We start from the raw sequence: 67,141 nt of genomic DNA, 5'->3' as shown, positions 1-67,141 counted from the left end.
CGAAGTGGGTGGTACTAGCAATGTCAAGACTGACTACGGTGGTGACAAGCACCCGTGGATGGGGGGAAGCAGTTATAATCCATGGATGGGTGGTAACCAGAATGTGGACAGGGGGCCCAACGTTCAACAAGAAAGCTGGATGAGGTGGATGATGAAGAGTTTGATATTCCACCACTTTTCGATGATACAAGCTATGCTACGGCCGAGATACCAGACATGGACTTGGAGGAAGGTGATGGAAGGATCTATGTTGGGAAGGTGTTTGGTAACAAGGAAGATTGTCAAATCTCTCTGGCAATATACGCTATAAGGAATCAGTTTCGCTTCAAGCAAACTAGGACCAAGGTTGATTCTTTTGTTGTGGAGTGCCCTGATGAAAGATGCGATTGGCGTGTGACATCCCATGAAATAAAGGGGTGTGGCTATTACGAGATCAGGAAAGCATAACTAGATGATAGCTGTCCAATAGAGTTTAGGCAGGGTTATCAGAGTAGAGCAACATCACGGGTGATTGCAGCGGTTTACAAATCAAAGTTTGGTGATCCTGTGAAAGGGCCAGTGCCGACAGAATTACAGAAGCTTGTGCTAGAGGATCTGTGTGTGGGTGCATATTACATGAAATGCTATAGGGCGAAAGGGAAGGCAGTAATAGGCATTCAGGGTTCTGATGAAGATTCATATTTGAATCTGCCTGAGTATTTGCACATGTTAAAACTTACAAATCCAGGGACAATAGCTGATATTGAAACAGAAGTAGATGATGATGGTGATGAGTGGTTCCTTTATCTATTTCTGGCATTTGGGGCGTCTATCAGGGGTTTTAAGAAGCTGTGTCTTGTGTTCGTTGTAGATGGGACACACTTAGGAGGTAAGTACAAAGGTGTGTTACTCACCGCAAGTGGGCAAGATGCGAACTTTCAGATTTTTCCTCTAGCTTATGCTATTGTGGACAGTGAAGATGAAGAAGCGTGGACTTGGTTCTTGATGAAAGTGGAGAGGATATTAGGTGATTCCCCTAGGCTTGCAATCATATGTGACCGTGCAACTTGCATTGCAACAGCTGTGAAACGTGTGTATCCATCTGCTAATCACGGTTATTGCATTGTTCATTTGGCAAGGAACGTCAACTCTCGTTACTCAAGCAAAAACTTGGCCAAAATTGTAACGGCTACTGCAACAGCTTACCGTCAGCGATATTATAGGGATCTGTACAGCAAAGTAAGGGCTCAGAGAAGTGACTGTGGTGTGTATCTGGGTGGTATTGGTGTTGCTCATTGGTCAAGGGCTAATTTCCCGGGGGACCGCTATAACATCATGACTAGTAACATAGCGGAGCAGCTGAACCATGCTCTCGTGGAGGGGAGAACGTCACCTATCATGGAGTTAGTTATTTTCATTCAAAGGATGATGACAAGGTGGTTCAGTGCAAGGAGAAAGAAGGCAAAGAAACATAGGGGTATGGTTAGTGTGGAGGTGGACAAGGAGATGACAAACAACATGGCAATGATGAAGGGGAGTAAAGTGAATTCTTCAACAGAGTGGAGTTGTGAAATAATTGGGAAGTTTGGTGGAAAAGAACGTGTTCACCCCCAGGATAAGCAGTGTAGTTGCAAGTATTTTGATAAAATCAAAATACCATGTGGCCACGCTATGATGGCTGCTGACAGTCTGGGAGTGCCTAATGACACATTGGTGGATCACTGGTACAAGACATCGACGTGGAGGGAGACATATGCTGGGGTAATCAGTCCAGAAGGAGATCCTCGTGATGTGGATGTCCCGGAGGAAGTGAAGAAGATGGTGTTGTTCCCCCTGTGACAAAGATACAACCGGGACGCCGTAGGAAAACAAGGATTCCCTCCGTTGGAGAATTTTCGGTAAGAGTAATATTTCAATCATTGATAAGATTTGGATGATCATGCAGAGTTGCTTACCCATATGTGTTTGGTTCAGGTTACGAAAAAGACAACGCTGGTTCCAAACAAGTGTGGGAGGTTTCGTATGGAAGGGCACAACCGTTCGAGCTGCACAAACCCAATATAGCTAAAGCGTGGATGTTGGCGTGTTTTTGATTGAAGATTCGGGAAGAGACGGAGAAGATGCGGAGAAGATGTTTTTTGAGACAAACGGAGTGTTTGATATTTTGATATTTTCGGATTTGTGTTTAGCTTTGAGACAATAAAAACTTCTAGTTTATCTGAATGTTTTGATGGAGATTGTTATGGTATGAAGTTGTTGTTGGAATTTTTTTTGGTTTAAAATTGTGTAGAATGTTTTGATGGAGATTGTTATGGTATGAAGTTGCTGTTGGAATTTGTTTAGGTTAAAAATTGTTTAGAGGTAGACGATCCTGATTATTTTGCCTTGCCTATGCATCTATGCCATCCACATACACTTTCCCCCAATCTAGTACATACAAATGTTCAAAACAAAGACGATGCAAACAGGCTGGTTTCGATCAATAACTGTAAGGGTTGACTTGTGGATGAGTGTTTTCGTCTTGAGAATTGTGGGCGCAGAAAGATGTAAGATCTCAATATCAAGTCATCAACAATAAGCTAGATTGAGTAGTAATTAGGTTGAGAAGAAGGTCTACAGACAATAAGCATTACAGATAGTTGAGTTACAGAAGCACAAAGCAGACAGAAAGAGGTTACAGATTACATTGCATCAAAAGGAAGAGGAGGTATCAGAGGAGCTTCCAAGAGGTCTAAGATGGTTTGATTTGAATTTAATTTGAACTGAAACTCCGGTTAGCTATTAACCGGAATTGAATTGTGTTTAGGTGGCGACCACAAATTCCCGTCCACATCGGAGCTTATATATTAACTATCCACAAAACGAACAAACTATTATGTGCTTAATTTGATTAGAAATCCCGGTTTGCTGGCAACCGGAATTGAATTGTGTTCAGGTCATGACCATAACTCCGTCCACACTTGATCTGACCTATAATACATCCACAAAAAAACGAAGACACCTATGATGTGCTGGATTTGCCTAATTAGAGCTTTAATTGTTTGCTGGTAACCGGGATTGAATTGTGTTCAGTATCTCACCATAATTCCTAAACAAAACTCATTTATTCGACAGATAATCTTAAATAAATTCCGGCCACAAAACAAAGAAACAAAGGTTAACACGGAAAAAACTGTCTTTCACCTAAGATATCCTAATAGAAGTGCGAAAGAAGCCTGATACAATCAGGCTGGTGCCAATTGTTTACATATTAGAAATCCTTAAAGTAGTCACCTAGCGTTAGGTTGAGCATAATACATGGGTTGTACTATCAACACCATAAAAACGCATAAGCATAGCTAAAGTTTGTTACGTAGAAACCAAATAGATCAGGCCCTTGGTGGAGCGTAGTAAGCCGGCATTACGATGGTCTTGTAGATATCAAGTGCGTACTGTTTGCGGATATCATCAACTTTGCGGTCTGTGATGCTTGACATACCGGGATCAGGATCACCGTGTGTGTGCATTTCCAAAAACTTGACGGTTACAGGTCCGCAGTCGCCTCCTATTTCGTTGATGTAGAGGTTTGAGACACGGTGACAAGTAAATGGTTGAAGACCACGGAACTGAGTTAGCTGGTAGTTTGCAACCTTCTTTACAAGGTAGGGTAAAGACTTGAGAACCGTAGCCATGAAACGAGCAACACTCCTGTCGGAATACAAAGTGGGGAAGGGGTCTAAGATTTCAACACAGCCCAAGTCGAGGTTTATCGCGAGACCAACCCAGTGTTTATCGGCCCATATCATGGGTGTGTAGACAGTAAACACATCTTCCATCCATCTCCTCCCAGGCTGGAGAACAAGATCCGTCAGCTGATCGTCCCATAGGAATGTCTCTCTCTTTCTTGACTTGTTGAAACTCTTGGATATTGCCTGGATTCCAGATGCAAGGTGAGGTGTAATGAAAGCAAGTTTTTGCTCCTCGAGGAGGCGACTATGCCTTGCACCTAGCATGTGCATGAAGATTTTCATGTGCTGCCAAAAAAAGGAACACACTATTAGTACGCAAATGAGAAAGATAAGGATACGCTAAAATTCGAGTTCGTCTATGGTGTAATAGAAGTATACATAAGTTGTTGTCCAGTGCGTAGGCTCTGCTAGTTGGAGTAAGAACTTGTTGGAGAAGTCGAACTTGGAGGGAGTTATATGGAACCTGTGGCAGATTGAAGTAAAGGTAAGCTTTAACAATAGAAGCAGTAATCACAAGATGAAGTGAACTTACACAGCTTTATGCTTTGAAATAATCTTCTCGAAAAGATCCCATTGAATTTGAGGTAGTGGGCGGATCAGATCAAGCACAGGGACAGATTTGCACCGGTAGAGTTCTTTTGCAAGGTGGTTTTCCTCCATTGAGGGCATGTGCCTAGGCCTTTCTCTAGCAGGGGAGCCGTCGCTCAGTTCAACAATGTCGCTGTCTTCCGTTGATTGAGCCTAGAAAAAAATAACAGGAAGTTAGAAGTTAAGACAGTTAAAATCAATGCAAAGGAGCAGTGACTATCACACCTGTATGTAGGGTGGAATGGTGTTGGCAACAGACAAAGGGTTTGATGTAGCAGTGGCTGAGAAAGCGTTGATTGCTGTAGCATGGCCAACGAAACCTGTGAGACTGTCTGAACTCTTATTGGGAGAAGTCTCGGGAGTAAAAGGGAAGGGTGACAAAGGGGAGATCTGTCTCCTGGAAACTTGATTGGTTGATGAGTCGTATTTGGGTTGAGTGAAAGAAGGGGGGTCGGGACTAACAGGTTCGGAGATTTCTTTACCATGGAATAGGAGGTGGTGGATTTCTGGGCAGTTAGGGTGGGCACTAGCATCGTAGATTACCCAAGGAGGACGATTAGATGGGGGAGTAGTGTAACAAGGTGAGTTGCAAAGGGGGGAGCTGTGTGCTGGTGATTTTTGGATGGGTGATGCTTGGAGGGGGGTAGTGTGGACGGGTGAAGCTTGGAGGGGGGTAGTGTGCACGGGTGAGGGGTTGAGGGGGGAAGTATGGACGGGTGAGGCGTGGAGTGGGGAAGTGGTGGGGTCAAAATCGGTCACGACGGAATTGATGTCCGAAAGTCCTCAGAAAAACCGAATCTCGGTCAAAACTTCAAAAGCCGAGAAAACGAACAGCCAAAACGGATCGCCCGGCGAACTCGGCCGCGACACGAGCAAGCTCGGCCGGCGAGCACGGCCGTGTTGCTGGTCGAGTCGCCGGCGAGCTCGGCCGTGACACAGGCCAGTTCAGCCGGCGAGCACGGCCGTGTTGCCGGTCGACTCGCCAGCGAGCTCGGCCGTGACACGAGCCAGCTCGCCCGGCGAGCACGGCCGTGTTTCTGGTCGACTCGCCGGCGAGCTCGGCTGTGACACAGGCCAGCTCGCCCGGCGAGCATGACCGTGTTGCCGGTCGGCTTGCCGGCGAGCTCAATCGTGCCACGGATCGGCTCGCCCGGCGAGCGCGGCCAATTCTCCGTGGACCATTCTGAACCCGGTCCCATCCCATAAACATGCATCTTCGTCCGAAGTTTCCGTAACTCAGTCTTCGGGTCCGTGGATACGACACCAATGTTCCGTCTAAAAAACATCGTCGAAAGTATTCGGGAAGTTGGGAAGGTTAGGTCTCTCGAACAATTTACTATTCTTCGTAGTAGAGCAAATTACGGTTAACTTAACACCAACTACCTCGGCTATGCGAAGAAACAGGATTCCGTTGGAAGAACCATGCCTATACCAACGGATACTTCGCGAGTAAAATCGTAAAAACGCTTAAGTCTCGATACGGTTCAAAGACGGTCTGAATTGCGGACAACGGCCCATCTTTGGTCCCAAAAGACTTGAACCCAAAAACTGGTATGACGGTTTATCGCATCCGCGGGAAGAGATAAATGTCAAATTTCCGAAGATAATCACAAAGAAGAAGGAAATAAGGAAAAGCCTGCTTCGCGACAAATCCGGCCAGAGAAAAGGTAAACAAACTTAAGGAGGAGTATATAAGGAGGACCTAGGACGAAGAGAGAAAGGAGGGCATTCTAAGAGCAATTTAGGCATTTTTCCGTTTTTACTACCGAGCTGCGACTCGACTAGGTTAGAACTTAGGTGGCTAGACTAGCGAACATACCGACAGCTATCGTGGCCTAGGATCTTACATGTTGTTCACGCTCAAACGCGAATTCGGAAATAAGACCTCTTTGTTCTCGTTTCGCTCTTTTACGATTTATTGCTTTCGAATCTATCATATTGATTGGGTTGTGCGTGGTCCAGCAGATAATCGGGACCTTCAGGGAAGGCTAGGTTAACTTGGCTTTCCTCCGATTAACATAATTCGACGGTGTGAATTTCGGTTCTCACACTTTGGCGCTAGAAGGAGGGGGGTACGGATCTATCTCGCTCGTAACCACACACGCTCAGTCCGATATGACGACCAACACTGGCAAAGACCCGTAAACGCACGATGGGACTCCCGTCGATGCCAACGCTGATAAAACTCCAGCTGGAAACGTATCAACGGTCACTGCCGACACCGCGATACTAGACCAGATGAAGGAAATGTTCGCCTCCACTCAGAAAAAGACGGACGAACAAGGAAAACTCGTGGTCTCTCTCGCAAAACAGTTGGAAACCTTAACGGAGAAGGCCAGGAGAAAAGCCCCGCGTGGAACCACAAGAGCCCGCAGCGGTAGAAGACTTGATTTCGAAACTCCGGGCAATCGAGCTGCACACGCGGACAAGGCTTCCTCAGGCCAAAACCCTGATGAAACGCTCCAGCCAGGTGCACAGCCAACTGCGGAGAACCTTCCACCTCCTACCGGGAATAACGAAGGAGAATAAATCGAGCGCATCGACCTGGATATAAGCGACCAGTCCGATCACTCGGACGACGGTGCTGACATCCACCCAAGAAGAACGCGAACCCAGTCCGCTCGGCAGGACGCGTCCTTCGAAAAACCCATGACCGAGGAAGAAGAAAACCTCTATTGGGTAGAACAGGAGGAGCTGGCCGAGAAGCTGGCCAGGATCCACCGCGGCCAACACAGACAAGCTCGCAAGGCTGCCAGAAATCCTGATGAGATCCACGATCTCCGCGAGTACATCGCAAAAACCGCAGCAGAGGTGAAAGCGGTGAAATCACAAATCCACCACGCGACAAGCGCTGCGCCCGAGATCGATAGACTTCTCGAGGATGCACGCAAAACCCCGTTCACTGCCCGGATTACTGAGACCAACGTCTCGGACCCGGGGAAGATCAAAATTCCCATCTACGATGGCACCACCAACTCGAAAGCGCACCTACAGTCTTTCCAGATCGCGATGAAGCAAACTCAAGAAACGCGAACGAGACGCTGGCTACTGCCTCCTCTTCGTCGAAAACCTCAAAGGAGCCGCGCTCGAATGGTTTTCTCGCCTAAAACGAAATTCCATCGGAAGTTTCCACCAACTTGCTTCAGAGTTTCTCAAGCAGTATTCCATGTTCATGGACAAAGAAACCTCGGACGTCGATCTCTGGAGCCTTTCTCAAAGAGAAGACGAGCCACTTCGCGAGTTCATGAACAGATTCAAGCTAGTAATGGCAAGAGTCACCGGGATCAGCGAGAAAGTGGCGATCGATGCTCTGAAGAAAACTCTCTGGTACCAGTCGAAATTCAGGCAATGGGTATTCCTCAAAAAACCGAGAACGGTTCAGGATGCTCTTCATAAGGTAACGGACTTCATCGTAATGGAAAAGGAGATGAAAATCCTCTCCCAGAAGTACAACCCGCAGAAGACGCCCACGAAAAAGAAAAGCTCTCGAAACGACAAGTATGTCCACCACGAGGGAGAAGACATCCAGGGCGAGCACAACTACACTATCAATTCCGAACAAGGGAAGACCTCCGGAAACACCTGGTCCAGGAACCAGTATAAGGATAACTCCTACTGCGAGTTCCACCAGACCAAAGGTCATTCCACTATGAACTGCAAAGTTCTCGGCGCAAGGCTAGCCGCAAAACTCCTCGCTGGCGACCTCTCGAAGGTCACTAGCATAAAAGACCTCATCCTGGATTCCGACCGCCCTCCCGGGACTGATAAAGAGTCTCCCGAGAGGGACGCATGCGCAAATCAGTCTGGCGAAAAATGCGGAAGAAGGCAGGATGACCTTGGAGACAATAGTACCCGCCGGAGGATAAACATGATCATTCGAAAATCGCAATTCTACCGCGACTCTGTTTCATCCATCAAGGCCTACGGAAGAAAGGCGGAAACAAGTTCTAACTGGACGACTCGGTCCCTGACCGACAACGCTCCAAACTATACAATTGTTTTTGAGGAGGAGGAAACCGTCGGACTCGATAAACCTCACTGCGACCCGCTGGTCATCGACTTGGTGATTTGAGACCTCGAAGTGGGAAGAATCCTCATTGACACAGGCAGCACGGTCAACGTCATTTTCCGCGACACTCCGGAGAATGAACATCGAACTCGGGGAAATCATCCCGGAACCAAAACCACTGACCGGTTTTTCGGGCACAACATCAATGACCCTCGGATCGATCAAACTTCCGGTCATGGCAAGGGAAGTCACGAAAATCGTTTACTTCGCCGTAGTCGATAACCCGACCATCTATAATGTTATCATGGGAACCCCATGGATCAACGGAATGAAGGCGGTATCGTCGACTTACCACCTTAGCATCAAGTTCCCAACACGAAACGGAACAGCAGTAATCAAGGGATGCCAGAAACAATCTAGGCTTTGCTTTTTGGCCGAGCATAAGCTACGACAAACTCAGAACACCCCTGTGGTTAGCCCAAAGTGAGTCAAGAAAACTCAGAGAACTCCCGAAGGTTCCACAAAGAGCGATTCGGAATCACTCGCCCAGGCAACGGCTCCGGACAGCGACGCGATCCCGGAGTCCATCGCCCTACCAGCGGAAAACCAGACTCACGAAACGGTCGCCGATTTAACTAAAACCTCAATGGCCAAAGTAACAGAAACGACCCTATCCAAAGAGTAGGAACGCTCGCAACAACAAAGCAGAACTACGAGATGGCTTGATTCTCGAAAGAGGTACGTAGGCAACTTGTCCTATTGACAAGTTCAGCTATCCCCCTCTCCAAAAAGGGGGGGGGGGAGTGGGTACGTATACTCGTATACTCCAACAAAGTTCTGAATATCCACACATGTACTCGATATTTTTGAAACTTTTCCAATAAAACTCATTTTATTACGGTCTCCCTATTCACTTGCAATAAGCCACAACAATCGGAGATTAACCTGAGAAACACCCAAGACAAGGGTCTCAAAACACGCATACCTTTCAAGCAGTCCTTGGATGGGAACTAACTTAAACAACAATCACTGCATATCAATGGTCAAGCAAGACCAAATACATCTTCTCTAAATACGAAGATCGTAACTTTCTCACTACAAAGGATATACCTTTTGGAAAAAGCTAGACGTTTTAAATATTTTCGAGAGATATTATCCAAACACACGGTCCGTCCGCGACTCTAAAAATTGCCCGTCGATTGGCCCCGACAGACAAACCCAAAACGTTCTCAAAAAAGAACTCGTAGTCTAACCTTTCGTAAAAGTAAAGGTTCTCTTACATTCGACAAGGATACCATAGCGCGCTATACAAGAAATCCGAAATTTTGGTCAGCACTCCAGACGGTCTCTGGAGAGTGCTCGGTTCGTTCCATACAAGCCATATAAGCCGGCGCGAAGTCGCGGATTTTAAATCGGAAAGAACCAGGTGGAAATCGCCCACAGGCAAAACGAGAGCCGATCAGTCGTCGTACAGCCTCAGAGCCGAGTGTAAACCTAGGTCTTGACCTAAACCCAGTCCTACTGGTCCAGTAACATCTCAAGACATGATACGAGATCTTAAAAACATGTCCCATCGTCTATATCTAATACGCTCACGAAACTTCGCGAAACTCCTAAACTTTTCTGAACGCCCTCGTTCAGTAAGAGCAAACGAACAAGACGATAAACTAAGAGTTAAGATACGAAGTGACTACTCGTATCTTTCCCTCACACTTGGCAGAAGTATAAACAAAAACGCACAAAATATCAATCATTCATCATATATATAGAAGCCGTAAAAAATGGCTAGGACCCAAAGCCACCAAACGGCCGGTCTCAAAAACATAGTTCACATAGCCTCGCAAGGCCATAACACACATAAATCAAATACGGCCACACTCGGCCTAGATACATCAAACCTCGAAATAAAACTAAGGGAAATAATCCCAACAATCCTCAAAGCTCGAAGTCGAGGAACCCGGACATGGAGATCCCGAATGAGCTCACGGGCTGATCCACTTCTCTGTCCGCGACTCCGGCACCTTCATCACTGACACCGGTTCCCGCTTCCGCTGTGTTCTCCGAGACCTCGATGGAGTCCCAAAGCTGTCGGACCCTTCCTTCGATCGGAGGAACCAAGGATTCGGCATGGGCACACCCGTTCATAAGACCCGACATCTCGGTGACCTCGGCAGGAAATGAGAAGTCCTCGTTCTGCGACTCGTAGAGGGTAGCAACCGAGCCACGGCACTAGTGAAAATCACCCACAAATTCTTGAGCATCTTTAAAGCTCTCGAATTCGGTGGCAAACAAAGCAGCCCTCCGCTTCATTTTAGGCGACAATCGCTTTCTTTCCTCTCCTCTCCGCACGGACAAGGGCCCGAGAATGGAGCTCAGCCTGTCTCCGGCTCTGTTCTTCGACCTCCTTCCGAAACCGAAAGAGTTCTCTTTCAGCATCCTCGGCTTTGAAGTGAGAGATACGCGACTTCCGGAAACTTCCTTCGAGCGCCGCATTGAACACCCTCATCCCCTGCACGAACTTAAGATCAGAAAAGGAATCTTTTCTTAAGGGAAGAAGTGAGTAAATAATTTGAAAAACTTACATCCCTTACTTATACAATTTTTTATTTACTATTCACCTTCAATCTTTCGACAAACGATTACGTCTAATTCCACCTAGAACAGACCATACCGCAAGCTAGGACCTAACATCCAGGTCCACGGATCCTAGCTAGCTGGGGGGCTAATTGTTGGGGTCAAAATCGGTCACGAAAGAATCGATATCCGAAAGTCCTCAGAAAAACCGAATCTCGGTCAAAACTTCAAAAGCCGAGAAAACGAACAGCCAAAACGGATCGCCCGGCGAACTCGGCCGCGACACGAGCCAGCTCGCCCGGCGAGCACAGCCGTGTTGCCGGTCAAGTCGCCGGCGAGCTCGGCCGTGACACGGGCCAGCTCGCCCGGCGAGCACGACCGTGTTGCCGGTCGGCTCGCCGGCGAGCTCGATCGTGCCACAGATCGGCTTGCCCAGCGAGCGCGGCCAATTCTCCGTGGACCATTCCGAACCCGGTCCCATCCCATAAACATGCATCTTCGTCCGAAGTTTCCGTAACTCAGTCTTCGGGTCCGTGGATACGACACCAATGTTCCGTCTAAAAAACATCGTCGAAAGTATTCGGGAAGTTGGGAATGTTATGTCTCTCGAACAGTTTCCTATTCTTCGTAGTAGAGCAGGTTACGGTTAACTTAACACCAACTGCCTCGGCTATGCGAAGAAACAGGGTTCCGTTGGAAGAACCATGCCTATACCAACGGCTACTTCGCGAGTAAAATCGTAAAAACGCTTAAGTCTCGATACGGCCCAAAGACGGTCCGAATTGCGGACAACGGCCCATCTTTGGTCCCAAAAGACTTGAACCCAAAAACTGGTATGACTGTTTATCGCATCCGCGGGAAGAGATAAATGTCAAATTTCCGAAGATAATCACAAAGAAGAAGGAAATATGGAAAACCCCGCTTCGCGACAAATCCGGCCCGAGAAGAGGTAAACCGACCTAAGGAGGAGTATATAAGGAGGACCTAGGACGAAGAGAGAAAGGAGGGCATTCTAAGAGCAATTTAGGCATTTTTCCGTTTTTACTACCGAGCTGCGACTCGACTAGGTTAGAACTTAGGTGGCTAGACTAGCGAACATACCGACAGCTCTCGTGACCTAGGATCTTACCTGTTGTTCACGCTCAAACGCGAATTCGGAAATAAGACCTCTTTGTTCTCTTTTCGCTGTTTTACGATTTATTGCTTTCGAATCTTTCATATCGATTGTGTTGTGTGTGGCCCAGCAGATAACCGGGACCTTTAGGGAAGGCTAGGTTAACTTGGCTTTCCTCCGATTAACAAAACTCGACGGTGTGAATTTTGGTTCTCACAGGGAGTGTGGATGGGTGAAGCCTGTGTGGGGGTAGTGTGGACTGGTGAAGCCTGTGTGGGGGTAGTGTGGACGGGTTCTGCAGAAAGCTTAGTAGTTTGTTTGCTGAGAGATGTCGAGCCGTGAAGGTGTGCCTCGTATTGGCTGACGACGGGAGAGTGGCTGAAAAGGTGATCATCCTCCATAGGCTTGGGAGACTAGGACAAGTATAGAAACCCAATCAGATTATATAGAAAGAGCGCAACGTTACGTAATGCAAAAATAGAACATAGCAAAAACAAAGAAATGTTACCGTCTGGTGAGATAAATCAGCAGTAGTTGGTTCGGTTGGCTCAGTCTGACATCCTCTGTGTGCTTGGCGGCCTTTCTTTGAAAGATCAAGGAGAGTGTGGAACGCAGAGCGCTTGAGGCAAGTTGGAGTCTTCTTGCGCTTAAGTAGTTTGCGCAGCAGCTTTGACTCATTCTTAAGTTCGGAGACTCGATCTGAAAGCTTGGTCGTTTGCTCTGAGATTGCAGACAGGAGCTCCAGTATTTTGTCGTTTGAGGTGCTGGAAGAAGCCGCAGACTGAAAGTAGCTGCTGATGCATCTCTGGTTACGGGTCGTGCAATTTTTCTTTGATGTATTCCTCGGTTTGAGAGCTTTTTTGGAGGTGGTTTCGACTTGGCAGCTTTTTTGCGAGGTGCTTTCGACTTGCGAGATTTTTCCTGAAGGATAGGTTCATCTTCATCGGTAGCTGGGGTGGTGATAGGCTGAGATGTGTCTCCACCATGCCAAAGGTGCTTCTCAAAGTGATAATTGTCAGCTATAAGCTGCTCCATGTATGACACCCGGACATCGTTGAAGACATCAGACCAAACTCCCCATCCAGGTTGTGGTTAGCTATGTATTGGTATCCACGATGTCACTTGAAGTTGGAGTTTACCACAAATTCATTACACAAATGTTAAAGTTTCAGAACATCACAGCGAGACAAAAAAACAAGTGTGCAGTTGTAGTAAAACTTACATCAGGGTCAGCTTCCACGCTTAGAATATCATTAATGCTGGGCATTGGGTAAAGAGGAAGGTGAGGCACGACGAGGTCCATGATTGAATGAGAATCAAACGGGATTGGGATCGTAGACAGCAAATTTGGGGCCGTCTGGTATGCAAGCAGTTGTAGTGCAAGGGAGAATCCCTTAAGCATAAGTGTTTCCTCCTTGAGGAGCTCAACAAGTTTCCCAGTTGGGTCTTCGCATAACAGAGGGACGAATTTTAGAGGTTTCATGCAAGTAATAGTCTTGAGAAAAGACTCCCTACCCCAAGGGTGTAAGCAGAAAGCGTTGACGTCTTTGACCATTCTAACGTACTTCAGAGTAGGGCGTGGCGTTTGTTGATGAGCAATAAGGACACCGTCGACAATTATTATCAAAGCAAGGCGTAGCTTCTGCGGCCCGGGCATGTGTTTGTCTGTCTCTAGCTTGCGACGTAAATCAGCAATAGTGGTGAATCTCTTCTTCCCAATCAGCTCAATCCAGTAAGGATCTTTGTGAGCTTGTGACTGGTCTTCTTTATCAGTGGTGTATCCAACAGGGAAAGCTCCACAAGGTAAACCTGTAATGGTGCCGAACTCATGGAGACCGAACTTGATTGGATCGCTTCCGAAAACAGACCAGAGTGTGTGTTTGTCCTCAACAACCAGTTGTCTGGTCAACATAGCGTGTATCAATTAACACGAAACCGGACACTGGCGTGCTGGGAGGTCAAATAACTTCCCGAAACAAGATCTCCTAATATAGTCGAGCTCTTCGGTGTCTCGAAGAGTATGACGGATGAAAGCTAGCAGGTCTGGCTTCGAGTAAATGTTGAGCCGTCCACTAGGGAACCGGTCGGTGGCGAATAGCCTCGGTGGGAGGCGGTGGTCCGGTTGGTTGTTACCTGAAACAAAGTGAAACAAACAGAATTTAGTTTTGACGGATCTAAACGGTGAAATCGAGTTTCTGGGTTGTTAGGTTTGAATCGGTGTTTCTGGGTTTGAAGAACCCGAAATCAAGCGTATGTAACATGCAATGAAAACGTTTTGTACTGGATCTGGACATAGAAAGTGTAGGTTAGGAAGAAACAAACCTTGCATGTTTTGAACTGGGAGGAAAGAAGAGTGAAGTCGCCGGAATCTCCCCACGGTGAGGAGAGAGTTCTTCGAATTAGAGAGAGTAATGACTGAGAGCAGAGGAGTCGCCGGAATCGCCGCACGGTTTGGAGAGAGTGCCTTACTAGGTTCTCGAATTAGGGCTGTGAGTTTGAAAATCAAAATGTGGTTTCTGGTATAGTAAGCAATTGAAAATCATAATGTGGTTTCTAGTATAGTAAGCAAACCGAACGGTTTGGTTTTTTCCTATTTTCTATTGTATAAGGGCAGAGAAGACATTGACTAGGTAGAAAAGTTGTCACATGTGAGAAGTGTCTTGGGATGTAAATCCAAAGTCATAAAATGTCTTAGAGAGTAAAAAATTCTGAGAAAAACCACATTTGAAATCATGAAGTTGGTAAAAATGTACATATTAAATCTTCATGTTTGACATCTATGATATAACATTCTAAACAACGAAACTAATTTTAGTAATATATTAAACATTGAAATTAGCTTACTTAATCGTCAAGTAAAAGTTACAACTGGTACTGTTCATTTGCGGTAAAACAGGGGATGTGGTAGTTACTTTTTTAAAAAAAAATTGTTTCATTATTTTAATAAATAAAACAGTATAACAAATAAAAGTTATATAAACTTTTGAAAAAACTTGAAACAATTAGATAAAATTCAGGAAAATCAAAAATAAATTGAGGAAAATAAAAGAAAAATAAATAATATTTTTATAAAATTTCAAAATAAAATTAAAAATATTCAAAAATAGTGAGTTTTTGTTTATCTCCCTGATGTGTATGTTTTAGTGAATAAAATCATCCAGTATGTCTTTTCAAAAGAATCTTGAATAATTGCGATCCTTTTCTATCAATAAAAACACGAGAGTGAATTTGGAACAAGCTAAAATGTGTGTTTTTCTTATTAAAATACTTAAAATTTACAAAGAGATGTAACTGAAAAAAACATATGGACGCCAGTATATAAATGAAAAATAAAATATGAAACTACAAAATTCATAGTCTAGGTTTGTGTGAGTAAAGCTTATAATTTAACCACCACAATTTAAGATTCAAGTGTAAATATTATGACATGGTATTATTTTTATTTTCGTGACGCCAGTATATAAGTGTGCAACTTATTTTTATTTTCGTAAAACTACCTTTAATAACAAAGTGTATAGAGTAGAAAAAACTATAAGTCATACTCCAAATTTGCAAAAAACGAAACAACAATAATAAAACAAACTGTTTTGAACTTTGTCAAAAATACAGTCAACAATAATTTATAAAAGAAGAATACAAACTCAAATTAAAAACTTACATACAGTAGTAGTAAAAAGTAAAAATTCAACAAATTTAAAACATACAATCCGTGAGTCCGGAAAACAACTAGCTAATATAAACATTAAAAATGGATGAGATGGATATAACAGTAGTCACAGGTCTCATGACAAAAACAAATCGATGCATTCGTGAAACCATGTGGAATCATGTAATATTGTATATATCGAATAATTTCTAGAATTTGTTTTTTGAGTTAATTAATTTATAATGTACATATTATACATTACACACAGAATATTATATCCAACTAGGTTAAGTTCCGCACGGAATGAACATTATATTTACTATTTTTATGTATTATATATTCGTTTACATATTTATGAAATAATAAATATGTATTGCATAATTAAAAATCAGTAACTGTTACATATATAATTAAATTGGTGTGAACACATAAATAAATTTTATTAATCCAAACAATCACTTTTTTTATTTTATATGGTGTATAATTGTCGACAAAAATATATATATATAGTATATAATTAAATTTAAATGGCATTAAAATATATATAGTGTATTTTTAATATTAATATATATTAAATAATGCTTTCAACTCATATCGTTTTTGATAATTTGTATATTTTTATAACAAAAACATTAAATCATTGATAACAAAATTTCACTGTGTGATTAATAGTTATAGTAATTTTTAATTTTTTTAAAAAATTCAAGGCTAACTTTAAAATTTTAATATTAAGTTGTCAATATTTCTTCAAAGCTTTTACCAAAAAAAAATTGTTCAAAGAAAATTTTGAAATTAAAATATTTATGTATTTTATATGGTATATAGTTTAATTTAAACGATATTAATATATATATACATATATCTTTTACACTTAATAGTTATTAAATGAAATTTCTTACTTATATGATTTTGTAATCATTTGTATTTTATCATAACAAAAAATTAAATCATGGATCAAAAAATTTGAATAAGAGATTTTTAACAGTTTTACTAATTTACATTCATTTTTAAAAATCAAAATATAACATATACAAAAAATTTGAATGTGAGATTTATAAAAAATTTAAAAATTTATTTATTTTATTAATTCAAAATTAAAAAAATATGATAGAGAATATATTTTAGCCATATTAGAAAATTCTGTAGTTTTTATTTAAAAAAGAATGAAAAAACATTAATTATGAATCTATAGTTAGTTTAATAAAAGTTTATTATATATTTAGATGAATTATTTCTGTAAGTATTCTAAGAAGGAGAATCAACGGCATTGATTTGGGCTACGCAAGCTACATTTTCCTTGGGTTACAAGAAAGTTATTTTTGAAGGAGATAATATCCATGTGAATAAATGCATCCAGGGTCAAGCTTTCAACTTACGCTTTACTCAATTTATTCATACCATCGTAGCTTGGAAGAATCATTTTGAAGCAACTCAATTTGTTTATAGGAATCGAGCCTCAAACTCATGTGCTGATCTATTAGCTAGGAAATCAATTAATTCTGAAAATCTATGGAGTGTGTTCCATGCTTGTCCGAGATTTTTAATCTCCAATGTAATGACAGATCAATCAATATAAACCATTTTAGTCGGGGCAAAAAAAAAAGAAAAAAAAGACTTATCGCCGTGATTGACATAGCTAACATACGAATGTTGTTCTTATATTTGAACCTAGATTATGATAAAACAATTACATTAGTGCAAATCATTCGCATACAAATATCTATACTATTAAAGCAGGATCCTATTGTCATAATTACCTTAGGGGTATATTTCCTTCACTAACATTGCATGTTTCATTAAGGGCAATTAAGTAATATTAATAACAAATCTATATTGGGTCATTATTTTTGGATCCAGCCCAAATCAAATCTCTCTTTGGCCATTTGGGCCTATTAAAAAATCAGATTCAATTCTCACCTTTTTTTTTCCTTTGGACCATTGAGTCCAAGTTCAAATAATTTTTTTTTAACTATTCTTAATTATTATTTTTTTCTTTTCTTAATATAATTTAAGCATTCATAAAAATAATTGAATTTTTTTATTGAAAAGTATAAATCTTTATTAAAAGTATATAATTTTTTAATTAAAATATTAACCCCACAATAAAATTAATTTATCAGAGTTATACCAACTTAATTCATTAAAAAAATTTAGTTTAATTTTTTTAACATAAATAGTCATTTAAAATGAAATACGATAAATAAAGATAAAATTTTTAAGTCTTTTATAAAATAAAACACAAATATATGAAAATGTGACATTTACTAAATATTTGTCAATTGAAAAAAAAAACAAAAATAAATCCGCGCTTTGAAAGCGCGGGTCAAAATCTAGTTAATTATTTATAAATGGAACAAAATAATAGTTTTGCAAAACACTACATCTAAAATTACATGGGCTCAGAAATATTTCTCGTTGCCCAAACGAAGCCCAGTAAAAAACCACTCTCCTACTCCTAGCAAACCTATTGTATGTAACCACCAACCTTCCGACTTGAGGAAGACGAGTCTTCGCTGGAGAACATACTAAGGAGATGAGTCAGAGTTGTGTACGGATGGAGGAGCTGGATGTAAGTATTACTTCCTTCTTAGTAGTTGATGTTTTTCAAATTGTTATCAATGATTGTAATTTTTTTCTTTTCTGGAGATGACTTTACAAAACTTAAAGCCCTTTATCACTGATTGATTGTTTTTCTGATGTGGCTATTGTTAGTTTTTCAACTTCCCCGAGGGGGACGTGGTGGCTATGGCCTGATACATGTGGAATGTGGTGGAGGGCGGGCATACCCTAACAGTGTCTTGGTGAAGTTTTATGCCAAGCTCGGCCTTCATCGCTACAACTGGTTAGAGGTATGTATAAACAAACAACAAACTAAACTAGTATGTTGCTTTTAATGTAGCTCGACGATAGTTTTAAAGAGTTTCATTTGTTTCTAATCTGTTGTAGGGGACAAACTTTGAGCTAGATAGCTTAATGACATTCAACATTCGTAGTGCTGCATCTCCTTACTACATAACCTTGGTTGCGCGCCTTCCCTCTAGCGGTTTGCAGCAGATCTTTCGGGTTCTCGTAGAGGAAGAACGTCTTGGATATTTAGATTTGACATGCCCCATCTCTAGACCTCAAGGTAAAAGTTGCTTTGTTGATACATTAATCAATTTCACTATTTTTGCTGACTATATTTGACATATCACATAGGGACCGAGAGTTCAAAGGAGTCAACTCCTTTCTTACGTCCACATTCCGACCCGGTGTCAGCTACATACCAAGACAGATTGGTTGATTGGCCCTCGTCAATAATTCCATGGCCCTCCTCTAAGATTGCTTTCAGCGACACAAAGCGTTTTTACATGGTAACATGTATCTGTTTTTCTTTAGGCGTTGTAATAAATTACTAATATATATATATATATATATATATATATATATATATATTATTTTTTTTGGCAGTTGAATGAATCTGAGTTGCAATGTGATTGGATTTCTTTGTATGTGGAACTTGCAATCTGTACTTCCCATACGAAAATCAAAGCTGTAAGTTTTATATGTTCTCTCACTTTCAGTTTGTTAGCATATCAATAATCTATTTGGTGTTAATATAAAATCTTGTCGCTGCAGCGGGATCTCTCCAAGTTTGACTTGGAGATTGTCCAAGTAGCCATAGAGTCTCTAGATGATAAGGAGCCTCCAAGTCTCATGTCTAGAGCTTCTGTCATCTACATAGCATATAAAGACGTGGTCAAGTCTCTTTGGACTGGTGAGCCTTATCACTACCAAGCTGTGGTGAGACGAGTCATCAACGAAGCTACAGGAACATTGAGCATCCAAGGTGATTGCTGGATTGCAGCAGCAGCAACGGCTTTGGCGGACCGTGGCCTCCGCTCTTCCCCCACGAGTTGATTACCAATTCTATTTAAGACATTTGAAGATGCCTATCGGATAGTAGTATTTTAACTATTAATTAGTGATGCTTATGTGTTGTGTGCTTTTGGTCTCTATTTAAGACATCGGATGTAGTAGTATTTAACTAGTGATGACTATGTACTTTGTGCTTTTGGTCTCTCTATTTTAAGACATTTGAAGATGTGATAGGATGGTAGTATTGAACTAATATTCATTAGTGATGCTCATGTAGTTTTGTGCTTTTGGTCTCTTTCTTTTTCTTTATATTAATTAGTGATGCTTATGTAGTTTTGTGCTTTTGTTCTCTTTCTTTTTTCTTTTAAGCGTGTACTCTTGTCCCCTAATGCAATCAAAGTTAAGTTGGGTTTCAACAGGTGACCGTTCAAATGAACGTAAAAATAAAAGATCAATAAAATAATAAATAAAAATTCAATTGAGTAAATGAATAAACAGAAAGTTCCAGGTTTGCATGTTAAGTAGGAGATAATATACAAACACAGAATCTGTTAGACCAAAGTTATTATTTGGCTGCCAGGAAAGCCTTTGAGAAATTAGGAAGGGTTAGCACTTAAACATAGAAGAAAACGGTGATAGGTCTGGGAGGATCATCTGTTTCACGCATCAACACCAAAGCCTTTCTCTTCATGTACTTTTTTGCTTTCTTCTCATCATTTGAATAATTGAGCTAGAGTTCATCTATATTGATTTGTAACTTCTTGTGATGTTTTTAGCCTTTCTAAAACCAACATTAAGAGCAAAGAACCCTCTTAGAGTCGCCGGAGCATCAGGAGGAAGGTTCACTTGGTGGGTTACTCTTTATTTTCTGCTCATACCTGATTAATAGTACTTAAGAAAACTTGTTTTAATAAGGTATCTTTAGGCTATTTCTCTAATAATAATTTCATTTGTGTGACAAATGAAAAAAAAGCTTTGAGAGGAACTGGTTGAGGAGAGAGGAACTGGTTGAGGAGAGATCTAAACGTGGTGGGGTTTGGGCTGATCGGATGGCTAGCTCCGTCGAGTATTCCGGTCATAAATGGGAAGAGCTTGACGGGTCTCTTCTTCAAGAGCATAGGAAATGAGCTCGCTCACTTCCCAACTCCTCCAGCTCTCACTTCACAGTTCTGGTTGTGGTTGGTTACCTGGCACTTAAGTCTCTTCATCTGTGTCACCTTCGGACAAATCGGATTCAAAGGCAGGACCGAAGATTACTTCGAGAGATAAAACCATTTCTCTAGTCCCATTTGTAATATATCTTTATCATTGTCCATCTCTTGTGTAATATTATTAGTCAAAAACTAAGCTTTCTTTCTTTGCTATGCTTGATGTTTCATTCAATATGGACAAAAATGTTTGGTTATAAGAAGGTTCCATCAACACTTTGCTCAAAAGGTATCAAAGAGAACAACACTACGTTCTAACTATACATTCTACATCAAACCCCCTATCCGAAGACGCCGGCCCTTCTCAGCTTGATGGTTGATGTGCATTTTGTAAAGCTCGGGTCACCATGTCGATGAATTCATTCTCCTGTCAAAAGCAACTAGTTAGGTTCTGGGAAGCAGCTTAATCCAGAAGTGAATGTTGTAAGAGAACAAACCTGAACCAGAGCTAACAAGGCTTCTTTGACTCTGTCTCTGTTGATAACTGGGCCATTGTGTGTAGGAGCGAGTGATGGTGGTGGAGTTGGTGGTGGGAAAGGCTGGAGCATCGGAGTGCCATGTAGGTCCTGCTGGTAAGTCGGATTATTAAGGTTCAGAGGAGGCATAGATGAGCCAGGAACGAGGTGTGGTTGTGCCATCATCCGTGGGGGGCTGAAGAAAGAGGACGGCGTCACCAAATCTGTGTGAACATTGGAGTTGTTGCTACTGATACGATTAGGATTGTTGTCAAAAAGAGGCATTAGAGGAGAGGAGGATGGTAGAGGCGGTGGTGATAGTATCTGTGGAGGTGCAGCTGCCGCAGGGGAAACGGTGGGTTGGTGAGGATTTGCCGATGATTGGTATGGTGGTCCACTTGCTGATCCACTCGTAGTGTACCCAAGAGCCATCGCTGACTGCAGTCCAGCCAACAACATTACAGATAAATTCAATCTTACAATTTGAGGATTTGGAAGAGTGTTTGCCCCAAACTCTAAGTTACTAAGTTATAGATATTTCATGAATCTAGAACTAATTGAAAGCCCTCCTTCGTATCATGATAATTGAATACGACGGGGTGAGTGTGTAACTAATGCTTGAGAGACTTACGCTGAAGAAGTTGACAAAAGCAGGATCATTAGGGGTATCTCTACCACTTGAAGACGGTTCAAGAGAACCATCCATAACTGACACTGTAGGCACATCTTCCAATTCCTCAAGCTCCCTGCAGTACATAAGACATTTTTTTAAACTCAATTTAACATATAAGAAAGACACCAGCTGAAAGAGTTATGTAGATTATCAATGTTTTTCCGTCTCATACAACTAATGTCACAATGTCTAATCTAAACATCAAGTTCTTACTTACCGTTTTGAAGATGAAGTATTTGGCTTCTGGTTAACCTTGGAATATGCGCTAAGTAACCTGACATTGCCAAGGGAACCATTAGGGGAAGAAGAGTATGGAAAATAATAAACATATATAATGCTGAGCATCTAAGCCATACCAAATAGAAAAAGAAAAGTCTACAAGAAACGTCTTCATGAAAGAACACTATGTTCGCCAACAAGAATCTGTCTGATAGTAGGTAAATTAAAAATGATTGTATCTATAACCAGTTTCTACGAGAGGATATGCACTAAGTAGCAATGTACCTGTCGAAGAGACGTGCAAGCTCCTCACATTCACTTTGATTATAGAACCAAATGCCATTAACTTCTTGAGCCGCATTACGGTAAAGCAAATATGGACCTTGCACTTCATACTCAAACTCTCCCAGTAGATCTTCCACCAAGTTATCTATCCAAAAACAAATTCAACAACAGTACATTTAATGAGTAACTCCTTAATCAAGAAACCAATTTGTACTAAACTACTTATATAATTCAAATTACTTATATATATAAGCACTGCACTTATATAATTCAAATTACAGATAAAACTATGTACTAAACTGCTTATATAAATCAAAATTCAAACGCTAAGAAGAGAATCCTAACCTGTATTACGTCGATTCATCACAATAAACTGAAACCGAGGCTGCTGTCTATTTCTGAAATAACATGGATCATCACATTGTAAACGATTCAAGAAAGCAATCACAATATATAGTTAAAACTTACCTTTTGACGACGAACAAAGATCCTTCAACATCCTTACGACTCTGAATGAAACAAGAAAAAGAAAGATCAGAAGCAAACATCATCAGCATCATACGATGAGGAGTGATTGATTACAACTTTACCCATTCACTTTTCTGAATGTTGAATTCGTATAAGGTGACGTGAGCTGCCGTGATGAGGATTTCCTCGATGAACGGATCGATTCGCCGGAGGACTTTGAGATTGAGGAGCCTCGTGCTGTTCTGGTACTGGTGCATATTCGGTGGGACCAGCTTCCCGTTCTGAAACATCTTTGTAGAATCGAAAGGTGCGACGTGAGCAAGTTTCGAATCCGATTTAGCCTAATCGGAAAAGCCCTAAGGATGATTCTGATTTACGTAAAGCTGAGATTTTCGAGTTTGGAGAAGAAGAGGAAAGTAATCTATATTGACCCGGTTGGAAATTTTGTATTCTCCGCACCCGGCTTCTTTTCTAAAACCCTACCATATTTTTCGTTCTCTTTGTTACCCTAGGCTATTATATTATTATCTATTTCTTGCTGAGCCTACACTTTACTTTCTAATTTTGAAATATTTTCTAATTTTAAAAATAGAAAGCGGACCCATCATTCTCCCACGTAAAGTCCATAATTAATGGACACCTAACAAGCGATCCCACACTCCATCTACATCTCTCCTTCCCACAGGTGTCCATCTGTTCCCTTTTATCAGATCCTGCTCCCTTTTTTCCAACCACCTACGAATTCTTCTTCCCCTTCAAGCTCCATTGGCGTTTTTTGGAGGTTATTTTAACGAAAATTGGTACGATTTTTTCATAAAATTTTCATACTAATATACTACTTATGTTCTATGTGTTATGGGTAACGAAAAAAATAAAAACTTAGCTGTAAAAATCGTAAAAGTTTTCAAAGAAAAATGAAAATAAAATTTGAAGAAGGTTCTCTTCTTTTAACACGATTCTTTTAACACGAGTTTGATAGGAAAAAACATAAAAATGGTGTTAGACGATAATGTGAGTTTTGTAACATGTTATTTGTTGATTAAACATACTTAAACCGATGAAAGATTAAAGTTTTAGGTATATTGGTATGAAAATGATGTTTTTTTAGGACTATTTTGTATATTTCTACTTATTTTTCACTGTTTTAAACCAAAATAATACATTACAATATTGGTAGACGATATTGTGGGTTGTATAATACCCCCTGGGTTAGTTAAAAGGGTTAAATCAACAAAAATGAAAATTTATAGAAAATACTGGAATTACTAGTACTAGTAAGCTACAATCTGTATTACTTGTATTACTTGTATTACTAAATAGAGTATGTACCAAAGATCTTGGACAACTTAGATTCTTTAAACGGTTAACTCATCATAATTTTTGTTTCAGGAAATCTATGGCCTCACCTATTACAATCATATGTTTTGACTACGGAGGAAGTTACATCAAAGATGGGGGTGAGAGAAGATGGATCTCGGGAGAAGATGAAATTCACACTCTAGTGATGAAGACAGCTGTGGAAGAGATTACGTATTCTGAATTGGTTGAAAGTATATGCAGAAAGATTAAGGCAAATAGAGATGGGATGTTGAAGATTAATTACTTTCCAATGGTATTGTATTCGAACAAGCCATCATATATTTGGTGTGATGAAGACGTTTTGGGTTATCTCATGCAAGTAAATCATGATAAATGTAGAAGTGTTTTACATGTGGAGATCAGCTGCGACATGGATGATACATATGGTGGTATGTCACTTTTAGGAGATGATGATGAGACTGATGATAGATATGTTGGTCTTTCTGATGAAGATGATGATGAAACTGATGATAGCTATGTTGGTCTTTCTGATGGGACCGAGGAAGATGACACTGAGCAAGATGGAACTGATCAGGATCATGAGATGGATGGTGTGGTCGCGCTTTACACACCCGAACAACATGAAGACATTGAGATGCATGAGAATTTAGAGCATGGGTATGAAGGAACAGAAGTAAGAGTGGAAGAAGAAGCTGGAGGAGCGGAAGTTGAAGCTGCAAGAGCCGGAGTTGCAGCTGCAAGAGGAGGAGTTGAAGCCACGACTGCAGTAGAAGAAGAATGGGATGATGGTCTCGATTTGGTTAAGGGTCAAGAATTCAGAACTAAGGTAGCCATGCAAGTTCTAGTTCAGAGGGGTGCACATAAGAATGGTTTTGAGTATGAAACATTGAAGTCCGATACTGTGAGATTTGTGGCAAAATGTCGAGGAGCCAAAGAAGGTTGCAAGTGGTATTTGCGTGTAGTAAAGCTTAAGAATTCAGATCTTTTGACGGTTAGAACTTACAACAAGTCTCATACATGCTCAGTAGTAACTACAAGTACCCTTAGAAACAGAAGGAGAGGCACACCACATGTTGTCGCATCTGTTTTGAGTGAAGAATATCCCGGTAGATATGACACACCAACACCAGCTGATCTGATCAGTATGGTTACCCACAAGGTTGGTGTTGATGTGTCGTATGCCACAGCATGGAGAGGAAAAAGGATGGCTGCTAATGAAGTCCGAGGTACTCCGGAAGAGAGTTTTTCTATGATACACTCCTACATGTACATGCTTAAGTTGAAGAATCCTGACTCAGTAAGTTATGTTGAAGTGGATGCGGCAAAAAGATTTAAGTATCTATTTTTCGCATTTGGAGCTTCCATAGAAGGATTCGCAGCGATGAGGAAAGTTATCATTGTGGATGGAACACATCTTAAGCATGTTTATGGTGGAGTTCTGCTTGTTGCGACGGCTCAAGATCCGGATCGTCACCACTACCCTATCGCATTTGGTGTAGTTGATGGTGAGAAAGACGAAAGCTGGATGTGGTTTATGAATAAGTTGAGGTCAGTGATAGCAGATGAAGGCGAATTGGTGTTTCTTTCGGATAGAAATGCGAGCTTGATCAAGTCAATACGTGAGGTGTTCCCAATGGCTGCACATGGGTATTGTATCTGGTATTTGTCTCAAAATGTCAAAGGACATGTTTTCAACAATAGAGACGCTTGCGCAAGCAAGTTTACAGAGTGTGCACATGCTTATACAGTGGCTGAGTTCGATGATCTCTACGATGCCTTTTCCAGAAGGTATCCTTCTGCTGCGGCGTATCTGGAGAAAAGTGTTGAAGTGAAAAAATGGGCAAGATGTTACTTTGAAGGAGACAGATACAATGTTAACACAACTAATGCAGCAGAATCCATTAATGGTGTTCTTCGGGAAGCGAGGAAATTCTTCATGCTACCGATGATTGATGTTATCATCAAGAAAATGACTGAATGCTTTAACAAACATAGGAAGAAGGCAGCTGAAATACCAGTCACAAAGAAGCTTGTGCCAACAGTGGAAAATGAGTTGTCAAAAAGATGTTTGGAAGCGAGGTGTTTAGATGTTGTTGAGATAAACAGCTTCCACCTTGAGTACAATGTCAATGGTAGTGACGGAAAGATTTATACGGTTGATTTGGCAAGAAAAATGTGCACCTGCAGGTGTTTTGATCTAGACAAAATCCCATGTGTTCATGCTGCTGCTGCTGCCAAGTTCTTGAGCGTAGGAAGAGATCTTCATCTACAAGAGTTTTGTTCAAAATACTATTTGGTGGAGTTGTGGGTATTGGCATACTGTAGGACGATTTATCCAGTTCCTCATATGTCTGAATGGGTCATACCTGATGAGATTCGAGCACTTAAAGTTCTTCCCCCGGTATACGAAAAAAAGAAAGGACCCACTCAAAAGCAAAGGTTTCCATCAGCCGGAGAATCTCGTGGACGAAGAAGAGGACGCGGAAGGGGAAGAGGCAGGGGCAGGGGAAGGAGAGGCGGACGTTTGCATGAGTATTTTGAATGTGGAAGTACTTTTTCCCCCACTGAGTAACATGGAACTCTTGTACTAGGTAACACTGCACTACTCGGTATTACTGTGAACTACTATGTGTAATATGGACTACTCGGTACTACTGCGAACTACTATGTGTAATATGGACTACTAGGTACTACTTTGGACTACCTTGAACTACTTTGAACTACTTTGAATTACTATGTAGTATGCATGTTTCAAAGAACTTTTGTTTTCGTCTTATTATTTATTTTTAGTAAAAAATATCTCATATATTACGAGATTATATGGTCATATTTGTGTTTATTTGCCAAATTAGACATAGAATACTCTTAAATTCTGAAATTAGTTGAAAATCTCTCATTTCTATAGAAAACATCTTTCTACTTCTATACTAATGTCTTGATGTGAAGGCCATAATGGGATGAAATTCAGAAAATACGCATTTTATTTTAAAAAATTATGTCAGTGTGTTATATATAATCTAAAACTAGATTTTGACCCGCGCTTTGAAAGCGCGGGTTTATTTTTTTTTTTCAATTGACAAATATTTAGTAAATGTCACATTTTCATATATTTGTGTTTTATTTTATAAAAGACTTAAAAATTTTATCTTTATTTATCGTATTTCATTTTAAATGACTATTTATGTTAAAAAAATTAAACTTTATTTTTTAATGAATTAAGTTGGTATAACTCTGATAAATTAATTTTATTATGGGGTTAATATTTTAATTAAAAATTATATACTTTTAATAAAGATTTATACTTTTCAATAAAAAAATTCAATTATTTTTATGAATGCTTAAATTATATTAAGAAAAGAAAAAAATAATAATTAAGAATAGTTGAAAAAAAATTATTTGAACTTGGACTCAATGGTCCAAAGGAAAAAAAAAGGTGAGAATTGAATCTGATTTTTTAATAGGCCCAAATGGCCCAAGAGAGATTTGATTTGGGCTGGATCCAAAAATAATGACCCAATATAGATTTGTTATTAATATTACTTAATTGCCCTTAATGAAACATGCAATGTTAGTGAAGGAAACATACCCCTAAGGTAATTATGACAATAGGATCCTGCTTTAATAGTATAGATTGTCTAAATACATTTGTATTACTAATAAATTTAATTTCTTCAGGTTGTATTACTAAAAAATGTTCTGATTTACAAAAATATTACTATGAAGAATGAAATATTACTACTTCCTTGAGTACTACTAAGAGTATTCAAACATGTTTTGTTTAATATTATATTTTACACGTTTTATACATGTGCTATTTTTTTTTCTTATATTTTACACGTTTTACATGTTTTATACATGTGCCATTTTTTTTCTTATATTTTTTTTTCTTATATTTTTTTTTCTTATTGTTGACAAATTTTGTTTGTCTTAGTAATACATAATAAACCTAGTAGTACAAATGTGTTTTCTTAAGACTTAGATCGTTTTGTCCTCAATTGGGCCAAACCTGCTGCAAGACAATCACACAACACAGAGCATCCTACATAAGAGATATCATTCAAGTTTTACAGACCAGCAAGCAACAAAACATAACTTCTTACATAAGTTCACAACAAATCCGAGATAAATACTTAACACCCAAAATATTTTAAGCTTCTTGTCTTCTACGCCTTTGTTCTAGGCTTCTTCTTGCGCCCTTCAATCTCATCAGTGTTAGCTTCAGTGAAAGGAGTGGAAACCCACTGTGAACGTGAACGTATCCTTTTTGTCTGTTCTGGTGTTGTGAACTTCTTTGGTTCAGTATCCTTTCTCGGTCTACCCCTCGGCTTAGGAGCCTGCTTAGTAGCGTGCTTCCTCAATGCCATTTGTTTTGGCCTATGCTTGACCCCAGTTCCAGAAGGCTTGGCTGCTCCCTTGTCAGCTTCCTTCGTTTCACAAGTACTGCCTTCGTAGACAACCATTTTTCCAGCCTGTTCCTCAGGTTCTTCCACCTCTTCCTCCACCATTTTTCCAGCCTCTTCCTCAGGCTCTACCACTTCTTCCTCCACCATTTTTTCACCCTCTTCCTCAGGTTCTTCCACCTCTTCCTCCACCATTTTTTCACCCTCTTCCTCAGGTTCTTTCACCTCTTCCTCCACCATTTTTTCAGCCTTTCCGAACAACTTCTCTGGTGTTGTTAGGATTTGTCTCCTCGCGGCTGCTGCCTTAGTCCTACCACGTGGTGGTGTAGCAGTTTTCTCGGTTTCAACTTCAACCCGAGCCTCTGTTTCAACCTCTTCTTCAATCTCATTGGATTCATTCATCTCAACCTCATCTTGAACCTCATCAGGTTCCTTCTGAGCCTCTTCTTCACTCTCTTCCTCATCCTCTTTTTCTTTGTCTTCTTCAGCTTCTGCTTCTGCTTCTGCTTCAGGTTCAGGTTCTGTCTCTTCCTCAGAACCTCTATCGTCCTTCTGAGCGTCTTCTTCACTCTCTTTCTCTTCTACCACCTCTGTATTTTCAACCATATCTGCATCTTCAGGTTCTTTGGTTGTTGCGTCCGCTCCATTGTTGTCATTCCGCTGTCCACCCCAGTCATAATCCATGCCTTGATAGTCGAAACCGTCATTGTTCTCCTTATCCTCCTCCTTCTCTTTCATTTCTTTCATTTCTTTCTCCACCTTCTTGGCCTTCTTTTTTAAATAATATTGGCAATCTTCAATCTTCTCAAGCTTCTTCTCCATTGCCTTCATCCTTTTACACCTCTTTTTTAAAACAACTTGGCAACGTTCAATCTTCCCAAGTCTCTTGTTCATTTTTTCCACCTTCCCATTCACTTCACTCAAACTTGTCATCAACCTCTCTTCAAACCCTTTCAAAACGTCATCCAAACTTGTATTAGAGGAGGATGCTTCTTCATGCACTTTCCTTTTGTCTTTCTTCTGAGGAAACTCCCTTGCAGCCACATCTAACTCATAGAGTTCTTGCCAAAAGATAGGCTTCTCCTTAACAGTCAACCACGTGCTCCACAAATTACTCACGTCTTCTTCATTTTCATAGTCTGGCTCCCCATCCATTAAGCGTGCCATGAGAGGTTCCTCATCAACAGTAGGAACAAGAACACTTTCAATAACCTGAAAATTTATACCAAACAAAATATCAAACACATTGTATTCCACTCACTTAATAAAAACAAAACAACACGTAACACATACCTTAATTTCTCCTAGTGTGTCGTACAAATCCTCAAGAGGATAACCCTTCATGCTGTTACTTTGGAACCGCTTTTTACACATCCTCGGACACTTACTCATACAGCCTTCTACACCTTCTCTAAATCGTGCTTTCAGAGCTGGAATACACTCAAATGCCAGGATCTGATTGTCAAAAGAAAAAAAAATCATAAGAAAAAAATACACTCGAAAAAAAAATCATAAGGATAAATCAAATTTACCTCCAAAGGAATTATGAACCCGGGAAAGTTGACATTATTCTTAGGTTTCCCTTTCAGATGCTTCATCACGTGAGTGATGGACCGGAGAGCATCTTCAAACGTCAACCGACCCCAAGGAAAGGTTTTACAAACCTCCACATCGTTGACGATTCTTAATACGAAAGGGTCGAACGGGGCATTATACCTTCCCCTCGCTCTGATAATCGTGCCTAAGAAGTAAAGCACTGCCATTTTGAGTCGATCCCCACACGCACTCATACTCAACAACTTCTCTCTCACATATAGCATAGTGATCTCCTTATGTGATTTGAAATGCCTGTCTACAAACGCAAAGCTTCCAATCTTCTTATACTTAGCCGGGTAGTCATGGCAGTCCAATCCCGAGATGAGAGCATGCTCTCTCATTGAATACCGAATGGGCACTCCATTAACAGCAAACCAAGATGTGTCCTCTGACTCATGTAAAGGAACAGTGCGCAGTAGAAGCATCCACATATCCTGCAGCTTCAAGTTTGGTTCATCGGGCATGTGGAAAAAATGGCAAAACTGAGGGTGGTTTTCAAACCACTCGAGCTCAGGCTTAAACCTAGCCTTCTTCAGAAACTTCACCGTCTCGGTCACATAACACTTGCTCTGTATCTTACACGTCTGGGTGAACTCGGTGTTCTTGAAACATAGCTCATCAGGTGGCAGTGGTTGGCACTCCTGTAAACCAAATAAAAATTATATTAGCATTTGTTTCTTACTAGTCTGTTTATTAGCATTTGGGAATAATTTACCTGAGATGATGCAGACTGATTATCGGTTCCCTGATTATCAGACTCAATTCTGTGTGCTGACAGATCATCACTATCATTCTCTGTTGAAAGTTCTTCTACATGCTGCTCTTCTACAGGAGCACTGTTTCTTTTTGTGGACTTTTTCTGCTGAGATTTTTTTCTCCCTCGACTTTGGCCTGCCATTATCTATAGCCTCTCAATATCTTTATCCCCTGAATATATACATACACAATAAACGTTCAATAACCACCAACGCTAACAAACCCATTCAATGAAATATCTACAAAATAAATCATTGATTCTTATAGCTGTCTGATCTCAAAACCCTAAATCATTCATTCAATAATAAAACTCCAACCAATCAATTCGATCACTACATCACAATTAATCAATCACTCAACTCGGTTTCACATATCAAACAGTCTAGGACATTCTATCACCAAAACAGTTAGTCTTCAATAATCACTAGACTTATCTCAAGTCTGAAACCAAACTTTCAATCTCTATAACCTCAAAACCAAACGTGTCCAAGTTTCAGTCTCTGTAATCCTCATTCTGAAAAAAATCTGAACCTAACCGATTTCAACCACAATACTTTCAAACGGACTTTCAAACCAACAACAAAATCAATCAAAAATTGGAGAGAGAACATACCTTTTACACGGAAGAGACGAGAACGAAAACAGGAGATGGGAGATGAAGTCTAGGGTTCCGTCGATTGCGTCGCCGACAGAAGGAGCGGGAGAATAGAATACGCCGCAGGAGCAGTTGATTCGATCAATTTTTTCAATTGATTTCGTCAAATCTAGGGTTACAGACTGATTTGGGGAAATGATGAAATCAGAGTAACAAGGAAAGGCACGAGGGACTAAGGGAAGATCAGAGAAGAAGTAGTGAAGGAAGCAGTCAATGCGGTGAGCTTCATCGTTTTCGTCGGTTCTAGGATTTTTTTTTCAATTTTCAGGTTTAGAAGGTTTAGAAGAGAGTGAGAGACGACAAAGGAAGAGAAAAGGGAAAGGAACGCGCGGATCTGGTTAAGGATCCGGCTAATAGTGGGTCGAGTCAAATAGTTTAGGTTGGATCCTGTAAATACTTGGTTTCATTAAGGGCAATTTCGATTTTCACCACGTTTCTGATTAAAATATATTAAAAATTATATTGTTTTTAATTGGTGTGATAAAATAGAATGAACACATGAGTTACTGGGGCAATCCAGAGTAAAGTCCAAAAGAAGAACACTTGTTAGCGCTTGGAAAGAAAATAGGATATATGGTAAATTGGGCTTGGGCCTTAATCATTTTGGGCCTACCATAAACGTTTCGTTAACAAAGATGGGCGAAGAAGAAGATAGAAGAAAAACAAGGGAAGAGGTTTTTTTTTCTTTTTTCTTTTGATGCTGGTGCCATCTTCGTCCTTAATGCTTCTGGTGCCATTCAGATATAAGATCCAAGATGTGCTTTCTTCTAACAGTTTAAACTTCTGGCGCTTTGCGATATCCAAGAAAATCTCCATCCTCTTATGGAAGATCAGACCAGCTCTCCTTGCGGATCCAGAACCAGTACATGACAAGGTCTTGAGGCATGCTAAGTGAAACATTTGTAATAGACCTCTAAATTTTTTGAAAAAATTATATAGACATAAATCCCCCAAAAAAAAATTCAAGTTCTCAAATTTGTAAAATAAAAAATTTTACATAGACATTGCCACGTACCCCTAAAATTTCAAAGGTCGGCCCTGTCCAGGACACTCACACACTGCTCTGTCAAATGAGCGGCTTTCACCTGATTGCACCTAGTGCAAACTAGATCCTGTATGTGGTGCATTCTTTCTCTCTGTCATATATCTCCCACATTGTGGATATATTACAGGACCATTCTTTCTCTGTCAATAGGGCTGGGTCTCTGTATACACTTATGAACATATATATTATTTTCTTTAAATGAATCAAGAATAAAGAATCGTTTACAAACACCAAACTAATCAACTTTTTGTTTTGTTTTACATGGTTTCATCAAGAACTGGTTTATACAGCTTTTGTTCTTCACCAAGCAATAGTGCACGTAGAACCGCATCGCAAGTGCCATCGTAGTGCACGATGAGATGTCCACCTTGAGGGATCTCGTGGTAGTTGATCAAAGGTTGCTTCTGCAGCACGCATCTTTGAAGTTGAAACGGAACAACTTTGTCTTCCTTCCCATGCCAGATGTGTACATTACTCTCTTGAGTAATGCTTAGATCTTCTGGTTCGAAGTCCCATTGTCCAAAACAAGCGACGAAATCGTCTCTTAGAGTGTCGAAAACATCTCTTTCACGTAGCTTTTCCTACACGGTAGAGTAATATAGGTCAGAATTGAATTATTACTAAAAATGGAAAGTTTGGTGGAGAAAACTAGGGAAGTGACCTTAGTGAACATAGGAAAGCCAGTGGTTCGCTTGAGCACCTCCATGTCATGGCTGTTGAAGTAGACCTGCTTGCTCTCAAGAACCGAACTAGTTGATGGCAAGACCTTTTGTATAAGTATAACCAACCAATGTAACAGTCTAGGTGCAAATTTCGATATCCTTAAACCCCATTCGATAAGACCTCCCATGTAATCTTCCTTTATAAGTTCATTAGGAAGCGATGGCCACAGATAATTCACAACTGGAGCAACAAAAGCCACACCAGATAGCCTGCAAAAAAGGACATAATACTCTCGGTAATTACTTTTAACTATTATTCACAACTTATTTGATTAGCCTTTAAATGACCTTGTAGTTACTTAACTATTATTCACAACTTATTTGATTAGCCTTTAGATTACCTGCGAGGAATGTGTTTTAGGCAACCCCAAGTAGGATAAGATCCCATGGATAATCCAATTAGGTAAAACTTGGGTCCTATCTCCAACTGATCAGCAAGTTCTACTATGTCATTAACTTCACTTTTCAGTGAACGTTTTGCATTTGAATCTGACTTTCCATATCCAGAACGGTCGTAGAATAGAAGATACACACCAAGCTCTTGTATTAGCTCCTGAGAAACAAAATCTAGGTCAGGTTTCTTGTTCCACAAGAAAAAAAAACAAAGGCGTTTCAAACATCAAGATACAAGAACCAAAGAGCGTTATATTTTTTTATACTTTTGAGGCAGAGAAGTTCATGTCTTTAGAGCTTCCAAAGCCATGAACAAGAATGATCTTGTATTTTGCCTCCTCCTTTGGAACTCCACTTTCTCTATAAGCTAAGAATCTCCCATCACTAAGCTTCACTCTTTTTGAATTTTCAGAAGAATCCCCCATCAAACCTGGATACAGTCACAATACAAGAAGAGAAATGTTTTTAGCTGTAGCAAATTTAGTGATATATTTACAAAATGGCAAAACCAAGAACATCACAAGTCTTCGAACATAAAAAGACATACTAGAAGAGAAGATAACTTGCCTGGAATCTCGGAGGAACACAAAACGGTCTGAATGGTCAAAGATCTAAGAAGATCAAACCAAATATTTGTCTTCTGATTCCTTTGGCTATATTCTCCTGATTCCAAACTAAAGGAATCAGAAGACAAATATCTAAGAAGAACAAACCAAATATTTGTCTTCTGATTCCTTTGGCTATATTCTCCAGATTTTATACTTTTGGCTGTCTGAGTTTACATCTTTGTTACATTGTAGACGCCACTGACAGTTCACCAATCTCTGTCTCGTTTCTCCCACAAGTTAACTTTTACATATACATTTGATGAATTCAGAAGCTTCACATGCTAATTAAAATGTAGAAATATAAAAAATGAATTGTTTTCTTATGAAATTCATCGTCTGGTCAATAAACAAAAACACATATCAATTAGTTTCAAGCTAAGTCTACAAAGAAAAAAACATGAGGAGAAGAAAATATAAATCTTGATATAAAACAAATGGGATTTTGAAATTCTCACAAAAAATATACCGTTCCGTAGAACTCACGTTTCATTTTAATACACATAGCCACGCGGTCTGTTTATGTGCGCATATGGCGATGATTTATTGTTACTTGAATAGGAAGCACGTAGCAACCATAATTTAAGTGAATAAACAGATTCGAAAAACAAACAAAATATTCTTCTTCTGATTCTTTGGCTAAACCATTCTTAACATTTTTATCAGTTCGCTGTCTTACTAATCTTGGTTTTCTTGTTGCTCCCACAATTTAGCTTTTGCCACATGCATGTGTGACCCTTAACCTGTAATATGCCACGTCAGTGAAGAGTTCCAAAAATTCTGCGCATGAAGTGTTCCAAATTATCTTTTTCCTTGAACTGTACAACCAACTTTATATTAAAGTTAGCAAAAAAAAAAACTTTATATTAAAAATTAATATTTTTACAAAACAAAAGACTTCATATTATAAAACGATATGATAGAACGTCGTTGACTAAAAAATGATATGAAAGAGACCGAGTAAGCTAATTAATTACTGAATCGAGTGAAGAGAAAGAACAATAAAAAAAAATGGGCGAACAAGAGCGTTCAGGAGATGGAAGAAAAACAGGTGAAGAAGTTGATGCTGGTGCCCTCTTCGTCCTTAAATCCAAAGGTACGTTTTATATATAGATCCGCACCGGTTATGTATATCGTTTCAAAATGAGAATCAAAACATGTAATATATTGATTGTTTCAGATTTAGTATATTTTCTTGACAAAAATATAATATATATCACTGAGGATAATGAATGTTGATGGGAACTAGGCACATGGTGGCACTGCGGTTTCCACTTGACGACGTCGATAGTGGCGCCTCCCTTATTGAGTTTACCGTATGCTTTCAAGTTCTTGGGATGGGCCGCGGGAATATCGTGTTTGGTGGGGGGAGCAGCCGTCACGTTTTACTCATACACGCTCCTCTCCCTTACTCTCCAACACCATGCTTCACTCGGCCACCGCTACCTTCGGTTCCGGGACATGGCACACCACATCCTCGGTAAAAAAAAATTTCACCGTTCATGTTAACTGCTTTATACTATAGAAGTCTAGCTCAAATAGATAAAAGCTGCATTAAAGTTTATCCTTTGAGAATTTAATTTGAAATTGATATGCAGCTATAGACAGACATACGTGTCTATATGAACTTCCACATGACACACCACTTCAATTATTTCATTTTCATTCACCTTTGACCCAAAAAAAATAATGATTTCTTTCATCCACTTCTGACCAAAAAATAAATGTTTAATCCACATCATAAAGTAAGGTAATGTATGTGGATTATAAAAGTTTGAATATTGGGTGGGAATGCAACTTGGAATTACTTAAATCTCGGTATTGGTTGATGTTTTTCGGCTGACATGCAATATGAACCGACGACGATTTTTCAAATATAAAAAAAAACTAATTAAAATACATTTAATTTCATACTATACACTGTTTCCTGACTTTTGTCTAATTTGATGAAATATAGTCCGGACCCAGAAGGCTCACATCAATTTTGGAATCAACTTTATATGTTAGCTATCCATCTCTCTCTTTGTCTTGCTTTTTAGAGCAATTTCATTACACCATAATTAACCAAGGTCTCTTAACTAGAGTTTTAACTTTTGGTTAAAAGACAGTTTTTAACTTTTCTTAGATTTTAATTAAGAAAAGCTAAAAACCGTTTCTTAAATAAGAGGTATAAAAGCTGTTTCTTAACCGAAAAATGTAAAAAAAAATGTCAAATCATGAATTATAAGAACCCCGGCTAAGATATCGGGTTAATCATGTCCTTAGAGTTGTCTATAAAATCTTCTCATGAATCATGACTAAAAATTAGATTAATAAAAGAGGAGAGATAGTGTAAAATGCTCAAAGAGAACTTTTTTTTTTTAAATAGAATCTCATATTTTTGATTGAGGTCTATTATAAATCTAAGAGGTAGAAATGCTTTAAATTCTGATACTGAAATTTGGTTAGCTTTCAACTAACAAATTATTTGTGTGCGTCAAAAAATAACCCTGTGTGTGACATAATACAATCTTATCTTATATAAGCAAAGGAGGATCAAGTATAGATCTGCTTTAACAGGTAGAATAATTGATAAATTGGATTCCTGGCAAATCTAACATAAAGCTGGACCTAGATCATATACCTTCCATTTTTATTTTGTACATTCAGATGTAACAAGCAGTTTACAACTAAGAAGCTTTAACACGTATTATGCTAAATTCAAATTTTGCTTTGTTTTACGATAAGTTTGGTTTCCTCTTAACAACTTGATGATATGCAACGTAAAGGGCCAAAATGGGGAACGTACTACGTGGGACCAATACAAATGGCGGTCTGCTATGGTGTGGTTATCGCCAATACCCTCTTGGGAGGCCAGTGCCTTAAGGCAATTTATCTGATAATGGAGCCAAACGGTGAAATGAAACTCTTTGAGTTTGTGATTCTTTTTGGAGGCTTGCTCTTGGTTTTGGCACAAATCCCATCTTTTCATTCTCTACGTCACATCAACTTCTTCTCCCTCGTCCTATGCCTTCTCTACAGTGCTTTAGCCGCTGCTGCATCCATCATTATTGGTATACCAAACGTCTTACTCTTTAAATCTTAAATACAAATGTATAGATTGTTTTAACCAGGTCAAAATTGTGGATTAAATCACAAACATTTCTTTTAAATATCAGGAAATAAATCAAATGGACCGGAGAAAGACTATGCAATAGTTGGTGACAAGGAAACCAAAGTGTTTGGGATCTTTAATGCTATGGCTATTATTGCCACTACATACGGCAACGGCATTATACCAGAAATTCAGGTTTGATATATGATTTAATCTTATCACATATAATTTGATATTGAATTAATGTTTTCATTATGCAATGCAGGCAACATTGGCGGCACCAGTAAAAGGAAAAATGTTTAAAGGATTGTGTATGTGTTACACAGTAGTGATAGTGACATTCTTCACCGTAGCCATCTCAGGATACTGGGCGTTTGGTAATAAAGCCAATGGACTCATATTCACCAACTTTTTGAATCCTGAGACAAACCATTACTTAGTTCCTACATGGTTCATTTTTCTCATCAACCTCTTCACCGTCCTGCAGCTCTCGGCCGTTGCCGTGGTAAAGTGTATATTACATGTCATTACACATTAACGTCAGAGTAGAATCTAAAATTTAGAAGGGCAACAAATAATTTTACGTTAATCTTTAATTAAAAATCGATAATTTAAAGACTATCCAATTTATGTATTGTAAATTTTGGGGGTCTTGCTGTGCCCAAAACCGGCTTTGACTAACGTTAATCATTTCACTTTTATGCAGGTGTATTTACAACCTATAAACGATATTTTGGAAAGTGCACTTGGCGATCCAACAAAGAAAGAGTTCTCTATCCGCAATGTCATACCTCGACTAGCCGCCCGTTCTCTCTTCGTCGTGGTTGCTACAATCTTTGCGGCAATGCTTCCATTTTTTGGAGATGTAAACTCGTTGCTAGGTGCATTTGGTTTCATGCCTCTAGACTTTGTTCTGCCCGTTGTGTTTTTCAACTTCACGTTCAAGCCATCTAAGAAAAGCTTTATCTTTTGGATCAACACTATAATCGCCGTACTGTTTTCTTGTTTAGGGGTGATTGCTATGGTCGCGGCAGTTAGGCAGATTGTTCTTGATGCCAAAACGTATAAACTCTTTGCGGATGTATAAACATGCAAAGCAAAGTGAGATTGTTGTTGTTAAAAGTATAAACCTTTTTTTATACTGAAGGTAATACAATTGAAAAGGAAAATTGAGAAATCAAATTTTGATAATATCCATGCTTAGCAAGTTAATATTTCATTCTTTCATGTAGAATGGACACATACAGCACATAAAAGTAGGCTTCAACATTTGTAATTAAACAACCCGAACCAAACAAATTGTTTCCTTTCCAAATGTAAATAATTTCAAATAAATTATATAGAGTGTTATTTACAGTTATGTGATGAGTATTACCGAACTCTATCTAATAAAAAGCACGAGAATATTTTTTAACAAAATGTAATTTATAAAATCAATATGTTTAACATTTTTCATTGTAGTCTATTTGAAAACTATATTGTTATATTATTTTGTATTTATATTAAATATGAAATTATATAATCTAGTATGTTATTTAATTTTGTTTTCAATTATTTCAACCTATTTTGTTATGAATTATTGATAAAATCTTTGAAATTGTTTGATAAATTGTGTGATAAATATTTTTGATATTAATAAAATAATTCTTTAGTTTAATGAATCTCATATTAAATAAAATTATTTTGTAATATCTAAACCTGCTAGGAGTTCAACTGAATTTGAGAGAATTGAAGTTTCCATTAAATTCTTCTGTTATTCAATTATGTATTTCATCAATTTTTTTTTTACATTCTTGCGTTATTAGATTATGTATTTGAAATCATTCTTCTAAAATATTTTAGATGCTAGTGTTATTCAATTAACTAATTTTCTAATTCTATTAAATATTTTTGTTATTCAATTTTAGTAGATTTCATGGTAACTGTATTTGAAAAGAATTTAATGAAAAAATGAATTATAATGGAATAAAATAGCTTGGCTTAACAAGATGTTATTGATTGTTTTTAATCTAATCTTATGTGTTTGAATGACTTGGAAAAAGTGTTTGTGTGAATAAAAGTATTGAATCTTGAAGTATGAAAATGATTATTATTTTTATCAGTAAAAATTTTGTTCATTCTTTGTGCAATTTATATAAAGAGTCAAAAAGCTCATGAAATTTAAAAGAATTGGTTCTATCAAATTTAATTATATTTCTTTAAAATCTAAAATGAAATAATTAGACAAATGCACTAAAATCATCATCAAGAATCATTTTAAATACTTCAAAATCTATTATTTATGTTTTCAATTGAATACTTTCAAAATAAATTAAATTTTTGAATCTACTACCACCTCAAATAGAAATTTGTTTTTCAATTACTTCAACCGGGTTCGTTATGATTTTTTTTGATAAATATCTGTAATTTGTTTAATTAATTGTGTGATATATATTTTTGACATAAATAAATTATTCTTTAATTTAATTAATTTTATATAATTGAAATTATTTTGCAGTATCTAAACTTGCTAAAAATAGTTATACTTATTTTCAGTTTTTCATAATTATGTTTTAATCAATTATTTGATTCACCAAATAAATTAACAGAAGATTAATAAAAAATTATAAAAAAAGTAAGATCTAATATTTTATAATCCTTGAACACAAAATTAACATTTGTATTGTTTGGAAACATATTTAGTAGTATACTGTTGTTTTCCATAATTATACTTAATAAAAATCTAATGTTTTATTAGTTACTAATAACATTTAATGTAATATAATGTATGATTAAAGGTAGGTTAGGTCTGAATGAATGTTTCTTTTCTAATAAGAGAGGTAGTTACTAATAACATTTAATATAATATAATGTATGATTAAAGATAGGTTAGGTCTGAATGAATGTTTTTTTTTCTAATAAGAGAGACGCGAAAAAACATTAGAAACCCACAAATTTGTAAAATAAGAAAAATTAATTGAATATCCATGTTTGAAATCAGAATAAATAATCCTAATACTCAATTTCATGTTTTTATTGATATTTATATAACAAAAAAAAATACACGGATCCGATGTAACAAATAAACAATTATCTTATTTGGATATCACCAATCCAGAGATGTCTAAACCGAGGAATAAAATATCGGTTTAATCAGGTTAGCCGAGACTTCTTGGTTCAGGTCTTCAAGCTTTACAACACAGTTCTCTCTAGCGGCATTAACCAAAATAGGGTTTAAGCTCTTCTTCCACAATGGCGACGACCTTGAATCGATTCCTGAAGCAGAAATGTAGATCAGTCTATCGGAACCAGCATCAAGTCCTCTTCAATCTCACTCGCCACGAGAATCGCGAGTCTCTCCCTTCGCAGATACCAGCTCTTCGATCAACCACTCGCTCGTTCCTCGACTTCTATCAGGTAATTTCGAGGAAGTTTATTCAGTTCGAGTATCGGAGAATCGTTGACTATTAGCTCTCGATTGTGCAGTTTGGGAACAAGAAAGCGATCGAGGACGAACGTGCTAGACTGTAAGCAAGCTTCCTCCTTTTTTGATTCAGATTCGATTACTTTTTGAGGGGGTTTTTGCTCAGATCCAGGTTCAGCATTGAGTTTTAATTGTATTGAGTTTAATTATATTGGTTAATCCCGGTTTAACTCTTTTTGGTTTAGTGTAGTTTGTATAGACAGTTTGAAACTAATGAGAAATAAACAAACTCTCTCTCAAATGTTCAGCATTTTTGAGATAGATGAGTCAATGAGAAGTTAATTATGATGTAATGTAGGGCAGTAATGATGAGATGAATCGAGGATACTTTGCTGACATGAAAGAGTTCAAGGACCATGGTGGTAAGGTGATAATGTTACTTATGTCATACTCTCTTTCTCTTATGACTTAGCTGTGCACTGTTTTGATGATTAACTGTCATTTGATGTTTTTTTTTTGCAGATCGCTGCTGCTAGCAAGACTTTAATCCCTGCTGTGTCGGCCATGAAGTTTCCGGTGTTAGCAGTGACTTCCTCTAATGGGAAAAGCATGAAGCTGCCTATTACTTCCAACTGCAATGAGGTTAACAAAGAGAGTTTGGATGTTCCTAAAGTGACATTGGTGTGTCTGTCTTTCCGAGCTAGCTCTCAGGTACAGATAATTCTACCTACTTATATAATTTAATGGAACCAAGAAAGTGTTTTTGGTTAGCAGTTTTGAAGACGCAAGTGTTGCTTGTTAAGCGTAGGAAGTAGTAGTTGCATGCTACAATGTTGTTAGAGTGGTGAAGGACTCGTTGATAAGTATGAACTTATATATACTGCTTGTCTGATTCTTGCTTTATCTGATAGGAAATGATCAGCTCGTGGAGCAAACCATTTATTGAATCGTTTGGCGACAGGAAAGATCTTAAGTTATTCGAGGTACTGATCTATAATCGTTTTGTGCTATTCATAATCAGACTTCAGAATCTGCGCAATTTCTTCAGGAAAATTTGTTATGTTGCAATTACAGGTTTCATTTATAGACAAATGGCTGTTGGGGTTGGCTCCCATAAAGAAGCTACTTCTCCGAGTCTTGCAAAAACCGAACAACAGCGAGAACAATGTCCTCCAGAGGCAGATTGTTTACTCATTTGGGGACCATTATCACTTCCGAAAGCAAATGAAAGTTCTGAACCTTCTCACCGGGTACAGAAAGTCTCCACTTCAACAAGTTAAGAAGGACTAATAGATTCATTCACTTAAGAAACTTTCTTATTTTTCTTTCAGGTACATTCTTCTGCTCGATAAATCCGGGAGAATAAGATGGCAAGGCTTTGGAACAGCAACTCCAGAGGAAGTATCTCAACTTCTCTCTTGCACCTCGCTTCTTTTGAAAGATCAATGAGAGGTAACCAAACTTATCTCTCTCTTAAGCCTTTTGAACCATAAGACTGAGGAGAAGAACGTTCATTGTAGGAAGCTCTTGGTTTAGTTATCACTTATATAGTACTGTCATATTTCGTTATCTTCCATGGAAGAGGTAGAAAAGTTTGTTTGAGCAACTTCGTTTGAAGCACCTTCCTGATATTATTACATGACATTGTCCAGAACAAGAGGCCGTCTCAAAAAGACAATTGCTCCTTTACAGAAGGGCTTCCAGAAGACAATAAACTCTCTTTATTTTTCGATTGTTTTCTAGTTTGATTGGATTGGTGTTGTCGCCATATTCAGAGGCAATAGAGAATCCTCTCTTCCAATCTATTATATTGGTTTACAAAGACCAAAAGAGAGCACTCTTCAGTTCTTTATCTTTCAGATATTTTTGTTGTATTCATGAGAATCTAATGGCCTTAGAGAAAAAAAGAATAAAGACTAACATTCTTCACTATATTTCATTATTTAACATTATCTATTTCATTCTATACAAAATAATTATTTATGCAAAGCTATGGTTATGGAACGCAAATACGCTTAAATTAATCACCAAAAAATGCGAAAGAACTTTATTAACTGTAATCAGAATATCAGAACGTTCGCTTGACAGCTGTCTCCCTCTCTCCCTCTTTCTTCTAAGTTCGAACTCGAGAAATGGCTGTGGATTCTCCTTCAGGAGTAATCATCATCGCTGCCGTGTTCCTACATGCTGCGACAACAATAGTTTGCGTCTCCGACGCGGTTCTCATGCTAGAGAGAATGATTCCGCCGAGCCACGAACTTAGCCTGGCTGAGCTCAGAGCTTTTGATTCAGCTCGCCATGGAAGGTTGCTGCAATCTCCCGTCGGCGGTGTCGTTGATTTTCCTGTTTATGGAGCCTCCGATCCATTTCTCGTTGGGTAAATACTTACTGCTCTTTACTCATCTGCTTATCCAAGTTTAGATTTCGATTTTTTTAATTTTTTCTTAAATTATTTTCACATATCCAAAAAATCACCTTTTAATTCTCAGTACAGTATTCGGACCAAACTGAATCGCATGAACTAATCTGTCTCTGGTTAGGCTGTCTTAAAGATTTTTAAATCTAAAATTGAATTTTTTTTTTTTCTTTATTTTTTTTCTGATATCCAAAAAAATCACACTTTGTAATGAAATTCCCAGTACAGTGTCTCTGAGCCAAATTAAATTGCATCAACTACTTTGTCTCAGTGCGATTCATTTCTGTCTTAAAGATTTCTTTTTTCATCAAATGTGATTATAAATGAATGAACTTTGTTGTGGAGACTAAGTTAGCAGCATTCTAGAATATGGCCTCATAAATGTGTTTCAGATTTGAACTAAGGAATGTCTTTGATTCTGTTTCTTGACTCTTGTCCTTTCCTTTTTTTAGAATCTTGATTTATACTTTACCGTTCTTTTGCTTTTATTACAGACTTTACTATACAAAGGTTAAACTCGGGACACCCCCAAGAGAATTCAACGTGCAAATCGACACGGGAAGTGATGTTCTATGGGTTGCCTGCTCTTCCTGCAACGGCTGCCCCAAGACTAGTGAACTCCAAGTATACATCTTTGTTAACTTTCCTCTAATACATCTATATGATCTCACTTTGTTTTTAACTCTCTTTTGTGTTTCCAGATTGAGCTGAGTTTCTTTGATCCTGGAACCTCATCCTCAGCTTCAATGGTTTCATGTTCAGACAAGAGATGTTCCTCCAATTTCGAGTCGGAATCCGGCTGTTCTCCCAACAATCTCTGTTCCTATGCGTTCAAGTACGGTGATGGAAGTGGCACTTCTGGTTACTACATCTCAGATTTCGTCTCCTTTGATACTGTCATCACCAGTACCTTGGCTATAAACTCCTCTGCTCCCTTTGTATTCGGGTAAGCTAGCAGCACCAAGAATATGCTCTTTTAAGAACATGACATGTGATGCTTATCTTCGATATTGACAAAACAGGTGTAGCAATTTACAAACCGGAGATTTACAGAGGCCTAGGAGAGCAGTTGATGGCATCTTGGGGTTAGGCCAGGGGAGTTTATCTGTAGTTTCACAGCTCGCTACGCAAGGACTCGCGCCGCGAGTATTCTCTCATTGTCTGAAGGGAGATAGTAACGGTGGAGGTGTAATGGTTCTTGGTCAAATCAAGAGACCGGATACTGTCTATACTCCTCTTGTTCCATCACAGTGAGTTCTCAATCCTAATATGAACCTAAGAAGATAAAAATGATGTTTGTTTAGGTTGGAATAGGAAAACTAGAATATATATAATAACCACACGTCTTGATTAAGATAATATGATGCAAAAAAAAAACATTTTCAGGCTACATTATAATGTGAACCTGCAGAGCATTGCTGTGAACAACCAGATATTACCGATTGATCCATCTGTTTTCACAATAGCCACTGGTGATGGGACGATCATTGATACAGGGACCACTCTTGCTTATCTTCCTGACAAAGCGTATAATCCATTCGTCCAAGCTGTGAGTGTTTTTTCTTTGCTATTGTTGAAGTATCTGTCTTGATGACACCTTACAAGAAAAATAGATTCATAAACCGTTGAACCTGCAGATATCAAGTGCTGTTTCACAGTATGGGCGTCCCATTACTTATGAGAGTTACCAGTGCTTTGATATCACATCTGGGTAAAGCTCCTCTCATGTCAATGTACATGAAACTCAAAGTGTTAAGCTGCTAAAAAAGGATTTGAATCAATGTTGCAGTTCCGTTGATGTCTTTCCAGAAGTTAGTTTGAGCTTCGCTGGTGGTGCAACAATGGTCTTGACCCCTCGTGACTATCTTCAGATGTTTTCTAGTGTAAGCATTTATATTCATACACTACTTCATTAAGTTGTCTTGTATTGTGGCAAATCTCTGAAAAGTTTAGCTGCTCAACTTTTAGATTCAGGTCTAGGACTGAACCTAGCAGGTTAGAGCTGTTATGAGTTGTGAGAGTGAAAGAGTCACTGGTGAAGTGAGGGCTATAGACAAACTCGAATCAGCAACCGAGTAAAATGGAAAAAAAATAGGATTGTCATGATTGGATTCAGCAGTGTAATGAGTTCCAATATTAACTTAGGCATGCAAGTTACTCTGTAGATAGTTCTCATATACTCAACTTCAGCCCTTAGCTAAACATTCTCTGTTGTAACCAGTAACAAAACAGTGTTTCAAAAAAAAAAAAAAAAACCAGTAACAAAACAAAAAGTTGATGATTTTTTGTTTATTTATCATTTGCTATCTATCAGTCAGGAAGTTCAATATGGTGCATTGGTTTCCAGAGATCGCAGCAGCCTCGTCGTATAACGATTCTTGGAGGTAAAGACTCGTTATTCTTTTGGTAACTCGATCAAGTAAAACTGAAACATTACAATTATTTTTTTTCTCAAATGGGTTCTTCCTGGCTCTGGATTGCTATGCAGATTTGGTTCTTAAAGACAAAGTGGTGGTCTACGATCTTGTCCGCCAACGGATTGGATGGGCAGTATACGACTGTGAGTCTGTTTGATTTATAAATAGTCTGTTTGAGAGTATTAAATTGCAAGAGTTTGATTACGTTGCAGGCTCTCTGGAGGTGAACGTTTCAGCGACTGGAGGAGGAAGAAGCAAAGACGTAATAAGCACAGGGCAGTGGAGAGATAGCAAGAGCTCAGAGATTGATTATTATTATTACTTGTTCTTGTTACAAGTAGCTTTCCTTCTCCATATTTTGCTCTCTCGTAACTTCCTCCATTTCTTGTAGCTTTCTAGCATTCACTGCCACGGAGATGACTTTAACTTACTTTCCTGAAAAGCTAAGAGTGTCAGAAAAAAACAAGGCTTATTGTTGTAATATTATTATCACATATATTACCACTAATTAATAACTTACAAATTAGGAAACTTCCACCGTCAGCATTTTTCAACAAAATATCTATTGTTTACTTTTATGACAATAGTTTTTACAAGTTATTCTTCTGTCGGCTACTCTTCTTCTCTAATAATCCAAAATATATTTGAATAATTACAAATTTGTGACAGAGAAGATGCTGTTTGCGTTGTGTAAACAGGTGAAGTCCATAGCAATAATGCGATGTAAAAAACAATAATGCACCATTATTTATATTATAGTGGACTGTACAATGTAGAAATGATGTATTAACACACCTATATATACAGCGCAGAGTCAAGATCTAGTCAAAAATTGAAATGATTAAAGCTTATTAACACACTACTAATCTCTAGATTCAAAACTAAATTTCACGTGAACAATCATCCATCATTGAGTTTTATATTTAAAAAAATTCACAAAATAATAATAATTGAGTAAAAGCGAATATGACACTCTAACGAAAACATTTTTCTGTCTACATTAAATTAATTTTAATGCCACGTAGACTTCTTCATCCACATGCCTTTAAATATCACACTCACATTGTTATCTTCTAGTAGAGCGTGTGACAACAGATCCAACGCGTTTCTCTGATTCCTTTCCTCCATCCTCCACCGACAAACAAACAATGGCGAACAACGGAGCCGTTAGATTGGATCTGGACGGGAAGCCGATCAAGCCGATCACGATCTGCATGATCGGCGCCGGCGGTTTCATCGGCTCTCACCTCTGCGAGAAGCTCCTGAACGAGACTCCGCACAAGGTCCTCGCGCTCGACGTCTACAACGACAAGATCAAGCACTTGCTCGAGCCTGATACCTCCGAGTGGGCCGAGAGGATCCAGTTCCATCGCATCAACATCAAGCATGACTCGAGGCTCGAGGGGCTCGTCAAGATGGCGGATCTGGTAAAATCTCTTTTTCTCCGTAATGCTGATTGTGCACACTCTCAGATCTGAGATTCAAATTGCGTATGTTATCGATTGCGAAGGTGTTGTTTAGCGATTTGTGATAGTTTAGTGCATTTGGTGATTATACACTCAGATCTGATTCATTATTGGAGGATTGAATTTCAAATTGCGTATCCGTCATGCTTTGTTCGTTTGTATATGTGTATTGTCGTCGCGAGATTGTGAATGTGTTTGTTTGTTTTTGCGATGCAGACGATTAATTTGGCTGCGATCTGTACACCAGCGGATTACAATACGCGTCCTCTTGACACTATCTACAGCAATTTCATCGATGCTCTCCCTGTGGTATGTATTTGCTTTCGTCTTCTCTCTTTATATATGTTTACTCTGTAACATACATTATTTGTGTGACATTGAGGTGGTCAATGTAGGTGAAGTACTGCTCAGAGAACAACAAGCGTCTTATTCACTTCTCCACTTGTGAAGTGTATGGGAAAACCATTGGTAGCTTTCTTCCGAAGGATCATCCTCTGCGTCAGGTCTGGCTTTTCTTCACTCTGATCATGTCATTTTGTGTCAAGCGGATCAAGAAACTATGTTATTTTTACAGTGACACACTCACTGAGGATGGATTCAGAAATTCAATATGAGATTGTTGTTTTTGTTTAGACTTCTTAAACTCGATTCAGAGAGTAGAGTGAGCTAGTTCTGAGCCTATCACTATTTACTTTAGTAGTTTGAGAAAATGTAGTTTCTTTCCCTGCAATTATCTGAGTATGGCTTTGGCCTTTGAGACCCAACTATTACCTGAGGAGTTTTTTTTTGTTTGCTTAGTTTTCTCTTGTCGAGTAAAATTTAGTTCTTATTACTCCTTCTGTCTCTGTATTTTTTATGTTTTCACCACTCACAGATGATGATCGTTTTGTTTTTTCAGGATCCTGATTTTTATGTACTCAAAGAAGATACATCTCCTTGTATTTTTGGTTCTATTGAGAAGCAGAGGTGGTCATATGCTTGTGCTAAGCAACTGATTGAGAGACTTGTCTATGGTACGCGGTTTTTCTTTCTTACATGATAGCAAATTCAATGTACCTAGAGGCAGGTTCTCAATTTCTTTTGTTTATGGTTGCAGCTGAGGGTGCTGAGAACGGACTTGAGTTCACCATTGTGAGACCGTTTAACTGGATTGGACCTAGGATGGATTTCATCCCTGGCATTGATGGTCCTAGCGAGGGTGTCCCTCGTGTCCTAGCCTGCTTCAGCAACGTATGTTACAGGCTCAGTCCTATAGGCTATATAAACTGCCTTCTTTTATTGCCTGCTGCTTAACTTTTTCAAATTTTTGGGGTATTTTCAGAACCTTCTGAGGCGTGAGCCTCTCAAGCTTGTGGATGGTGGAGAGTCGCAGAGAACCTTCATCTACATCAAGGATGCCATTGAAGCTGTCCTCTTGATGATTGTGAGTTTCATTCATTGTTTATTCTCGTTTGTTGCACTGTTATCAAAGAAGTTGCATCTAAATTGCCTGTGGAATCTTTAACAGGAAAACCCAGAGAGAGCCAATGGGCATATCTTCAATGTAGGAAACCCAAACAATGAAGTGACAGTAAGGCAGCTTGCCGAAATGATGACTAAGGTGAGAAAGCTTGTTCATATATAAAAATTCTGATATGATTTTCGATACTCAAATGCTGGCAAAACCAAAAATGGACAGGTCTACTCAAAAGTGAGTGGAGAGACAGCTATTGAGAGTCCAACTGTAGACGTGAGCTCCAAAGAATTCTATGGAGAAGGTTATGATGACAGCGACAAGAGAATCCCAGACATGACCATCATTAACCGTCAACTTGGTAAAGATTTCCTCTTTGTTTTATTGACTTGCTTTGTCTCGTTCGAAACATAACCAAACCAAAACTGTTTTCTGATAATTAGGATGGAACCCGAAGACGTCTCTTTGGGACTTGCTCGAGTCGACCTTAACTTACCAGCACAGGACCTATGCTGAAGCTGTTAAGAAGGCCACTTCAAAACCAGTCGCGTCTTAGAGGTCACCATCACCTCGAACCATTCGGCGGCTACTATTTCCCATTATTTTTGTTTTCTTACTCAATATTCCCTTAATATAGACCACACTTCTGTAAGCGAATGATGATATCATGGTGGTTGGTTCTAGTTTATTGCTATATAGTATTACTGTTAAATGTTTTTGAATTCGTCGTTGAAGCTTGATATCTTGTATTTGTCCCAAAAAACAAAACTAAAAAAGAGAATGGTTTGTTAAGTTAAAACTATAACAGTCATATGTTCATTTTCTCTCTCCTTTCTCTCTTTGCTATAATTTTAAAACAAAAAGAATCAGAGCACACCAAAATAATATTTCACAAAGTCAATGCAGTCGCTACCGAGCCCGAAAATCCGTATCGAACTCAATCCGCGATAAAAATGAACCCGAACTGAACTACCGAATGGATCTTGTTTTGTGATATTTTGGGTTATGGGTATTATCCGAACCAAATCCGGATCTAAATGAATATCCGATAGAAACCCGAAACATTTAAAATCATAAAAAGAACTTCTACCAAACATGATCTTAATTCCTAATATGTATCTAAAATATTTTGATATTATTAAACTTCTAAAATAATTATCATGAAACTTGATGGTTGAATGTAGCGGCTGAAGCTTAAAGTTTTTAGATTTTGGTTTTGTTTTCACTGAATATTGTTTCTCATAGAACTCATTTTTTGTTTTATGCTTTCATTTATTTTGTTTTTTCTATCAATAACTATGTTTATCTTTCGTTTGATTTTGAATGATCACGTTTGATGCTCTTTTCTTATTTTTGAACCAATTTTACTTATGTTTTGGCTATTAAAATAGGTACGAATCATGTACTTTAAATCCGAATAACCGATTTCACTTCTGTTCTGGTTGCAAAATAGGTACTAATCATGTATTTTTAAACCGAAGAACCGATTGGGATCCGAACCCGAAAGTACAATGGATTATACCAGTTCTTTGAAGATTTACTAACCACGACCCGAAGTTGATAGAACCAAACCAGTCTCGAACCGAACTTTCATATAATCCGAATGGAGCTGATTTTGATAAACCCGAAGAACCGAAATCCGAAATGGATAAAACCGAAATCCGATTGGAACCCCGAATGCCAATACCTATGCATGCATATGAGGCACCTTTGCATGAAGAGTGAAGACTGTAGAGGCCTGATTCTAGCTTCGGATTCCGATTGAGTTGGATTTAGTGGGTTGGGGTTTTAGGTTATGCCATGTCTGTGGATGATGTTGTATTCATAAGCCCAATCCTGATCCAGTTTACCAATAGAACCCAATATCAAACCAAACTCAAGTGGAGGCTTAAATGGCAATATCTGATTGGCTCAACTAATAGGCTGAGATGCATCGAATAGGCCAATGAATGTCGGAAAGTAGACACATCAATTGTATGAAATATTATATTAGCGATGAAATGGGTATCCTATGCAAAGCATTTGTACGTATTTAGAGACATGTAGCATTGAAGAATGATGTGACACATTGCGATTTATTCTGGATAAGCTTCTTTAAATTTCAACTAATACACTATTATTCTAGTGTTCATTTTCTTTTAATCAACGAAATTTGTTTATGTAGAAATTAATTTATCTAACTAATTATCCTGCAGTTGAAAAGTTGCACAAAAAACATTGAATAACGGAATATTCATTCATTCAGTATTAGTACATGGACATTTCGCAGAATACACTCCCTTTAATCTCCCTTTTTCTCTCTCTGCCTATCACTTTCTAGATCCAAAAATTAATGTTATTCCCTTTTAGAAGGTAAATAACCACACGAAACTTTCGCATTCCGATATAGAAAACATACATCCATGTGACCATGTCTAAGGTTCTCGAGCCCCTAGAAGAAGCAAAAGTAGAAGAACAGAAACCCATAAACCAAGAAGAAGAAGGATCGAAGCAAGAAGAGTTGTTAGGATCTCTAAGTACACCAACTTCAAGTGATCACAAGATTCCTGAGCTGGAGACTTGTCCACCGGCCCCAAGAAAGAGACCGCGTGAGATTCCTCTGACAAAGAAGAAAAGATTGTTCAAAGATCTTAAGTTCTTTGAAGCCACCGACGTCGGTAGCCAAGAGGTAGAGACTTTCTTTGTTCATAACCCTAACCACGTCCGTAAGAAACGGAGGAGTAACAGCGCCTGAATCTTTGCTTTTATATCTCTTGTATGTGTTTCTTCTTCCCACCCACAAAACACAAACTTGATTGTGTAGGTTTGTTTGTTTAGACATCAGTTTCGATCACTTTGTATTACCTATAACTTTAACTCCGTTTGTGTACATAAATTTTGTATATATCGACTTTGTTTTATGTATCTTATTACAATTTGATCCTCATGTGTCAAAATATTGTATGGATTTTTTTTTCTAAGGTTTAGCAATAACAAAATAAATAATAAATGCAAGAATAGTAGGTGAATTAATGATATCAGTCGAATCTTAGGTGCTAGAGTAATTAAAAACAAATTATCGTATTGGATCTTTTGGGCTTAAGGACTACCTTGATGCACTTGGGCTCAGGTCCATTGTTGTTTAGTGTTTACTGTTGTTTCATTCTTTGGTCAAAACTGTTGTTTCTTTTCTTGTATCTTTTGCAGAGCTTAATAAATATTTGCGAGATACGGCCGGTCCTGAGCATAAGGTAAAAGAACCGGCCACTTATGACATCATGATTTTAAGTTTTTAACCGATAATTTTAGTTGTATATAGGCCTTTATAAAAAATTTACATGAATAACAAGGACATAAAATTTTAAATGAGTTTGGGGCATCCAAATTTTTTTGAAAGTGTTGGACCGGCATTGTTGCGAGATTATATATTATTGTCATCAGCTCGTCAAGAAAAATAAATAGTGCAAACAAGAAAAAATGTTCCGTTCACAAAACGATAACAAGAAGATTTACTACAAACCGATAGACAAGACACAATAACATAAATAGAGATACCAAGAGAAACATTGCCAAAGGTTCCGAAATTGCCCGGTCAGAGAGAGAGATTCATAATGTACTAGTGTGGTTACCGTTGACCAAGACCTTGGTAAACTTCTCGATCTCTCATCTCCTCTCGTCCGAGTTCATATTCATGTAGTAGCTATCGGTGATCCCTTAATTAGAATGGTTCATAACAAGATTAGAAGAAGACATAATCATAATCACAATAATCATTAAACGACTAACCGGAAGATCTTTGTCTTGAGGTATTGCCTCGTGTTTGCTCTTGTTGTTAGGCATGCTTTCGGAGATGAGAGATGACGATTGTGAACGGTATATGAAGAAGGTTATATATATATATATAGAAAGTGCATGTGAAACGAGTAAGTGAAACTTGAAAAAGAGTTAGTGCAAAGTGATGACACATGCTCTTTGTACTATAAAGTATGTTTCTGTAATTAGTACAATCAACTCAACAAGAATAAACATAGCTGAAGTGAAATCTTTTTATTTTATTTTATTTTGTAAAAATTGTGTGATATATTTCAACGAATCGAATAACTAATGGAATATTCCTTTTGGTGTTGCTTGTAGACATTGCATGTATGCATGCTATGTTTTTGTATGGGGCTATGCGTTTATATATAATAAGTCTATATACAAAACACACGTACAAATCTATATATAAACTCACCCATTTTTACGTGCATATATATCAATATATGTGTAACTCCTGGTGGAATGTTAAAAAAAAAAAGTTTAGCTCCTGGTGGAGAAGGTGAAGGAGAAAGGATCTTCCAAGGGATATCCGGTGACCAAATTCTGCATTGCTCAGCATGCAATGACCACTTTTTTGTTACTTTAGAGTTTTTCTTTCCCATTATCTTTTACAAACGCAAACAAGATCGTACATAGTGCTACAATTTTTTACTCTAATGGATCTTATAAGTTTTGACACAATTATTAGTGGTGATTGTAAGGTAAACACGCCTCATGAACCAAGAGCGTGTGGCCCATTGGTTTATTCTAGTGAATAAAGAATTCGACATGTGGTTCAAGGTCGTAAATCGAGTTTCCATCGTTTAAGAAAAAGTTTTGTGGTTTTCTCATAGTCACTGTAAAAACTAATTAAACACACACAATTTGGTTTCTAGTTTTCTTTTTTTCTTTTACACATTTTGGGAAAGGAATAAAGGCTTCCGACAATGCAAAGGGGGCATAATTAAACACAACGATGTTAACTAAAGTGAGTGGAATCCTGTTCTGTTAATAAAACTGTAATGTTTACATATGCATCACAATGTTGATAGTTATAAAAATCCAAAGTTATAACGACAACATTACAAGAAGAAGCAAAGAATTATAAAAAATGAAAATAAAAAATAAACAAGCAAAAAGTAAGAATCTTCCAGCTTCCAAGATTTCTTGATTTATTCACAAGTAATGCCAAATAATTAAGAATTTAGATGAATAGTTTTGGGACTAATCCTTACACAAAGGCAAAGAATCTAACTATCCATGTTAGTTCTATTATATATAATCATATGTATTAAACCACAGCATAACACTCAAATTAATCTTTACTCTCTATCTTTTTCTAACAATCAAGTTATATACTCTCTAACAATGGTTCCTCCAAACCCACCACCTAGACGAACACAACCACATCCTCAAGCCCTTCCTGCTAGAGGTTTGAACCCTGTCCTATGCATCATCATCGCCCTCATCCTTTTAGGCCTCCTTGTGGGTCTCGCCATATTGATCACATACCTCACCCTCAGGCCAAAGCGACTAGTCTACACGGTAGAAGCCGCGTCGGTCCAAGACTTTGCCATTGCCAAGGACGATCACATTAGTGCCAAGTTCGACTATGTGATCAAATCATACAACCCGGAGAAACATGTCTCCGTGAGATACCACTCCATGCGCATCTCCACGGCTCACCATAACCAGTCCGTGGCTCACAAGGAGATCCCTGCCTTCAAGCAGCATCCAAAGAACGACACAAGGATTGAGACGCAGCTTGTGTCGCACAACGTGGCATTGTCCAAGTTTAATGCGAAGGACTTGAGGGCTGAAACTACTAAAGGGGTGATTGAAATGGAAGTGTATATAACGGCTAGAGTGAGCTACAAGACGTGGATTTTTCGGTCAAGGAGACGTACTTTGAAGGCTGTGTGTACGCCTGTAATGATCAACGTTACATCGAACTCGTTGAATGGATTCCAGAGAGTTTTATGCCGAACTCGTCTTTAGTTTGGATTATTTTATCAACTTGAAATGATTCTATTTGTGTGCGTCATATATATGTGTATCAAATTTGCTATATGTGCCCCTTGATTGATTGTGTGCGTGTGTTACTTTTTGAATTTCTTCTTGTATGCAATCATTCCATACGTCTTATCATTTCATTATCATTGTTTCTTTTAAAAAGTTTTACATTGTAATTTGTATTCAAATTGTTTGGAAATGGTTTTTAAAATTTAACAAAACTGACGCTTCTAATCAACAATATATTTTAGTACGTATATACATTTCACAACACAGAAGAAGAAATCTCACAAAGTAAATTTTCTAACAAATCTAAAACAATTTATAAAATGTATAATTCACATATATTTACGCAGAGTATTTTCTATCATTTATGTGTAATTCTATACTGAACTGAACCGTGGAGTTTGCCAATTTAAATATCTTTAAGACGTTAGTTATATAATGCAAAATATTCAAAATATCACAGGGTATATTTTGATTTGAAAAAGAATTCTAAAAGCCGAGAACAACACAAAAGGTTTCATTAGTGAAAGAAAGATGGATACATTATAAATAACGTCCTGCAAGCATTGATAAAGTTTGAAGAAAACTAGCTGTGGGACATACTCTTATCTGCAACAATCCTTCAACACTTCCATGTGACTAGTATGATCAAACGTTGTTAGGTGTGTTCTCAGGGGGCGTAGCAGCAGAACGGACGCGTCGGCCACCCTCAGACTTAGAGTTCTCCGCAAACCGGAGGCTTCCTTGATGCATGTTCTTCTGCTTCTCCTGCTCATTCCACTCGGAAGCATAATAGTGCTCCTCCGTACCTTTGACAGGATCTTTGGATGGAGGCAAGAACATGCTTCCCCATTGAGGAAAATGGATTAACGTCACAGGCAACGTGCAAGCAACTATCATCACTCCCATCCACGTTAGCCCTTGTTCGGTTGTGAACGTTGAGGTCGAGAAAAAGATGAGCTGTGTGAGCCCTGACCCAAAGTTTCCTCCAGCACCAGTAAGGCCCGAGATGATTCCAAGGGCTCGCCTAGAGACAAAAGGAACGATCGCAAATGTGGCTCCACAAGCGGCTTGTGCTCCTAATGAGAAGAGAATCATAGCTACAATAGCAGTGACTAGGGTGTTAGCGCGGCCTAGCCACACACAGAAAAGACCACCGGCTGTCTGAATGATCCATAACGCCCACAATCTTCCTCTCATACCAAAGTAAGTGGCTGCAATGTCGGATGCATAGCCTCCTGCTGGACGGGCAAAGAAGTTGGCCATTCCGAAAGATGCTGCTATGATTCCGGCTGTGTGGAGCTTCAAGTGAAACCTGAAAAACATTAAATGTAAAATATTTTTAGTAATTGATATTAATAAAATATCTAAAACACCTGAAAAACCATCAAAAGATAAATTTTCTAGATTTATAAAATAACTTTAGTAATTTATATTAATAAATTATATATTTTGAAAAACATTAATTGTAAATATTTAAACTGATTTAATATTATCAGTTAATAGTTATTAAAAGTTGTGTAGTAAAAAATAATAATTGTAAAAGTTTATTATTAATGTGTGAATACAAAGTTACTATATTTTCTTCTATCGACATGGTAAACAAACCTGTCAAAGAAGTACTCGGCGATAACATTATCAGTGCTCAACTCAACTCCCATGGAATATCCATAAAGAAGAACAAAGATCCAAGTCCTGTAGTTTGTAACAGCGTACCACATAATCTACACCATTTATGCAAAATCATGAGTTAAATTTTGATTCATATAATGTAATAAAAATTCTTATGAAATGTTATATATATCGAATGATAAATTAATACCTTTCCGAATTTGTCTTTGGCAACTTCTCCCTTCTTCTCCAAGGCACTTCGGTTCCCATCAGGGAGATCTTGACCTAGCGTGAGCACCAAGATTCCCATGATGATATGCAACCAACCAGGGACAAAGAAGGCAAGCCTCCATGCCGTGAACGCCGTCGCACCACAACGTCTTATGATCTCATAAACAACCGGCATGAGCAACTGCGTTATGCCACCTCCCATGTTTCCCCATCCAGCTGCTGTCCCATTCACTAGACCGATGATCTGACTATTGAACATAGTGCTCATCCAGTATTGACAAGACACAAACGTCGCAAGGCAGAAACCAATCATGAACCTCACGGTAATGAACCCTCCGGCTCCATCCACGAAACTCATGGAGAACACCGTTGGTGCGGAGAGCATCACAAGGAAGGCACAACCGTAACGTGGACCTAGAAGATCACACACGGCTCCCATCACCAGCCTAGAGAAGATACTCCCTGACACGGACGCGACTCCAGCGTTTCCGATGTCTTGTTTGGTTAGGTTGAGATTCTCACGGATGATGGGGACGAGTGGTGCAGCTGCGAATGTGGAGACAAAACATGTGGAGAAAGAGATCCACGAGAGGTGGAACGTTCTCATGTGAGGGTTTGCAAAGGAGAAGAGCTTGAAGACCTTTGCCTTATGTTCAGTGTCCACCGGCAGGTCGAACTTGGCCGTTGTGTCGGTCGGGACAATCGGTGAAGCCACCGAGAAAGCAAAGCTTTGTTCTCTACCGGTGACTCCATGCATGGAGCTTCCAGGCTCGCCAGGATCACCCATTTTTAATTAGTGTTTGAGATTTTGATTCAAGTGTATTGATTGATGTTTAGAGATTACACCAGGGGTTTATATAGTAGTATTCCTAGCGTTGACAATTTCATAAAAAAGTATTGTTTGGAGATTCTCAACGGTTAACTGACAATTTAAAAGTATTCTTTAGAGGAATCTATTTTCGCTGCACGCATCTTCCTAGTCTCTCGCTTATCTCAAAGGTTACATTTCTCCTTGCAAATTACCAATCTACCATTCCCTACCGATAGGAACATATGCTTGTGTTAGTAATATCAACTACTATCAGGGTTTTTGTCTATCAAGGTACGTGGAGCAAACATAATGGGTACTTGGGTAGTTTTATATAAACTAATTAAAACAACCTTGTTTTGTAGGATTTTAATTTTTAGTCTGTTTACGATTAACCGTTAAAAGCAGACAACAATTATGGGGTTGCCGGATTTTAGCGAAATATTAATTACTAGAATATCATTCGTTTGACGGCTGATCTATGTGACGATACGGCTGATTTATCGTTTTTCATCCTAATTACGGCTGATTAAGGATCAAAAGATTAAGTACTGAAATATTTCCATGGTTCGGCTGACTTACATTGTAAATGAGAGCTGATTTACGGAGACTGAGTTATATATTTGTTTGTCGGCTGATTAACCGATTTTTCATGTCATCCGCCATGTCATCAACTCGGATTTGCCATGTCATTGCTAACGATCTACTTTACAACTACGTTTGTCTGTCTGTTCATCTTTTTTCTTCTTCTTCTTTATCTATCTATATATCTGTCTTCTTCATCTTATTCTTCATCTTTCTCCGAGATCTTATGGATCCGGTAATTATTGTTTATGGTAACTGGATTAAGAAAAACAGATATGTATTCAACGCCGACAGTAGAGAGTGTAGAGTTCTACATTTAAATGAGAAAACAAAACATGAAGAATTCGCAAAGTCTGTACTCGATGATTACAGATTGAATGAATTGAGAACAACAGATTGAATTCGCAACAACATATATGTATTCAACGAACGACACTCCACCAGTTTACGGAGAACAAGGATGACAAAATGAATCGGAATGACAGAGCAAGAGAGACGATGAAAAGAATTGGGTTTTAATGTTTTGTATTACGGCTGGGTTTTGGGTTTTAATGTTTTACATTACGACTGAGTTATATAAACATGTTACGATTATATTGGGTTTTCTTGATTAGTATAACGGCTGAGGTATGGATTTTAATATTTTCGTATTACGACTGAATTATCGTTAATTTCTGCCTTATTTAACTTTTTAAACTCCTCGTGATTATCGTCTCTATGTTATAAATGGCCTCGATATTAGTTCTGAGCCGTCAAATCAAGAAAGACGAAACATCCCATTATTATTAGGCGTTTAATATTATAAAAAAGGATTACTGTGAATGTTAAATCAGTTTTTAAATACTAAAGTATCGTCTCGATGTTATAAAAGCCTTGATATTAGTTCTGAGCCGTATTTTCTACACTCAGCCGTCCCAAAGTATCAATCCTAAATCTCGATGGACCATTATAAAACCCAAAATATTAACGGCTGAGTTATGTTAATATTAATGGCTGAGTAATATTATGAGTTAAATAATAAAGTATTACCGTCTCGATCTCTACGAAGGCGTCGATGTTATATTAACAAACATGGCTGAGTTATGTCAAATATCATTGCTTAGTTATATGAACGTTACATTAATGGATTATTTCCCGATACTTGAATTGCCTGAAGAGATTCAGGCGTTAGTGGTTGAACGTGTAGCCGGTAACTCCTTCACAGATCTCTATGGCCTAAGAGCATCGTGCAAGACGATGAAGGCGTTAGCAGAGCGGAGCAGGGTAAACCATTTTTACGATGTGTTATCCGTTCCCAGAAGACTCAATATGCCTCCTGAGTTGTTTAAAACTTGCTACGCAGAGAGAAATCCAAGCACACTTTATATGAAGGGTGTACAGTTTTTCTTCACATTTAACCTTCAGGAAGAAGGACTTGCTTTCATGAAGCTTGCAGCGGATGAAGGATATGAGCGTGCTGTGTATACATACGCAATGACTAGAAAAATATTTTGGGGTGATGAGGAGTATTTTGCTCGTTTTACGAGGGAAACAGTTATCAGGATCGGAAAACTAGTTCGATCTCTAAAATGGGCATGGGGTTTGTCGCACAGTGACGAGTTTCTGGCAAAGAGGGACGAGTTCATTTCAACCATTGTTCCTTCGTTCTATAGTTGCCAATGTGTTCCTGTTATGGAGCGAGATTGGGCCTTGTGGTACATTGAAAACAGTAAGGGTGACAAAATGTGTAACCGATGTTTCTGGATCAAAGAGTTGGGGCTCTTCTTCCGTGAGTTTGAACCGATGAGCATGATTATGGACACAAGGGAGTGGTGAAGATATATTCTATCAGAATCTTTTCTCTTTTAATGTTCTTTGCTGTGACATTATTACGGCTGGTTTATATTTTACATTATGGTTGGGTTCTTGTCTTTTAATTACTGCTGATTTTTGTAAAAAGGGTTCTCTTCAATTACGGCTGAGTTTTAATTTCATAATGACTGAGATATTTTGTTGGAGTGTTATTAAATACGACATGGCTGGATTAATTAAATACGTGATAGCCGAGTTATTGTTACTTAAAGGCTGAGGTAATGTTAAAAAAATCCAAGATACAGACTCGGAATCCGCCATGTCAACAAACTCCTTGCCATGTCATCACTAACGAACGAAATTTATAACTTGCTTTATGAGACTGTTCATGTTCTTCTTCATCTTAGTTATCTATGGTCTTCATCTTTCTCAGTTGGTTATAGATCTGGTAATTATTGTTTCCGGTAACTTGATTAAGAAAACAAATATGTATTCAACGTCGACAGTAGAGGGTGTAAAGTTCTTCATTTAGATGAGAAAAAAACACATGAAGATTTCGCAAAGTCTGTTCTCGATGATTACGGATTGAATGATTTGAAGGATCATATTCAGCTTAGCTACATGTTCTCGAATAAAGCATTGAAAACGATGGCGTACGACACTCCACCAGTTTACGTGTCCAATACTCGACAATTGCAAGGTTTTCTAAGCCTGAAGAAAATCGAACAACTACGTCTCTGTGTGGAGATTACGGAGAACAGAGCAAGAGAGAAGAGTAAAACATTTTTGAGCTTTAGCTCAGAAGCAGAAGCAGAAGCTTCAGTAGTTGAGTCCAGAGACGAAAATTACAGTGGGAGTTACGATGGTTGCAGTTTGGAGAAGGAACAAGAGGACAATGAGAATGATGCTCTAGTAATGTCGAAGGAGAAAAACATGACGTAGTCGGAGAAGATGAAATAGGCGAAGAAAACGAAGAAAACGAAGAAGATGATGAATTTGAAAGCCGATTTGATATGTTCGACGATTCAGACGGTGCGTCATCAGAATATGTTAACTTCAGCTCATACGGTGAGTCTCCTACAGATGACGAAGATATACCAACGCTACCTCCCAAGAAGAGTTATCAGAACTTCTCAATGAGCGGATCTAAAGGGAATCTGAAGGTTCTAAGTTTGGAGATGTCATCGATAGACATTGCGGTAGGTTAACGATACGATAGTAAAGACGATTTGGAGAGACGACTGAAACTTCTTACAGTGAGGGATAAATTTGATTTTGATGTAGAAACATCAACCCCGACATCATACGTTGTTAAGTGTTGGGTTGATGGATGTCTCTGGAGAGTTCGTGCTTCTACCCAAGGAGAATCCAAGGCGTTTTATGTTCGTATTTACGATTCGAAGCACACATGTTCCTGCACAGAGCGTTCTAATCGATCTCAACAAGCAACACCATATATTTTAGGTAAGTTGTACAAGAACTTTCTCGGCGACGTTGGTCCTGCCGTTCGCCCTACGAGCGTCGGAATAGCTATCACTAAGCAGTTTGGTATAAAGGTAATTACTTTGTTGTGGCTAAGTTATTTTAACGACACGGCTGAGTAATGTCAAATGTACAGGCTGACATAATCATACAATTCGGCTGGGTTACTATATATTTGGATGCGGCCGAGTTATAGTAAAATATGGTTGAGTTATTCAGTACGTTATGGCTGTCTTAATTATTTGATGCGGCTGAGTAATGAAGATCATTTTTTCATGAGAACATATGGATTATTGGAAATCACACCGGTCGCTGAAATTTGCAAGGGAAATCGATGAGGGAACACTTGAGTGTGGGTTTGAAAGCTTGCCTTCTTACGTATACATGATAAGAAGGGCAAATCCGAGTACAGTTACGCGTCTTCAAATCGATGAGCTTGGAAGATTCATGTATGTGTTTCTTGCCTTTGGTGCGAGCGTTAATGGGTTTCCTTTCATGCGCAAAGTTGTTGTAGTCGACGGTATGTTTCTCAATGGAAAATACAAAGGGACGCTACTCACAGCACTAGCTCAGGACGGTAACTGCCAGATTTTTCCAATAGCCTTCGCAGTGGTTGACACAGAAAATGATGATTCGTGGCATTGTTTTTTTACGCAACTAAAACTTCTGATTCCTGACGACGAGGGTCTTGCGATAATCTCGGACATGCATAACTCGATAGGGAAAGCAATTAGAAATGTGTATCCGTTGGCTGCTCGGGGAATATGAACCTACCATTTATATAAGAACATATTGGGACGGTACAAAGGAAAAAAAGCATTCCGTCTGGTGAAGAAAGCGGCGAGATGTTTTAGGATGTCTGACTTTACTGCGATTTTCGAGGAGATTGAAGTGATTCATCCTGCACTCCACGGCTACCTCCAAAGAGCTGATGTACGCCTGTGGACGCGTGTTCATTTCCCGGGCGAGAGGTACAATTTGATGACTACAAACATAGCGGAATCAATGAACAGAGCATTGTCGCATGCTAGAGGTCAAAACATTGTTCGAATATTAGAATCGATACGGGTTATGATGACTAGATGGTTTTCTGAACGGAGAGAGGATGTCAGATCGCAGCCAACGACGCTTACGCGTGGTGTCGAGAAACTACTACATGTAAGTCAGTCGTAACAGTAAAAATAAGTCTGTCTTTAAAAATCATAAAATTCTTAAGTTAGCCGTTTCATAAAATTCATAAGTCAGCCTTTATAATTCTTAAATCAGCCGTAATATGTAATAACTCAGTCGTTTCATATTTATTCTTTTTTTGTTAATAGGGTTGTGTAACTGTCGCCAGAGAATTGACGGTCCAAAGGATTGATGATCATCACACTGAAGTTAAATATGGATCTTCTAGCGAGTCTTTGAATGTTGTTAATTTGGTAGAGCAAAAGTGCACATGTCGGCGTTTCAAACGCGAGAAATTACAATGTGTACACGCAATCGCAGCTGCGGAGTACAACAATGTTTGTCGTATATCCATGTGCAGTCCTTACTATAACAGTGAATATTTGGTGAGCGCATACGCTGAATCTATCATGCCGGCTGACTCAGCGCAACTTGTTCCAGAAATCGTGGCAAACCAACCGTGCTTGCCCCTGTATATTCGTCAACAACCAGGAAGACCTAAGAAAAATAGGATGAAATCTGCTTTAGAAGTTGCACTTCAAAACAAACGTCCTAGGAAAGAACACACATGTTCTCGATGTAGACAGAGTGGCCATAATGCGAAAACTTGTCCGATGTAAGCAAGTGTTGTAGGGATTTTCATGTTTTTGAATTACGGCTGGGTTTTTGTTTTCACTTATATATATTACAGCTGGATTAGAGATTTTCATGTATTTGAATTACGGCTGGGTTTTTGTTTTCATTTAAATATATTACGGCTGGATTAGGGATTTTCATGTATTTGCATTACGGCTGAGTTTCTGTTTTCAAACGCAACTGTTATAATTCCAGCCCAAAATAAGAAACGTCGCGAAGTCAATAAACAGCTGATTAATTGAAAGAATTGGTATTACGGCTGAATAAATAAAGCATTTCTCGTAAACTAACATTCACAACTGAGTTACCTTATACGTTTTGGTTGAGTTAACTTTATGTTTTCACTAAGTTAACATTCACAGCTGAGTTATTTTATACGTAGAGGCTGAGTTATTATAAAGATACGGCTGAATTAAACAAACACATTATGACTGGGTTATAGTACTTAATATACAAGAAATATGAATTCGACATGTTTACATTCAGGAACCGAAATTATCAAATTCAAAATACATACAAGGCATCACTTTCAGAAACCAAAATTGTCAGGACCAAACTCTTCAAACATGTGGACGAGATCACGCCAGACTCTTGTTAACATCCACGGAGGCTTGTCGCCTCCGATTGCCCAAGTTCTCTTCAAATACCGCATCTGGAAACGAAATAGCGTTCTGGCCACAAGATTAAAATGTGTCCAAACTGTCGAATTATGCCTTCGATCCCATGTGTTTTTGCGCTACAACAAAAAAAAAATTACAAAACCATTGAGAACACAACAGAAAAATAACTCCGCAACGCTATGCTGCCATTTTAAGTGGACAAACTGTTCTTACAACGAGTTGAAGAAACCAGCGTTCCTTAAAATGATCGGGAATTGCACGGTATGTTGGCCAATCATGAACCCAGCCTTCTGCAAGAATCGACGGGATGACGAGAGAGAGATCACTTAAAAATTTGAATCATATAGTACTGGTTGTGTCAAGTAATTCACCCGGACCAGGGCATAGAAGAGAGAGGTTTTCACGATTTGCAGAGCTTAGTATCGCATTGACACTGTTCTCTAACATCGTCGAATAACCAGGAACAATCGTCATAACTTTTGATGGGGATAGAGAGTTTTTGTTTAGGTTTTTTTTAGAGAGAGAAAGGTGTAAGAGAGGAGACAATATATAGAGAGGTACAGAACGTCAAACGTCTCGAGTTAAAATTTCCCAAGAAGCAGTTATCTTTTTCCCGCCAAACGTCAGGATGAAGTTACACTTTACGGCTGAGTTACAGACCACATTTATGGCTGACTTAGTAAATGGGGTTTAGGGTTTAGGGTTGCTTATTTAGGGTTTAGGTTTGCTTTTTTGGTTTTTAAGTTTGGGATTTGGATTTATGGTGCAAGAATAGTTATAAAAACACAAATTCATGATAAATAACCCAATAATAGTTTATGAGTTTTGAATTATGCTCACACCTTATATGTATCATTTAAGTTTATGAGTAATTGTAAGACAAACATATACCTCAAGATCATGATTGATTCTAAACTCGTAGATTCAATAAAGAAGACACATTCAGTTGATTATATATTCACTTCAGATATATAATTGGAGTTTCAATTTAACATTTTAGAATATAAATATTTATTTTTTTGGATTATAGGGTATGTTTAAGGTATGGCTAAGTTATAATATCGTAACGGCTGAGTAATACTAATCGATACGGCTGAATTATATAAACATGTTACGATTATAGGGTATGTTTGGGGTAAGGCTGAGTTACGTATATACGACACGGCAGGGTTATAAAAACGATAAGACTGAGTCAAATACTTAATAACAACATAAGTCAAGTACAAAATAACAACATAAGTTCATCATAAAACAACAACAACATAAGTCAAGTACTTCATAACAACACATGTTCATTTAGACATCATTTGGTCCATCACAACATTTCCTCCTTCAGCGAGGATATCTGCTGCCATCTTCATCTGTAAACCTTGAATATTTTGATCGTTTATCCCATCAAACGTTACACCAAGCGCTAGACACTCCACAAACTTCAACGAATACACCCCACAATCGCTAACCTGGGTGTTTTGTAGAGTGTATCTTTTGCTCCTCCTTCTGAATGAAAACTTCTTCCTGCTAATGGATCGGATATTGGCAGGAATATGTACACTCAACATAGCGGGAATCATGTGCGTCAGCGGTTTAAATGAATTCAGAATTCCCTAGTCACTTTCGAGTGTCAAGTACTTCATAACAACACATGTTCATTTAGACATCATTTGGTCCATCACAACATTTCCTCCTTCAGCGAGGATATTTGCTGCCATCTTCATCCGTAAACCTTGAATATTTTGATCGTTTATCCCATCAAACGTTACACCAAGCGCTAGACACTCCACAAACTTCAACGAATACACCCCACAATCGCCAACCTGGGTGTTTTGTGGAGTGTATCTTTTGCTCCTCCTTCTGAATGAGAACTTCTTCCTGCTAATGGGTTGGATATTGGCAGGAATATGTACACTCAACATAGCGGGAATCATGTGCGTCAGCAGTTTAAATGAATTCAGAATTTTCTGCTCACTTTCGAGTGTTACCTCTCCAAAGATTGGATCGTAGCAATCAATCTTCTCATTCTTCAGATCCACGTGATACGCAACCCGGTGATTTCTGCCCGTTTGAAGACATCTGTACAAGTGATCTACATTTTCATACCACTTCAAGTTTGTTCGACAATGATCGGGAATCCTACCATTTATCATATCTTCATAACCATTGCCTTTGAACATGAACATTGTGGGTTTCATCTTGAACTGAGCGTAATCGTGAATCAAAAAACTTTGCCACCAAACGTCAACGAAGGCAATCCGCTTGGACCAGAATGGAGTGGGCTCTCGCATGGACCTTTTAATGAGGACGTTCATATACGCCACAACATGCTACATAAATAATATTAACAAGTCAGCCGTAATCAAATATATAACTCAGCCGTTATATAATAAAAGAATATATAACTCAACCGTGATATAATAAAAGAATATATAACTCAGCCGTAAAAATTAGATAACACAGCCGTAATAAAATAAAATAATATATAACTCAGCCGTAATAAAGACTTACATTATCAAACACCCATCCATACTCATTCTCCGGCCACGGTCTCTCATGGATGAGTATGCTGTAGAAGTCACTCTCATGATCAGCTGTTAGTACTTCTTTTTTACCTGGTGCTGCTGGTGGTTTGGGTGGAATTGCCTTGATGTGTTGCATAAGTTTCTCCAATAGCGTCGGATCAACAGGTGCTAGAGGGTCATATATTGCTGATGAATGAGTAACATTCTTCCTCATGCACATCGTTCCATCATGTCCTACGTTCGAAAAAACTAATGATGAAGAAACTGTCGTCATTGACAACCCTTTTGGGGTTAACCGAACATTTTTCTCCCGGTCCTTAATTATGGCAGATCTAACCACTTCAGAATTTTTGACATCAGACTCCCGCGCGAATTCGTTCTGTTCTGCAACAACTTCGTCAGTTATATCAGCCAATGAACTATACTCTACATCAGGTTGTACCTTGCATCTTGTTACACCGTCACGCGGTGGAGTCACTTTTTTGTACTTTGACCCAGCCTGTTTTTGCATCTTTAGCTCAGCCTCGTGTTTCTTCTTTAACTTAGCCTCTTTTTTCTTAGCCTCAACCACTTTTTTCTTAGCTTCAGCCTCTTTTTTCTTATCCCCAGCAGCTTTTTTCTTAGCCTCAGCCTTCTCCTTCCTCTTAAACGCAGCATCTGCCTGCGCTGCTTTTTTCTTCTCATCGGCTTCCTCACCCTTAACAATACACTTGCGCCTGCAGCCGCGTCCATAGGCTGGATCCTTAGCAGCCTTATCATCCTTAGTAGCCTTATCATCCTTAGTAGCCTTTGCAGGAGAAACTACTACGAAATCCAGAGGCCGCATATCAGTAACTTTATCGACACTACCAAACTCCTCATCCAAAGTCCTTTTCACCCCTGATTCCTTTTCAAGCTCCTTGGCCAAATTCTTTTTCGGTCCGAACTCCTTACCAGGAGTCGCAGCTACTAACGTTGGACTATTGACAGACTTCTGATGCGTTCGAACCACCGGTGATGCCATCGATAAAGAGTTATCTGATAATTGTGGAGAGGGGTTATCATGGTTTTCGGGAATTTTCCCAATCCCCAGATCTTTCAGACACTCCTCCAGTAAAGCATTCACCATGTCATCAATGGTCTTTTGGTCCATCAATGGTCTGTTCCGGTCTAACTCGTAAGCTTCCAACCATGAGTCAACCTGATCAAATTTTCTGGAAATAATATCCAGAGTACTCACAATGGTCGTTAGAGTCGCTTTGTTCTCCAACTCCAACTCTTTACTACATTCCTTCTCGCTAGAACCCTTTCCCGCTGCATCAGCTTCAGACTCATTATGTGTCTTAACTGTCTTCTGCTTCTTAGTGGGTG

General features: G+C 38.7%; 13 protein-coding genes and 1 long non-coding RNA gene across 16 annotated transcripts; 8 read left to right on the top strand and 6 right to left on the bottom strand.

The window, feature by feature from the left end:
* Positions 1-3,347: 3,347 nt before the first annotated feature.
* On the bottom strand, positions 3,348-4,828 carry LOC111212190. The gene is made up of 5 exons (XM_048766632.1): positions 4,758-4,828; positions 4,521-4,692; positions 4,240-4,448; positions 4,086-4,170; positions 3,348-3,992 (listed from the first exon to the last, which is right to left on the bottom strand). Exons 1-5 carry the CDS (start codon positions 4,826-4,828, stop codon positions 3,348-3,350), a joined length of 1,182 nt encoding a protein of 393 aa, XP_048622589.1.
* A 13,107-nt stretch (positions 4,829-17,935) lies between these two features.
* Positions 17,936-19,782, top strand: LOC111212187 (UPF0725 protein EMB2204-like). The gene is made up of 6 exons (XM_048765663.1): positions 17,936-18,207; positions 18,351-18,487; positions 18,585-18,765; positions 18,837-18,991; positions 19,089-19,172; positions 19,257-19,782. The coding sequence occupies exons 3-6, from the start codon at positions 18,612-18,614 to the stop codon at positions 19,536-19,538; spliced, it is 675 nt and encodes a 224-aa protein (XP_048621620.1). The 5' UTR covers positions 17,936-18,207; positions 18,351-18,487; positions 18,585-18,611; the 3' UTR covers positions 19,539-19,782.
* Positions 19,783-20,828: 1,046 nt separating this feature from the next.
* LOC106433204 (mRNA-decapping enzyme-like protein) lies at positions 20,829-23,276 on the bottom strand. Its single transcript, XM_013874049.3, has 8 exons — positions 22,927-23,276; positions 22,805-22,845; positions 22,682-22,734; positions 22,337-22,481; positions 22,050-22,106; positions 21,791-21,905; positions 21,142-21,597; positions 20,829-21,071 (listed from the first exon to the last, which is right to left on the bottom strand). Exons 1-8 carry the CDS (start codon positions 23,092-23,094, stop codon positions 21,009-21,011), a joined length of 1,098 nt encoding a protein of 365 aa, XP_013729503.1. The 5' UTR covers positions 23,095-23,276; the 3' UTR covers positions 20,829-21,008.
* A 4,489-nt stretch (positions 23,277-27,765) lies between these two features.
* Positions 27,766-32,547, bottom strand: LOC111208764 (uncharacterized protein At3g43530-like). Its single transcript, XM_022708198.2, has 4 exons — positions 30,836-32,547; positions 30,057-30,761; positions 29,818-29,979; positions 27,766-29,736 (listed from the first exon to the last, which is right to left on the bottom strand). Exons 1-4 carry the CDS (start codon positions 31,016-31,018, stop codon positions 28,288-28,290), a joined length of 2,499 nt encoding a protein of 832 aa, XP_022563919.2. The 5' UTR covers positions 31,019-32,547; the 3' UTR covers positions 27,766-28,287.
* Positions 32,548-32,741: 194 nt separating this feature from the next.
* Positions 32,742-35,285, bottom strand: LOC106433190. Its single transcript, XM_022708175.2, has 4 exons — positions 33,958-35,285; positions 33,640-33,851; positions 33,238-33,508; positions 32,742-33,157 (listed from the first exon to the last, which is right to left on the bottom strand). The coding sequence occupies exons 1-4, from the start codon at positions 34,114-34,116 to the stop codon at positions 32,834-32,836; spliced, it is 966 nt and encodes a 321-aa protein (XP_022563896.1). The 5' UTR covers positions 34,117-35,285; the 3' UTR covers positions 32,742-32,833.
* LOC106433189 (GABA transporter 1) lies at positions 35,207-38,572 on the top strand. The gene is made up of 6 exons (XM_013874032.3): positions 35,207-35,392; positions 35,546-35,776; positions 37,065-37,349; positions 37,455-37,585; positions 37,656-37,895; positions 38,097-38,572. The coding sequence occupies exons 1-6, from the start codon at positions 35,308-35,310 to the stop codon at positions 38,475-38,477; spliced, it is 1,353 nt and encodes a 450-aa protein (XP_013729486.1). The 5' UTR covers positions 35,207-35,307; the 3' UTR covers positions 38,478-38,572.
* Positions 38,573-40,555: 1,983 nt separating this feature from the next.
* LOC106433191 lies at positions 40,556-42,725 on the top strand. Of its 3 annotated transcripts, none has more exons than XM_013874035.3 (8): positions 40,556-40,786; positions 40,856-40,896; positions 41,157-41,220; positions 41,316-41,504; positions 41,705-41,776; positions 41,868-42,043; positions 42,125-42,245; positions 42,446-42,725. In XM_013874035.3, the coding sequence occupies exons 1-7, from the start codon at positions 40,622-40,624 to the stop codon at positions 42,240-42,242; spliced, it is 825 nt and encodes a 274-aa protein (XP_013729489.1). In that variant the 5' UTR covers positions 40,556-40,621; the 3' UTR covers positions 42,243-42,245; positions 42,446-42,725. The 3 variants fall into 3 exon arrangements, with proteins under 3 accessions (XP_013729489.1, XP_048621619.1, XP_013729491.1); XM_048765662.1 differs by having other exon boundaries at positions 42,314-42,725; XM_013874037.3 differs by having other exon boundaries at positions 40,578-40,786; positions 41,152-41,220.
* A 76-nt stretch (positions 42,726-42,801) lies between these two features.
* On the top strand, positions 42,802-46,159 carry LOC106433192 (aspartic proteinase 36). The gene is made up of 10 exons (XM_013874038.3): positions 42,802-43,170; positions 43,704-43,833; positions 43,911-44,155; positions 44,232-44,459; positions 44,596-44,758; positions 44,847-44,920; positions 44,999-45,092; positions 45,524-45,593; positions 45,698-45,769; positions 45,839-46,159. Exons 1-10 carry the CDS (start codon positions 42,926-42,928, stop codon positions 46,015-46,017), a joined length of 1,500 nt encoding a protein of 499 aa, XP_013729492.1. The 5' UTR covers positions 42,802-42,925; the 3' UTR covers positions 46,018-46,159.
* A 529-nt stretch (positions 46,160-46,688) lies between these two features.
* LOC106433217 (UDP-D-apiose/UDP-D-xylose synthase 2) lies at positions 46,689-49,261 on the top strand. The gene is made up of 9 exons (XM_013874070.3): positions 46,689-47,053; positions 47,309-47,401; positions 47,488-47,595; positions 47,991-48,105; positions 48,189-48,322; positions 48,414-48,515; positions 48,600-48,692; positions 48,771-48,906; positions 48,989-49,261. The coding sequence occupies exons 1-9, from the start codon at positions 46,775-46,777 to the stop codon at positions 49,099-49,101; spliced, it is 1,173 nt and encodes a 390-aa protein (XP_013729524.1). The 5' UTR covers positions 46,689-46,774; the 3' UTR covers positions 49,102-49,261.
* Positions 49,262-50,767: 1,506 nt separating this feature from the next.
* On the top strand, positions 50,768-51,471 carry LOC106433207 (cyclin-dependent protein kinase inhibitor SMR2). The gene has a single exon (XM_013874052.3). The coding sequence runs from the start codon at positions 50,956-50,958 to the stop codon at positions 51,277-51,279; it is 324 nt and encodes a 107-aa protein (XP_013729506.1). The 5' UTR covers positions 50,768-50,955; the 3' UTR covers positions 51,280-51,471.
* A 463-nt stretch (positions 51,472-51,934) lies between these two features.
* LOC106360273 lies at positions 51,935-53,151 on the bottom strand. Its single transcript, XR_001272734.3, has 2 exons — positions 52,311-53,151; positions 51,935-52,237 (listed from the first exon to the last, which is right to left on the bottom strand). It is a non-coding gene; the product is annotated as an uncharacterized LOC106360273 (long non-coding RNA).
* A 473-nt stretch (positions 53,152-53,624) lies between these two features.
* On the top strand, positions 53,625-54,556 carry BNAANNG33810D (uncharacterized protein At1g08160). The gene has a single exon (XM_013799858.3). The coding sequence runs from the start codon at positions 53,691-53,693 to the stop codon at positions 54,318-54,320; it is 630 nt and encodes a 209-aa protein (XP_013655312.2). The 5' UTR covers positions 53,625-53,690; the 3' UTR covers positions 54,321-54,556.
* Positions 54,557-54,835: 279 nt separating this feature from the next.
* On the bottom strand, positions 54,836-57,047 carry LOC106433209 (high-affinity nitrate transporter 2.1-like). The gene is made up of 3 exons (XM_013874054.3): positions 56,164-57,047; positions 55,950-56,065; positions 54,836-55,656 (listed from the first exon to the last, which is right to left on the bottom strand). The coding sequence occupies exons 1-3, from the start codon at positions 56,968-56,970 to the stop codon at positions 54,990-54,992; spliced, it is 1,590 nt and encodes a 529-aa protein (XP_013729508.1). The 5' UTR covers positions 56,971-57,047; the 3' UTR covers positions 54,836-54,989.
* A 4,657-nt stretch (positions 57,048-61,704) lies between these two features.
* LOC106433198 lies at positions 61,705-62,639 on the top strand. Its single transcript, XM_013874045.1, has 2 exons — positions 61,705-62,007; positions 62,169-62,639. The coding sequence occupies exons 1-2, from the start codon at positions 61,705-61,707 to the stop codon at positions 62,637-62,639; spliced, it is 774 nt and encodes a 257-aa protein (XP_013729499.1).
* The last annotated feature ends 4,502 nt before the right edge of the window (positions 62,640-67,141 follow it).

This window comes from Brassica napus, chromosome C8 (assembly GCF_020379485.1).
Source record: "Brassica napus cultivar Da-Ae chromosome C8, Da-Ae, whole genome shotgun sequence".
In the NCBI taxonomy this organism is placed as follows: Eukaryota; Viridiplantae; Streptophyta; class Magnoliopsida; order Brassicales; family Brassicaceae; genus Brassica; species Brassica napus.
The sequence above is the reverse complement of the archived record's forward strand: the minus strand, read 5'-3'. Positions and strand labels throughout refer to the sequence as shown.

Coding starts and splice junctions, on each gene's coding strand:
- LOC111212190 (XM_048766632.1), bottom strand. CDS start 4,828: ATGCTAGTGCCCACCCTAACTGCCCAGAAATCCACCACCTCCTATTCC. Junction 4,693..4,757: donor GTAAAGAAATCTCCGAACCT/GTTAGTCCCGAC, acceptor TCAAGTTTCCAG/GAGACAGATCTCCCCTTTGT. Junction 4,449..4,520: donor CCATTCCACCCTACATACAG/GTGTGATAGTCA, acceptor ATTTTTTTCTAG/GCTCAATCAACGGAAGACAG.
- LOC111212187 (XM_048765663.1), top strand. CDS start 18,612: ATGACATTCAACATTCGTAGTGCTGCATCTCCTTACTACATAACCTTG. Junction 18,766..18,836: donor CCCCATCTCTAGACCTCAAG/GTAAAAGTTGCT, acceptor CATATCACATAG/GGACCGAGAGTTCAAAGGAG. Junction 18,992..19,088: donor ACACAAAGCGTTTTTACATG/GTAACATGTATC, acceptor TTTTTTTGGCAG/TTGAATGAATCTGAGTTGCA.
- LOC106433204 (XM_013874049.3), bottom strand. CDS start 23,094: ATGTTTCAGAACGGGAAGCTGGTCCCACCGAATATGCACCAGTACCAG. Junction 22,482..22,681: donor GATGAATCGACGTAATACAG/GTTAGGATTCTC, acceptor GTTTTTGGATAG/ATAACTTGGTGGAAGATCTA. Junction 21,598..21,790: donor CTTTTGTCAACTTCTTCAGC/GTAAGTCTCTCA, acceptor GCTGGACTGCAG/TCAGCGATGGCTCTTGGGTA.
- LOC111208764 (XM_022708198.2), bottom strand. CDS start 31,018: ATGGCAGGCCAAAGTCGAGGGAGAAAAAAATCTCAGCAGAAAAAGTCC. Junction 30,762..30,835: donor ATCAGTCTGCATCATCTCAG/GTAAATTATTCC, acceptor TTTGGTTTACAG/GAGTGCCAACCACTGCCACC. Junction 29,980..30,056: donor GGTTCATAATTCCTTTGGAG/GTAAATTTGATT, acceptor TTTGACAATCAG/ATCCTGGCATTTGAGTGTAT.
- LOC106433190 (XM_022708175.2), bottom strand. CDS start 34,116: ATGGGGGATTCTTCTGAAAATTCAAAAAGAGTGAAGCTTAGTGATGGG. Junction 33,509..33,639: donor CTAAAACACATTCCTCGCAG/GTAATCTAAAGG, acceptor CCTTTTTTGCAG/GCTATCTGGTGTGGCTTTTG. Junction 33,158..33,237: donor GCTTTCCTATGTTCACTAAG/GTCACTTCCCTA, acceptor TCTACCGTGTAG/GAAAAGCTACGTGAAAGAGA.
- LOC106433189 (XM_013874032.3), top strand. CDS start 35,308: ATGGGCGAACAAGAGCGTTCAGGAGATGGAAGAAAAACAGGTGAAGAA. Junction 37,586..37,655: donor GCATTATACCAGAAATTCAG/GTTTGATATATG, acceptor TATGCAATGCAG/GCAACATTGGCGGCACCAGT. Junction 37,896..38,096: donor AGCTCTCGGCCGTTGCCGTG/GTAAAGTGTATA, acceptor ACTTTTATGCAG/GTGTATTTACAACCTATAAA.
- LOC106433191 (XM_013874035.3), top strand. CDS start 40,622: ATGGCGACGACCTTGAATCGATTCCTGAAGCAGAAATGTAGATCAGTC. Junction 40,897..41,156: donor GAGGACGAACGTGCTAGACT/GTAAGCAAGCTT, acceptor AATGTAGGGCAG/TAATGATGAGATGAATCGAG. Junction 41,505..41,704: donor CTTTCCGAGCTAGCTCTCAG/GTACAGATAATT, acceptor TTTATCTGATAG/GAAATGATCAGCTCGTGGAG.
- LOC106433192 (XM_013874038.3), top strand. CDS start 42,926: ATGGCTGTGGATTCTCCTTCAGGAGTAATCATCATCGCTGCCGTGTTC. Junction 45,093..45,523: donor ATCTTCAGATGTTTTCTAGT/GTAAGCATTTAT, acceptor GCTATCTATCAG/TCAGGAAGTTCAATATGGTG. Junction 45,594..45,697: donor TCGTATAACGATTCTTGGAG/GTAAAGACTCGT, acceptor ATTGCTATGCAG/ATTTGGTTCTTAAAGACAAA.
- LOC106433217 (XM_013874070.3), top strand. CDS start 46,775: ATGGCGAACAACGGAGCCGTTAGATTGGATCTGGACGGGAAGCCGATC. Junction 48,106..48,188: donor GATTGAGAGACTTGTCTATG/GTACGCGGTTTT, acceptor TTATGGTTGCAG/CTGAGGGTGCTGAGAACGGA. Junction 48,907..48,988: donor CATCATTAACCGTCAACTTG/GTAAAGATTTCC, acceptor TCTGATAATTAG/GATGGAACCCGAAGACGTCT.
- LOC106433207 (XM_013874052.3), top strand. CDS start 50,956: ATGTCTAAGGTTCTCGAGCCCCTAGAAGAAGCAAAAGTAGAAGAACAG.
- BNAANNG33810D (XM_013799858.3), top strand. CDS start 53,691: ATGGTTCCTCCAAACCCACCACCTAGACGAACACAACCACATCCTCAA.
- LOC106433209 (XM_013874054.3), bottom strand. CDS start 56,970: ATGGGTGATCCTGGCGAGCCTGGAAGCTCCATGCATGGAGTCACCGGT. Junction 56,066..56,163: donor CCAAAGACAAATTCGGAAAG/GTATTAATTTAT, acceptor TAAATGGTGTAG/ATTATGTGGTACGCTGTTAC. Junction 55,657..55,949: donor GCCGAGTACTTCTTTGACAG/GTTTGTTTACCA, acceptor AATGTTTTTCAG/GTTTCACTTGAAGCTCCACA.
- LOC106433198 (XM_013874045.1), top strand. CDS start 61,705: ATGTCTGACTTTACTGCGATTTTCGAGGAGATTGAAGTGATTCATCCT. Junction 62,008..62,168: donor GTGTCGAGAAACTACTACAT/GTAAGTCAGTCG, acceptor TTTTGTTAATAG/GGTTGTGTAACTGTCGCCAG.